The sequence below is a fragment of the Amblyomma mixtum genome, chromosome 2 (genome assembly GCF_055824585.1).
Source record: "Amblyomma mixtum isolate Tamu chromosome 2, ASM5582458v1, whole genome shotgun sequence".
Lineage (NCBI taxonomy): Eukaryota > Metazoa > Arthropoda > Arachnida > Ixodida > Ixodidae > Amblyomma > Amblyomma mixtum.
In genome coordinates this window covers 296,322,017-296,382,964 of record NC_143013.1, presented here as the reverse complement: position 1 = coordinate 296,382,964, position 60,948 = coordinate 296,322,017, and the positions used below count along the sequence as shown (strand labels likewise).

General features: G+C 45.5%; 5 protein-coding genes across 5 annotated transcripts in view; 2 read left to right on the top strand and 3 right to left on the bottom strand.

Moving 5' to 3' along the window:
* Positions 1–5,035: 5,035 nt before the first annotated feature.
* LOC149364591 (uncharacterized) lies at positions 5,036–15,548 on the bottom strand. The gene is made up of 5 exons (XM_089574541.1): positions 15,501–15,548; positions 15,324–15,381; positions 10,189–10,238; positions 9,040–9,196; positions 5,036–5,345 (listed from the first exon to the last, which is right to left on the bottom strand). Exons 4-5 carry the CDS (start codon positions 9,187–9,189, stop codon positions 5,145–5,147), a joined length of 351 nt encoding a protein of 116 aa, XP_089430667.1. The 5' UTR covers positions 9,190–9,196; positions 10,189–10,238; positions 15,324–15,381; positions 15,501–15,548; the 3' UTR covers positions 5,036–5,144.
* A 142-nt stretch (positions 15,549–15,690) lies between these two features.
* LOC149364590 (uncharacterized) lies at positions 15,691–16,300 on the top strand. The gene has a single exon (XM_089574540.1). It carries the CDS (start codon positions 15,853–15,855, stop codon positions 16,090–16,092), a length of 240 nt encoding a protein of 79 aa, XP_089430666.1. The 5' UTR covers positions 15,691–15,852; the 3' UTR covers positions 16,093–16,300.
* A 175-nt stretch (positions 16,301–16,475) lies between these two features.
* On the top strand, positions 16,476–24,192 carry LOC149364589 (transforming growth factor-beta-induced protein ig-h3-like). Its single transcript, XM_089574539.1, has 6 exons — positions 16,476–16,908; positions 17,073–17,272; positions 17,647–17,836; positions 20,335–20,436; positions 21,992–22,096; positions 22,968–24,192. The coding sequence occupies exons 1-6, from the start codon at positions 16,602–16,604 to the stop codon at positions 23,102–23,104; spliced, it is 1,041 nt and encodes a 346-aa protein (XP_089430665.1). The 5' UTR covers positions 16,476–16,601; the 3' UTR covers positions 23,105–24,192.
* A 92-nt stretch (positions 24,193–24,284) lies between these two features.
* On the bottom strand, positions 24,285–40,102 carry LOC149364588 (OTU domain-containing protein 3-like). Its single transcript, XM_089574538.1, has 9 exons — positions 39,918–40,102; positions 39,020–39,213; positions 35,999–36,147; positions 34,832–34,944; positions 33,046–33,168; positions 30,169–30,276; positions 27,255–27,360; positions 26,673–26,833; positions 24,285–24,990 (listed from the first exon to the last, which is right to left on the bottom strand). Exons 2-9 carry the CDS (start codon positions 39,175–39,177, stop codon positions 24,826–24,828), a joined length of 1,083 nt encoding a protein of 360 aa, XP_089430664.1. The 5' UTR covers positions 39,178–39,213; positions 39,918–40,102; the 3' UTR covers positions 24,285–24,825.
* A 16,178-nt stretch (positions 40,103–56,280) lies between these two features.
* The window catches only part of LOC149364587 (neprilysin-2-like), a 4,710-nt gene continuing 42 nt past the window's right edge, over positions 56,281–60,948 (bottom strand). Inside the window, exons 1-2 of the mRNA XM_089568717.1 lie at positions 60,697–60,948; positions 56,281–58,338 (exon numbers count right to left, since the gene is read on the bottom strand). The exon at positions 60,697–60,948 is cut by the window's right edge and continues 42 nt beyond it. Of these exons, the coding sequence (XP_089424843.1) occupies positions 56,281–58,338; positions 60,697–60,948 (2,310 nt within the window). The remainder of the gene's footprint in view (positions 58,339–60,696) is intronic.

The window sequence follows — 60,948 nt, the reverse complement described above, 5'->3', positions numbered from 1 at the left end:
TTTTGGTTGTTTTGATTCTTTTGCTTCCGGTAGGAGTAATTGCACAGTTTGCCCTTATGTATCTACAACAGTCAGGCTGTTTGTAATCTTTAATTTAATATTGTGTGAATGGAAGAAAAACAGCAAAGAGGTCTTTTCAAAAATGTGTGAACAGAACGAGTGCAGTACATTTTATTTGTTCTGCTCAGTAAATGACCTGATTTAAAACTTTGCAAACATTATTCTGAACATATTGATTTATGATTGATTTATACTGCAATCTGGGCCTTTAAATTATTTCACAGGGGCTGTTGGCTCTTATTGTACTGTCTGCATTATTTTTTCAGTGAGCACAGGTTCATCTGATAGTATGTTCTTCCATGCTTCATCTTTAATGGGGTAAAATGTGTGCTTTACACAATTTTCTTGCTCAGCAGCTTTGATAACAACTAAAGTCAAGAGCTTTCAACCTGACATCTTAACAATAAGCAAATTATTTCTACTTCTATTTAATAAGAAAAGTTGAGCTTTGTGATGACCAAGTAACCATATGACCCATGTCTCACATTGCAGTTCTAAATCCCCACTGTCTCTCTCTGCTTGATGAAAATGCCATCATACCTTTCAATGAAAATTAAGTGGGTCTTGTACTGATATTGCACTTACTTGAAGGAGCTTTAAACCTTTTTTCTACAGTCATGAAGGCAGGAGCTGATAAGCTATAGTTCAGGTGAAATATAATTTGCTTTCACTGGGCAATTGCCATCTGGATTTACATACGTGCAAGGGAAACATCCTAAACTGAGAATTTGACATAGTTGCGGCTGATATGAACTAATATCACCCAGTCTCAACCAGAAATTTGTTGGCCACAGTTTCAAATTAAGAATCATAGCTGTTTGCTAATATATGATGCCACACCTCTTGCAAAGCAGCTTCACTGTTCGAGCTGGAACTAAGTGAAACTATGTAATCAAAACTGAGGTGTGCCTGAAACATCATTGCAAATAGTTCCAGTTAATGACATAATAAAAGCCAAATGTTTGTCCTGGACCAATAGCAGGTCAACTTCACAAGCATGACAGATTTCGAGTGGTCACCAGCTACGGAAACCACAGGGTTGTGTGTGATCTCAGCAGGGGTCAGTTGGGATTTGTGAGAGTAAACTGTCTACATTTTCAGTTGATACCTGTCAAAAGCCTGCAGGTATTTCAGCTGTGTTAAGGCTTCTGCTGTAATCTTTCTGTGGAAGATATGTCCTAGCTGGGATTAGTTCTTTTATAAGGAACAGCTCTTAAAGGGATCTGTTTTTACACTGGCTGAGCTTGAAAAACAGTAGCAGGGAATAAAGTGTGTATACACTTTAGTTACCGCAGTGGGAACTGCTCGAGGAAAGAGCTGGGTATGGACTTGTAGGCGTGGATGCGAGTGCTCCTGGCCCGTACAGTTTCGCCCATTTGGGCACCCCAAACTCAGTGCGCTGCAGCCGCGATGAGAATCACAATTTGAAAAATCTAAAAACTGATGCGGATATTACGGCCAGCTATAATCAACCTCTCAATAAATAAGGTGCATTACTGCAACTGGTAAAAAGTTAAATATGTTATATTAATTTACAAGCCTGCGGGTTAAATAAACATCTGAGCTGTATTTAATCTATTTAAAAAATTGCCACATCTTCAGTGAAACAATCCGTAGGCCATCAATTTTGAACTTATTTTAGCTTGTAGAGTACTTTCTCGAAGATAAATTAGGATTGGCATATATACGTTGCAACTGAAAACTCTCACAGTCACCTGCTGAATCAATTTGATTTTATTTTTTTGTTTTTGCAGTACACGCTTGAGTTATTTTCTACTTCAGTGACTACTACACATTTCACATTGCAGTAAAAACCAGTTCAGCTGCAAATGTCGGTGCACATGCTACGACGCATTTCGCTAGTGATTACTTCTCTGTTGCAAGCGATCAACCTGTGCAAGCTCACCCCGTTACCCATGCTTCTGGCCGAAAACCTCAACTGCAGCCATGGAATCAGCATTCTTGAATATGCATGACATCTGTGGTCATGTTGTCGAGGTGGTGATGTACGTGATTTGTGTGCATCTGAGAGAGACAATATGAAGTTAAATTTTTGGGCAACATATACGCGTGTACAACCTAAAGTGAGAGTTCAGAGTGCACTCAAGTGTCCACATATAGTTGTTAAATGCACCAGAGCGTCGAATGCAACAAAACACATTGCTGCAGAGTTTTTCACAGGACCGCAAAAAAAAAAGTAACAGCCAGGAAACGTAGATGAATGTTTAGCGTGAAAAAAAATTGTGCACCGTTGCCTGCAGTTTTTTTTTTATTATTATGACGTGTGCGCCATGTCCTTCTCTGGATTGTTCTGCATGAGCAAAGAAGACCAAACAACACAAGTGATGAGTGTGCTATTTTTTTCCATGATGCTATGCAAACTGTAGCTCAAATGTCCATTCCGCTTCTGAGCAGCTGTCTGTGGAAGGGTTTTAGCAGCTAAGAGAGAGCATGCCCAGAGCGTGCGAAGCTGCGGTACGCGTGCTCCTCTTCGCTGTTATCGCGGTGGCCGCGTTAATCCCATACAATCATCGCCTATTGGAATCTCGAAATTGTGTATCTTAAGGTGCAGGTGACAAGAATAAAGCGGATGGCAGAAACAAAACCATCGGAGCCAACGCGCGCAACCGCATCTCGTACAGTGCTGCTTGTGCCGTCTGTCGCGGCATAGTTTCGTTTTCGCGCTTTAGGGTCGTTCGCGCTGGCATCACAGCGGCGATGTAACTGTGCCAACAGCCCCACCAAAAATCACCTATTCTGTAAGCGTACTCGCTTTGGCGTGGGGGCTTCCCGCCATAAGTCGTCTTACACAGCGGCGGACAAGCGCCGATAGAGTGTATATTTTGCTTTTTCTACCCGTCGCCGACATTGCATACGCATTGAACGAATGCCGGAACGGTGTAAACTAACACCGCGAGGCGACTTCCGCGGCATACGATGCGGAAATTATGCAACAATTGCGTTATGTAACAGATACAGGCGATCGAGTTTCAATTAAGTATACATGGGCTTCGATCTGCGCGGCAGCTGGGCTGGCTCATGAAAACGTACCACTGGTAAAACGCAGCAACCGCGAACGTAACAGCGGGGCTCTACTCAACGTTTGTTTTGAAAGAAAAAAAAATCAATCCTTCCACTTTTCATTGTGCGGACTATAGAAGCGCCAGCTGCGGAACAACATATAACGCGTACTTCCATCTCGTATCGATATCATCGTTTCGCTGTTCCGCACGCAAGCACCACGATCAGTCCTTTTAGTGGCAAAACCTATTGATCACGACCCTTCCTCAAACACACACACTCACGGTGAACTCTCGTTGTTCGTGCTCGCTTTTTTAGCTCAAACTTTTGGTCAAATTCTATTCGAACTGAGGGTGCCAAGAGTGGACGGCACGGTGGTTTTGTAGCCGCGTGCTCTTTTTGAGCAGTCTTATATTTATCTTTGTTGTAAGTAAACTTTTGAGATTTGCGCCAAGACTTTTGAAGACGAAAGTAAGGACCATCACGTTTAAAGCCAAATTGTGCGCGCGCCATGAGAAGGATATATATCGTTGCAACGCCAAGCGCCAATGGTCGGGCATAACTCGACGCTCAAATCATGCCGATTTGAAATTAAGGGTAAGGGGACCGAAAATAGTTCTTGACACACAGTTCGGAATAAAGAGAGCCCGACGAGAGGGTTTAATGCATTCACTGGTCTTGTCATTCTTATATGCGACCGCTCATCAGCACTGGCAGCATTAGCGGCGCCTCATAGATGCCACTCGATCGGCCTCGCATGTTCTAAAATAAACTGGCCCCACGTCGTGACAGGAGCGCAGGGTAAAAAAAAAAAAAAGAACTCCAGTGAAGCAGCCGCAGAGACCACAACCCACACCAAGCAACGCGCGCATAGTGCATGTAATGACCCTTCATAGACTGTCGGTCCGGGGCTCTCGAAAGCACGATGGCCACGTGCAGCACGCTGCATTGCCATGCTTCATCATCGGTCAGGACAGGTAAGCTGTACGGCCGTTGAATAAGCGTGTACTACCGGCAGTTTTGTCGCACTGAAATACGAGATTTTGACGGGACCGAAGTACCTTTCTGTAAATGGCGCAGATTTGAATGAGGCGATTTATGTGTGTGTACAGTACACACCCTACATACCTCTCGGGCAATAATGGCCATTAGCAGATAAGAAAGGTCAGAGCAAGAAAAAAATTTAATCTGACATTAACAAGTGATGTGAATTCAATCAGCCACTGTTCTGTTTGAGGAAAGATAGGTCAGAAACGATAAGAGAAGACTGTAAATCGAATTTACCAAATATCATTTTAATCATTTAGGGCCCTTTTTTAACAGGTAAAGACCAACATTACCCAGTTTGTGCACCCAAAGCATCATGAAAACTGGGTGAAACCCAATTCCTGCTCAAAAAGTGCCTTCAAGAGAAATGTAGCCACGTGTTTTCCATGTCATGAATTACCGTGGAAGAGTTTCCTTTATGCTCTTTCAGAGTGCAGTTTAGGGAGATACCAATTTCACTAACTGCCAGCGAGAGCCAAGCGCTACAGAATCTGCCTAGTTTGTTGTTGGTTGGAACCCCAGTAGTGCTAGGACGGTTGCCTAGCCCTTTTGAAATACCTACAAAGACCATTCAATTAAAAGCACCCAGATTACAATATTCAGCAAGAGCTTTCCTAGCACTGTCAGTGCTGAATGAGGTGGTGGTATAGGCAGAAGCATCCCACACCAAGGGATGGTGCAATCAGAAAAGGCGCTACCTACCTGTAAAAAAAGTTGAAATTGGCCCCTCCTATGCATTGAAAGTACACGTGCAGCACCCACAAACATTCATTACCTGATTAACATTTCCACTGGGCTTCAGTACCTTAGCAGTAGTCTCGGAGCAGCTTGTCAGTGAAATTTATTTTCCTCATTAACTCTGCAGCATTTTCTGCTGCAGGGGCACGAACAGAAAGGCAATATGCGGCTCTGCAGAGGAAACAATGTGGTGGCTGGGTATGGTCTCAACCGACTGTTTTGTAACATGGTTTGTCTATAGGGCCAACCAGTTGTTAGTAATCTATTCATACGCTTCATTAATCACCGACAAGGCATGTTGGTAGGAATGCTTTATTTGGCACAGCAGTTCCGGCCGACATAGGTCTATTGTCACTCTGGTTGCAGGCCAGGGTGCAGACTTGTGAGCACGTTCTTGAGCCAGTAGCCTGGAACGATGAACAGGTGCCTGGGACCAGAGAACGCCACGCCCCGCAAGGTCGGTTGCTGCAGTCCCTCCCCTAGTGTCAGCCATATGCAGGGTTGGATGCCATGAAAAGAGAACAAAAGTGGGCAAGCTGAGAAAAGTAAAATGCAACTAATAAACCACTAAGAGAAACCCACAAATTCACATAAAAACATGGAATGCATGCAAGACAGAAAAAGATTAGAACATCTCCCAACACACTATCGCAGCAGCCTACACACTCCTGTAGTGGCCTTGTGCATGGACTTTTGAAAGATCTTAAAAAAAAAGATAAAGGCAACATTGTGCAAGATGTGCTGGAAGAACGACACACAAAAAAGTGTGCACAGAGCTCAAGAGAGAATGAAAATAGTCAAGACAAACAACAAAAGGGTTTCACTGGGTCAGACCAGTACTAATTAAGAGGATCAAATTATCAGGTATCAAGTCTTGGCAGCTAAGCTTGGCCAGCCAGCAACACTGCTGCATTTCCTTTTGTGGCTCCCGACGCTGGCGGCACACAGGAGGTCAAAGGCTCCATATGCTAAACCCAAGACCTATAATGGGGAAGGGAGGGGACACCAAATTTTTTCGTTGGCGTCTTTGTTTCAAACATTGTGTATTGCCCCACGGCACATATACATGCTGCACGATTGATATATGCACCATAAATAATTTATTATCGTGTTACTTATACTGAGCGGTTTCGCTTTCTGAGTGCCGGGGTGTGTCATAACGTCACTCCCAAGGAAGAGCAGCAACCCTGGTCACGCGGGCTCCAAAAGTAGAGACAAAGGAACTGCTGCGTCGTCTGCTCTCATACACACGCTGTGTATAGCAAGGCTTTTCGAATTGCCGGCTGGTACTACGATATGCTTAGCAAAGACAAGCGGGTGAGGGGCAATGTCGAGTTTTGAAACCAAGCAGCTCACTTGGGACAATCACTGTTGGAATACGCGATTTGGCCGTTGTATTCAGCTTTGGTTTTTAGACTTGTAACACTCAGCCCATTCCAAAAGGATAAAAGGGTGCAACGTTTTCCGGCAGTTTTTTTTGGCGATCTCGCACTGTATGTTGTGCATTCATAAGCAGATAAAATTTGTTTTGTACAATGCATTTTAAAAATAAATATTTGCTTTCCTTGTGATCTAGATGCCAACTGAAAGCAGCATCTGCTTGCATTGGATGAAAATGCTCCCAGTGCAGCGCATTGGTGCTATCCACATTGCACATAAAGTACGAATCCAATCCCACGCAAATATCTTTCCGCGTGCGTTACATGGTCGAGTTTCCTTGCAGTGTGGATGGAATAACAAAAATCTGCGGACAAAAAGACAAAAATGTAGCCGCTAAATGCATTCCTGAGTTAAATATGCTATCTAGGCGAGCTGGAACATTCAACAAAGAAAATTAAAACTGGGCGTCCAGCAAGCTACTCATTTTGAATTCCCGACGGTTGAAGCGAGAAACATAGTGGCGATAATAATGGACAGTATACATGATCAATTCACAGAAAAAATTTATGAAGCTGCAAAAGCTGCATTGAAAAGAGATTTGCTTTCCCTGTTTGAGAAAGCTTCTTTTACGAAGTCCATCTCTTTATTATAGGTGGCTACCCTTTTCTTTATTCTTCCCAGCATTTGATGTTCTCTGCCAAGTGCGTGTCAACATCAAATTTTTCATTTTGAAGCAGACAATAGTAATAAAATTCAGAGCAAATACAACTGAATATTCTAGAGTAGTTCAGATATCAATACAGATAGTTAAAATTACAATACAAACATGTTTCCTCAAAATGCAGCAATGAAACCGAGTATTCCACACCAATATTTTACTCCTCATAATATATCACATCCTAATGCTTATTGAGCATCTCAATGAATGAGGGGAAATCATGTAGAATGGTACAATTTGCCTGAAGCATAACTGTGAGCAGGGAAAGACATGACAGCCTGAATTTGTAAGCTGGCAAGTGGAGATGCTCCTCTTGTCACAGTTCGCACTGAAAAGGCGTATGACCTGATGTGACACATTGCTGAGAAACAAAAGATTACACAAAAAAATAAATGAACAGCAGCTTAAGCTACAACGCGAGTGAGAGCTTTAACAAGACTACGTCTTCCACGCTGCCTCGTGACACCTAGAGACAGCTACAACCGTGGAATGCTGTCCCAGATGCATCATTCTTGACGGGACATGGCCCGCTTAACTCTTGTGTATGGGTTTCACCACACTGGAATCCCTTGCCATAACAGGCCCACAGATGCTGGCACATTTCAATTCGGAATCTGTGCAGCAATTTCGGCAGCTGTTTTCCGTCACACCAGACGAGAAGTGCCTCAGTGATCTAGGCTCTTAGATTTGGAAGTTTCTTAAAATTATGCTCACAAGTTCCTGCTCTCTTTTAATGGTTCATAAGAGTGGTGGTCATATGTGCTTTTACAGAAGAAACAAAGAGCACCACTTTGAGAAAATGCTGGAAAATTATCTAAATGAAACACTCCGCATGCTTTCAGGGGATTCATAAACTGCTCATTGTACTGCCAGAGATTATTTCAGGCTTTCAAAGGTTGGTTTTTCTACCAGTGAAAAGTACTGCCTTTTCCTGCCTTTCCAATGAAGGCACCCGTGCTCACTCTGGCACCCCTTTTGACAACAGCAATGCCACGGGACAAGCACCAAGAGAATTCCTTGTGTTTGGCGCATGATAGCCATAGTTGCTTATGCGCCATAAAACCCCATAAAACTAACCAAGAGATTTCCATAAAAAATATCAGCTTTCTATGACCTCATCACAGCTCAAACCGCAGAGAAACTAGCCTCTATTTGTTTGTTTCTGCAATGGCCTACAAGATTGACGAGGCCCGAGAGCAAGATTTCTCGATTGATTTTGATGCCACGCTAGGGTGGCAAATTTACTGTCGAGTCCAGGAACCTGTACAGAATGAACCAGAATATACAATGCTCACATCATGGATGAAAAGAAAAAGACACCTAAAACAGACAGGCTGCCATGCCTTATACATGTTAGAAGCAAAAATATGCCACGCCAATGTGGAGAGACCGTGTGCTGGGCACTCGCAGTACCGTCGAAACTTGCGGCAGACCACTGCGTTAATTTCAGTCAGTCCTTTTTCTAACTTGGCCACTTTCTTGATCGTATCCCTCACAATTCCCTCATTTCTCCAGGTAAAGAAAATTCCCCTGATGATTCAAGGTTGCTACACACCCTGCAAAGCCATCACAGCCCTTCAGAGAAATACAATAGAACCTTGGTTCTTGTAATCTGCCGTATAACAAACGCAAAAATTATGCATCTTACGCTATTTTTCTTCACAATATAAATCCTGGATAAATTTCTAAAACAATTCCCTGGTGTACATGTCCATAATTTCGTGAAATTCTGACGGCATGATCCATTCAGAGACTAAGAGGAAATGCCAGCCAAGCTAGTCATCATTTTTCGATACTTCGCCCAAATGCACCTGAGCACTGCGGAGAAGGCTATGAAAAAAAAAAAAAAGCAAGGAGACAAAGCATCTTAAGCACTATATAGTTATATCTGGTATCGTAAGCGGATTACGCTGTAGTTCAACTTTCAATATCACACTACAGGCAGTGCAAGGCATAAACAGTGAAAAGGTGATGAGTGTACGCAGCCCGGCGCTTGCTCATTTGTGAACCAGGACATAGTATGAAATGGTTGCAGTTGTAAAATAGCAGCCACAAGTGGACATGCAGGCACCAACCTCAATGATCTTGCAGTCAATGGAAGAGTATGGGTGCCATAGCCCTCCATCATCCCTCCACTTCCACAGCACTGCAGCGGTCTGGTGGGCGTTGGGCTTTACAAGGAGTGAGTCCACCACAAAGATGCCATCTTGGGGCAGCACTGGCATCAGCTCTCTGTGAATGGAACATCACACAAGTTTCACAAAAGCGAAACAGCAACATTTTAAAGCAACATCCTGTTAACGGTACTGCCAATGAATCACACCATTACAACCAGCAGAGGTGGTGGTGGCATGCTTTTTCCAAGTATACACAGCAAGTAAATGGTCTTGCTAATGCTGTCAAATAATGATGCCCCCCAAAGAGCTAAGAAGTTCTACCCTAACTTGCAATTCAGAAGCCAGTCACGTCAGATAGCGAACAAAAGTAGCTCACTAAGAAACTAAATTAAAACCTATATTTTGGCCTACTTTCAGAGAACCTACCTCATACTCAACACGCTCTGAAACCTAATGTGTGCAATTGTTGTACCTTGCCACTGCTGTGTTGTCAATGTTAGATTTGAAGCAGAACAGCAGCAAAGAACAACATATAGTGTCCACGTCTACTGCCAAAACAATTTGCATAATGGTCATGACATTAACAGGCGGGCTCAATCCCGCAGCGGCCGGGATCGAACCCGCGTCTTTCGGGTCAGCACAGCCGAGCACCATAACCACTGAGCCACAGTTCAACCTCGCTGATAGAGTCCTGGTGCGTACGCTCAAAATTGCAAGTAAAAATGTTCCATGGAGTTATACTCGATCTCTTCCAGTCAATACATTCCCAGATTACACAATTTCTTAGCACCTACACTCAGAATGTAAACAAATTCTAGTCACATAATACATTTAGCAACCAACTGCACATGTGCAAACATAGAAGTGTTTTTGAGAGCGATGAGTGCAGTGACTTCTTCTTCTGTCTACAACATACTAGTATAATCAGCCAACTCACCCAGCAGAAAGTTTTACTGAAATACTAAATGCTCTGGATTGGCAACTACAAAAAATTGAAAGCCTTCAATTGCAGCTAAAGCAAAATGCACTCCAATCAGAAATGGCCACAGTTACAAAAGGCAGTGGTAGAAATTCCACAAAGTGGATTTGGAAATCCACATCACTTACGCGATAAGTGATGTGATCTCGTAGAGCTCTTGGGGACTCCTTGGAACAAGCTGAAACAATGGAGGAAAAGAAGCACATGGTTAGAAATACCTTAAGAGCAGCGGTGGCTCCTCCACACTACACAAGTGCAATGGGACAAAGTATCTGAAAACGCCAAGGTTGATGGACTGGATGTGCCATGAAGCTCCCGCCCCATGAAAAACGAAAACATGGAAAGAACTTGCAAGCGCTAGAAAAGGAGCTTCCCAAAATTTGTGCCAGCACACACACACACAAAAGTTTTAATGAAGTGAAAGTGCCAATAAATGCCAGGGATTAGGAAATAGTGCAAAACCTGGACATGGAGACAATCGTGTGCAGACCAGCAATCAAATTTTTTTGAAGCTCCTAATTCAAGCTTCTTGCATAATACACAGCACTCGCAACATCCAAGAAAAATATATAAAAGAAGGAGACAAAAAAAGGACGGGGGGAAGGGGAGGTGGCAAAAACATTTGCAGACACTATCGCGTCAGGATTTTGCATTCATTGAAAAGCAGAGTGCAATCACCTTGAAATCAGTGGGTGGCCAAGCAGCTGCCTAGGGAACCTCTCAGTGTCCTTAAGTTCTTACGCAAACGATGATACCCTATCCAGTTTGCCACTTGTAACAATGCCCATGAGAAAAATGAATATTACACACCATACAGCATGTGCAGAGGAGGGAATGGCCACGAGCATTTTGGAGCAGTCTTTGTCGCAAGCCAAAATTCCATTAGGAGTAGTTTTCCAGTTTTGTAGCTGGTGACCAATACTAAGAGAAGGTAAAGATATGGATGTGCAGTGTGTTAAGCTAACTGTGCCAAGGTTTAAAAAACTACTCGCTGCACAAAAGACTAACAGTGCACCGTTTTTTTTTTAAATGCATATTATTTAAAAAGGAAAGTTCATGAGTGCTCTTAATGCATACACCACACTGACATAATGAGACATGTTGCTGACATGCCTAGCCTACTTGCAGCTGCTTGATGCGTCTGGAAAGACAGCACTCTTAAAGGGGGCTGCCAGCCTGTCCTCGCCACACCCGAGGCCCGTCACTAACCTGTTTGCAGGTGCAGGTGTACGAGCAGCCACGACCCTAGCCATGCAGATGTACCCATTGCTATAGCTACTGCTTACCGCTGTCACATGACTTAGCCTTTCTGACGCAGATTTCAGTTTTCCACCATGCACCACACCTACCATTGCTGCGTTGCCGGCTGATCTGCGCCACTGTGCAGCTGTGGTCCCGCCCCATCTCATTGCATTCTCATATCACCAACGTTTTCATGGATAGCGTGTTTCCCAAATGAAATAAGCAGCATTGTGTCTCACATCAGGGCGAAGCTCTCAGTATCGACAGCCACGCTGCCTGTGAAGGGCTCTTTGCAGATGTTCTGCAGCAGGATGGCGGCGTCATCATCATCAGCCCGACTACGCCCACTGCAGGGCAAAGGCCTCTCCCATGTCTCTCCAATTAACCCTGTCCATCGCCAGCTGCAGCCACCGTATCCCCACAAACTTCTTAATCTCATCCGCCCACGTAACTTTCTGCCGCCCCCTGCTATACTTGCCTTCTTTAAGGACCCTTAAGGACCAGCGGTTATTTTGCCTTCGGATTACACACCCTGCACAAGCTGCGTTCGAGGCTGAACGGTAGCTATGCAGTTAAAAGGTTTCGTGAGCACATTTTTAAAAATGCATCAGGTATCATTTTTTACCAGGTAAGTGGATATATTTAGGCTGCTTTCAGTTTGGGCATATTGCCGCTTTGCACATAGTTTTTCTGGAGTGCTACGAGGTACGCCTTAACGAGGTTTCACTGTACTTATGAGTAGTAAGGTTGCTGAATTTGGTGCGTCTCAATGTGAAATCTGAACCGACGATACATCTCCTGCAGTGAGGCCCATGACCCAACTATAAAAGTGAAGTTCTGATCTACTGCTATGCAATGCATTCAGAACAGGTGCTGCCCTTGATGACCTCACAGATAACTTTGAAAACAATGGCAACAGAGACATCAAAGTTTGCTCTCCACCATTGGCGCCATGTTTGCTGCTGCTCTAATGTCATTTTCCACAGTGGCCCACTCACAACTCACCTCAATTCTGACTGCGGTGCCAAACCAGCAAACAACCTATAAGTGGTACTGTGCGGATGGATCTTATGGCCATGCCACTGCTCTAATTACATCACACCACTTTCTCTCAGTCCCATGGCAACATTCCTAGCAAAGGTGGGGGAAGGAGGAAGTTGGAGCACCACAAAAGCCAAATGTACAACAAGGACACAGTGCAGTGGCCTCGCTCAAAGCTCTTGCCCAGAGCTCAAACAGCATAGGCATTTCTGGCTGAGCTTACAACTTTTGTCACACCCAAGTTGACACACTGCAACAATCACACACGCCAACAATGCAAGATCTGGCGATATGATGTTAAGCCATCTGTGCTTTAACCAACCCGAAATTCTTACCACTCAGTCCAGTAGATGAATTCGGTTCTCTTTGGCAATACATCCAGCCCATTACTGTTCACACCTATGGTAAATTATAATTTCGACCTCTCAGATTCCCTCATCAAGAGGCATGAGGGCAATTGATTCACTGTTTGGTTCTTGGGACCAAGAGGCAATAAGCAATAACTACAATTTCTGGGTAAACACTCCCTGAAGGGGCCACAGAAAATCCTCCACCAAAGCTGCAAATTATACTGTTTGAACAGGAACTGCTTTTTGTTGTTTATTTGTCAGTTTATCTGTACCTCAACGGCCCAAAGGCAGCATTGCATAAGGGGTGGGCCGACATGTAACCTCCTGCCACAGAATTTTTCACAAAAGGCAAACTGAAGAGCTAAACTGCCCATCCCCATCCTTGAGGCTTTTTTTTCTTTCATAATTCCTACTGCACTGGAAGCCCTACGTTGGTGCTTGAACCTGAATGCCACACACCCATAAGTGTGCCGCACACATCTTTTATCAGCATAGCACCATGCAAGATCATGACAAAGCCGCATTTGAGATCAAGAGGTGCAAGTACACAAAACAGTAGGAACGAAACGAAAACACTTAAGGCCCGTTCACACTTGCGAGTCGCAGAGGTCGCGTGACCGTTTTGGTCGAAAAGCGACAGTCGCGGGCCAGTCACTCGCTGCTCGATTTATCAGCCTCGTGACTGCGAGTCGCAAACCGCTGAACCAATCAGCGAGCGAGCCAAGCTTCCGGCAACGACACCGCTCACAGGCGCGCCGGGCGACGACCTGCGCTGCTCCTAGTCGTCGCTAAGCCTAGCCGGTTTCATATTGATGCCGCAGCTGAGGGCGCTTTGGATCCTGGCCAGCGCTAGTAATTAAGATGCTGCTTTCATCACCGCTTTATTGTGGACCTTGTGTCATAATAATATCAAGACATGCTTGATTTCCGCGACGCCTTTAGCAGCGGGCTAGCAGACAACAGTCGAGCCGCGTTGGGCAGCAGCAGCAGCAAAGCGGCTATGGGAAGAAATTTGCATGTGTCGCAGTTATCACTTTTGCCAGCAACTCGGTATTGGCCAGCGATCTTCAAAAATGTTTCACTGTTTACATTCCTCTACCCAAGGGCTTGGTATGTTCGCGAATAAGCAATATTGGCGCATTTTTCTGACATCGGAGGCCGACATACTGCAGGCTGGTAGGCCGGCCCTGCAGAGAAGCGCGCCTCTGTCCTCATAACGTTTGTACGACCGCGGTGCACATCAAAACCGCCACGACATCCTCCCCTTCGCTCAGGTCATCGTAGTACATTGCGAATAGCAGTTTACAGGAACCGAGCGCTAGCGCAGTAGGCGCGGTCAAAACAGAGGAAGCTCTTGAAAGCGCACGAACAACGTCATTCCCTAGAGATTCCGCTTCAAACGAGAAGGCGACCCGATGGTCGCGCTTGCAAGTGTGAACAACGGTGTTGTCGAGCTGCTGCCTGGTCGCAACCGACTGCTGGTCGCGTGCCCTTTGCGACTCGCAAGTGTGAATGGGCACCAATGCTGTGTGAGTCATCCCTGTGCTCCATCTCTTGGTAGCCTCAAAAAGTGAAACTACAACAAGTATCTACTTTTAACTTGTGGGAAAAAGAGAGACACAGAAGGAACAACACAAACAACGCCTTGTCCTTGTCTTCCCATGTGTTCTTCAAATATGGGAACTACTCCCTCATTCAGCTACCTGTCCTACCTACATTCGTCTATGGCTTCTCGCCACTGCTTGTCTCTAGAGGCACAAGCGTTCCCGGTTTCACAGCAGGAAGCCCACTTTCAAAATTATAATCTGCTAGATCCGTGACAGCCTGTCACACACTGCAACAGTGCCTTGCGAGCTTTATGCATCTCACAAGCTTCCAAAATATCAAAGGACATCAAGCACCTTGTCCACAATGTTCACCTCCTTCAGGCATCTCTGCAGCATCACCTGTAAAAAGGCTTTAAGCTTAGAGGATTTAAAAGAAAGCTTGCTTTTCCAGTTGCCTCATGCGCTCCATGCTAGTTAGCTACCTGGGTCCAAGCACCTTCCCCATGTAAAGCCGATGCTCAGTGCAGGTGGAGAGCTCACCCTGTGGCTGCTTAAAGCCTTTGCTGCTTCCGCATTTTATCGTCTCATTTGTTCAGCCTCTGCGCCAGCAAGCGAACGCCGGACTCGAAGCAGGAATCGGGAAGGTCCGTGCACACGAGTAAACTGCACTTCGGCTTTTCAAGTGCTGTGAAATGAAAATAAATTTAAAAGAAGAACATGATTACGCGCTCCGGACACCAAAGCGTTTCGGAAAGCGGCTCGCATGGATTCACAGCAACACAACTGTATAATAAACCATTAAGTCAGTATTCGACACACTTTCCTAGCAGCGGGGTCACAAAAAGTCAGACCACGTACAAAACTCATCGCATAAACGGTTAGCTCAACTGGGCTGTTGTCAAAAGTTTCCCGCCCTTTTTTTTTGGGCGCACGCTAAAGCTGGTAATCATGCGTGTTTTACATGGCCAAGAGTTACGTTGGGACGGCTGACAAAAGGTACAAAAACATACTCAGCGCATATTCTTTTCTGTGAACTGCACTGAGCTTTTGAGCAGAACTCGGGATAAAACAGATGAGTCTCACCTTCAGGGCCTTTGTGTCCACTGCCGGGCAAGCGGGCTCAGTGCTAGTCCTGGGTGATCTGCAAACACAAAATATTTGGGCTCAAGGAAGTTGACAACGGAATGCCGAATGTCAGATAACGGGCAATCACTCAATACTTGCATACCAAAAGACAGAAAGAACAGAGAAATTGCTCACGGGCAACACGAGCGCGCGCAGCACACACCGACCGGCCATACAGCTACTGCAAGCAATGTTGGCTCGGCTCAAAATAAATCAAACAACAAAAAAAATGGCCGAACGTGACGTAGTTTTTTAAACCGGATGCGACGTCACGGGTGGAAATAACGCTTGCGTTATTTCGACCGGGTCGCAGGAGACACTTCCCTGCTTCAAGCGGGAACGTATTGGTGGTTGATTGTGCTCGGCTGTGTTCGTTGTTGGTGGAAAGAAGAGTTCTCTAGTGTCAGATAAGTCGAGTGGTGATATGATTTCGGACTAAACAGTTTGTTTTTGACTGCAGCACGCATCAGTGCTATGGTTGTGCAAGATGAACAGTGTCGGAGAAGAGTGCAACGAGCTGAAGAAACAATACGACACGTGCTTTCAGAGTTGGTTCTCGGAACATTTTCTCAAGGGACGCAAGGAAGATCGCTGCGCTCCACTGCTCAAAGTTTACCAGGAGTGCGTGAAAAATGCTATCCGCACGCAGAACATCGAACTGTGGGAGCTTGAGCAGGACATCCTTGGTTCTGACAAAGAAAAGGCTTCTCCACCACCGAAGAACTAGTTCCGGCATGTTTCGGCATGACGCAACCCACTGCCCATCTTGATGGGACCGGGGGCCCGAGGGCCCCACTGCACACGACGCGGGGACGTGCGGAGAAGCGATAGCACCTTATCAAGTGGCCTGTGGTCGCCTTATGGAAACAAATAACGTGTGGGTTTTAGAAAATGTGAAATAAAACAAGTTGAGCTTGATTAGTATACCTGCGCAACCTACGTTCTGTCAGTATGATCGTACTGTCGGTGGGGAACGCCAGTTTTTCGGCTGTCAAAATCTCCCGGAAACGGTACTGCGTGCCCCCGCTGACAAGCCAAGGTCGTTGCCATGGCCGCATATCGCTGTCCTGTCTTGAGTTTCGGATGGGGCTGTGGACTGGAGATTAGTGTATTCTTAAACATCCTGCTGCGCACGTCCACCCGCCTCTCTCCTCGCTGCAGTCGTGGGAACACTTCAGCAGTTATCGGTCGGTAGAGAAGCGTTTCGTTCGCTTTGCAGGGCGCAATTTTGAAGCAATGAAGGCGTCTGTGGCCGTCGCTGTTGCCGTAGTTATTGTCCAGTTTGTTTCCTGCTACCCTAACCTTGACTATCTCGGCAATCAAACATTTTTCTACCGCACCTTCAACTCTGTGCCTGGAGTGGCCCGTGCCTACCCTGAATCTGCGCTCACTATCGAGTCGCTGACCGGAACGCTGCCACCTGAATGGCAGAATGTGTCGACCAAACGTTCTAATTTGATTGAGGTAGCCAAGAAGCTTAACCTAACCAAGTTAGTTGAAGCAATCATCAAGGTTGGTCTTGCAGGGCTGCTGAACCACGAAGGTAAGCAGAACACTTGTGTCCCCCTAAACTATGTTAAATGTTCACTTTTCATTTTTTTCATACATCTTAAAACAACTGTTTCATACTTCTTGAGAACGTATGGCATGCATCATGCTGGCAGTTGTTTACAAGCTACTGAAACTTCGCACTGACAATTCCTTCAGGTCCATTCACGCTGTTCGGCCCCACAAATGAAGCCTTTGAAAATGTACCTGGCTACTGCAGCTATGTGCCCCTTAAGAATATCATCAAGTACCACATTGCAATTGGTGCACACAAGGAATCCGAATTGAAGAACAACTTGCAGCTAGACGATTTCCTGGCAGGACGGAAACTTCGAATCAACATCTACCCTCAAACTCATGTGAGCTGTGGACTTTTTGTCATTGCTATCTTTACTACAAGGTCATCTTTAATTATTATTTTTAGTGAACATCATAGGCATGCTGACATTTGAGACATGTACATAGAAACTAATGTGCCTGTAGTGCCTAGACTCCGTTGTTACGTTGCAAGTATGGCAGAACTGCTTATTTTGTAGAAAGATTGACAATGCTTACAAGCATGATGCCCAGTGCTGAGTATGGGTGAAGCATGTACAAAGCTCAATAGCACTTTTATTTGGAAAAATATGAGCACAGTTCACTTGTAGAAAAGTTGCAAGATATGCGGTTCGATCGCATTTGTGCTTAGCTGCATTGTGTTAACTCGCTGTGCTGTATCCTGTCTATATTGCAGTCCGTCACTGTCGTTGGAAGAAACATCACCAATACCGACAATGTGGCCTCCAATGGAGTTGTACATGTGCTTTCAGAAGTGATCTGCTCATTGTATAAGGGAAGTGCAGCATATGAACTCAGCCGCTGCAGTGCATTCTCTGTCCTTGACTCCCTGATCAAGACAGCCAGCCTATATGCTGCTTTGGATGGTGAGCTGATGACAAGCGCTTAAATGATTTCATCCACACAAGGATGCTGGTCTTTCGCTTTCTTTTCTATAAGGGAATTAGATTCTGAATCAGCAAAGCTTGTAACTTTACCTGCATGCCGGAATGAAGCTAAAACACAGTTTGGGCAAAACTGCTTGAGTTAGGGCTTTGACAGTGATGTATAGCGAGTTAAATGGGGGGGTTGGACTTTTCGGTTTTTATGTTTTGAAAATTCAGCAGACTTTCTTCGGTGTTTATTTTGTAACATGTCTCATTTTGTTTTGCAAAGAATGAATTACTGACTTTTTTCGTGTTAGTGGCAAACCTTCTGTGTTCAAAAGTCTAGTATCTATCTTGCTGTTTTTGTCTGTATTAAGAGTTTATTTACCAGCGATTAAAGTACAGGTGAAAGTACATGGAGCTGTGCTTGTAAAAGGAATTGCTATGGTTATGAAAAAAGTAATGCAAGTTAAATGAGAGAGCCAGCAGACAAAAATGCACATGGAAGTTTACTTCTAAGAACAAGGTTATTGTTGGGTTGTCGCACTGCAATGGTATGACATGGTCTGCGTTTTGATGGCAGCGATGGAACTGCAGCTCACTAGTCGCAGTAACCCGAACATGACACTTTTTTGGGACGTCCATGTACGGTTTCACGTCAGTGTACTTACTGCGTGCAGTTGATAAACCTTCTTAACCAACTGCTCTAAAGAGGTGACGATAGTGAAAAAACACTGCTCAGCTAGTAGGCGGCGAGGGTGTAGTGCTTGCCAGTCTACAGGGAGAGAGAGACTTTAATGAATAAAGGAGAGGTCTACCAGCCTACAGAGACAAGTAAACAAGCGGAGCGGTTCGTCAAATTGCACAACTGTGCTCCTTGTCCGACAATACCACTGGCCACATACACCCCTGGCTTCCCTGCGTAGATTATTTTCAACTTTGACTGAGTTTAACTCGTACTCAACAGCCAGCTAGGTGTAACTGAATTTCAAAAACTGAATTCAGCATACTTTCATAGTTTTTTTTTCTTCTTTTTTTCTGTTTAAGCCAAAAAGTCAAACCCGTAGTTATATGATATTCTTCTGGCATTACTTTCCACATCAGCTCATGAATCATGCCAGTTGTTTACATGAGTGAATGTAACTTGGGAAGGCTGTGCATTCTATTTCAGGCACTATATTAATGCAAATTTGAGCAAAAACTTTAGAGATTTTTCTCCGTGTTGATCTACTGAATTGTTTATGCTTCGCTCTTTCCCAAGAGTAAATGCACTTGTCACGCAGTCGTCATGTTACTTCAGATTCGAATGCACATCTCTTTGCAGTGTTACCAGAGGTGTGTCATTGCTGTGGATCTTTTTGCAGTTTGTACAATTACTTGTGTATTTCATATAATTGGTTCTTGGTATTTCCAATGCTTTCAGCATTCTTGAAACAGCATATAGTAAGCTATTAGGAAGTGCAGTGGCTCCTCCGACTCCCTTGTGGCATCTTAAGGCATGCAGAAAATTTTGTGAAGCTGTGGAGAGTGAAAAGTGAGGGGGGACCAAAAATGGAGCACTATATTGGGCAAAACATCAGCTAGACAATACAAAAGAGGATAGAGTTTTGCCTTCTCTTTTTTATTGGTCTGTTTGTGTTTAATTTATCCCCAACATATGATATCACAATAAAATCTTGTTATACTAAATTTCCAATATTCCAGTGCAACTATAAATGGAGTCACTCTCAAACTTCAATCAGCAAGGCACCTTTGGTTGGAAAAAAGGTTGATTGGCCTTTCAACAGGCATAGTGAAGTTAAAAGTGTCAGTTATGGTTTCATGGAAGGCGATGGTTACATCATTTCCCTGCTTGGAAAACTCTATCAGCCTGTCATTTGCATTGGTGGTGTCGACAGCGTTGAACTCTTTCCTAACAGGGCTTAAAGCACAGTATAAATTCATGCCTGGTAGAGATGGGTTCAGACACTTCTTGTTCTCTTTCTTCAAATATGCAATATCGCATGTTTCCTCGTTATTCAAATGCCCTCAGATCACAACATCTTTGCCTCACTCATCTAACCTTGTATAGCTAGCTTCATCTGCTTGTACTTAAAACGAGATGGCCACAGGTCGGCAACTATTTTACAAAGCACAGTGCAGTACATTGTGAAGCAACAGAAGAAGATCTACTCTCAAACTGTACGCAGCTTGAAAACAGTTCGCTCCTGGCACGTAATAGCCCTGCTGATGCCACAGGTGTCTACCAAGTCTTCTGAGTTTGACTCTTTGTAGTATTAGAGACCCTGCCTTGAAAAGCACAAGAACTCAACCGGGACTAGGGCTTTCGTCCACTATAGGTTAAGTGTTACTACATGCAGAATTATACAAGGTTGTGCTATGTGTTCAAGCTGTCTTTAGTCACTTCCAGTGGTAGCTGTTGCCAGAACAAAGGATATGACATCAGCTCATCCCGAAGCGTGCAAGAGACCGGAGAAAAATATTGTGCCATCTTACAGGGGATGGACCATTCACAGTGTTTGCTCCAACAGACAAGGCATTCTCAAAGCTGAGCCCAGACCTCATCAAACATCTCACGAGCAATGTCACAGCATTGAAAGGTACAGCTTTTCTCATGTACACCGTGCGGTAGCAGTGTCTTCTGTTAGCTCTGCAGTTTATTGATTGATCACTCAATAATTCATTGCTTTCTTCGATGATGAGTAAACACGTTGTATAGAAGATTGTCCCATAGTCATAAATTGCATGCTGTTCGCCTGTATTAGTAAATATAAATGAACTCAAAAGCAAGGAGCACAGAAAAATGAGATTAGAAATGTTCATTACTGTTGCAAAACAGACAGGTATATAAAAAAAATTTGCAAAAGTGCAAAGTGGTTGGTTAGCAAGAAAAGTGCAAACAATTAAAAAAAAAACAAAATTGTGGAAGGAAGAATCATACTGAAAATGTTTTGGTCAAACCAAAACTGCAGAAGGAAGAATTGTACTGAAAATCTTTTGCTCAAAAGAAGAAGTAATATTTCCAAGGAGAAAGTGATAAGTAAGCCATCTGTTTCCAGTGTAGACCTTACACAAGATGAGAATGTTATTCAAAGCAAATGTGGCATTATTAGCATTTAAAAGGGAAAGCAGGGGAATGTGTGAAAATCATGCTTAACCATTAATGCTCTATAAACTAGAATAGAGAGTTCATAATTCAAAAGTTATTCATAACATTAAAGCTTGGCTGTTTTAGCTCTACAAAGACTTGGTGGAGACAATATGTTCAGTATTCATCATTGTAACATTGCCACATTTAGCCAAAGAAAAAGAATTCTTTTGATGAGTCTGATAAAACAAAATTATAGGTTCAGACTTCTTGCATACTACCAAACACCATTATGATGCATGCCCAAATGTGGCTATGAATGGCACTTCCTGCCATTATGTGTGGCGTTCAAGACAAGATCAAACCTGCAGACGCCGTGCATGTTCTGACTAATGCTTGAGCTCGCTCCTTATTTCTCAACAATGGCATGAATACCGGTGATTAAACTAGTATGCACTCGATGCAATGTTGGTTTCTGCTGCTACTATATCTTGAAGTGAGTGGAATAGTTATTTGATGTCTTTCTATCGTCTACATCCACTGTTAGACATAAGCACTTTTTGTGTATCACAGTGTCTGCTGCTGCTCCTAGTGGTTTGGGAATGGATCCATGCTTCTACTGCTAGTCCAATGCATTTAGAATAATGGGAGTGGACGAGTTGGTTTTCCATTCTGACAGTGAAAGCGCTCAAAAAGACAAGGACGACAGAAAAAAGAGAGACATACAAAGAAGAAGCCCCCAAGGTGGAGTAGGTTTCAGTTGAATTCAAGGTGAAGTAGATTTCCCCAGACCGGGCCGAATTTCTCGCCAACTGCAACACATCTGAGAAAGTTGTACAGCTTTCCTCTGCAGCCGTATGGCACCACTCAGGTTGATGCTAATGAGTAATTACTCCCTAATTGCTTCTACAGTTGTAACAATATGTGTCATAGTGTGCACCCAACTTACATAGACAGATAATCACGCTTCTCCAATGGAGCCCATGTGCTCCATAGAAGTGATATTTCCATCACCCATTACAAAAAACTAGGTTGTCTCATCATGCATTTTTGAAACTGTTTTGCAGAGGTGCTGCTTTACCATGTAGTACCTGACGTGTGGTTCAGTGCTGGTTTGACAAATGGCCAGCTGAAAACTCTGCAGGGGCAGAACTTGAATATTGCTGTTGATGGTGAGTACAACGTTGTCAATGGTCCGCTTAGTGAATCGGAATGGTTGGAGCATTTGTAGGGCTCCAGTGTCTAATTCAAGAAAGCAGCAGTTTGAGGAGCCTCAACGGAGGCTGAAAGCAAGTTTAAAGAGCAGCACCATTTCGCAACTGTTGCTTGCATGTTGCAGCATGTTGCAGGTTGTTCAGTGATTCAACAATGAAAAAAATGGCAAAAAAAGAGGGTAAAAGCAGAATGAGCAAGCTTATTTTCTTTTTCTCTTTATCATTCAGAAGTTCGTCTATCTGTGCATTCAAAGGCTTAGGTTGATTTTGTTTTACCACACTTCTTTGGATAAGATGGTCTCGAAATCTTTAAAGGACTATAGACACCAAGTTTTTGCTTGTGTGTTTTCTTCTTTCAAGCAATGCGTTAGACATTTGCATACATAGAGCAACCTGTGGTATTCACCTACAACTGCTAAATAGCTAATAATTGATTTCTTCTTGGCACTGTTTCGGTTTCAGTCTTGTATTACTCCAGTGACCGATCATAACAATGAACAAAATCAGCTTTTTAACGTTTTACTGCATCAAATAAGCCAGAGGCATAAAAATTCTTGATCTTATAATTTCATCTATTGATTAGGTTCTTGTTTAGGTAAAAAGAAAAGTTTTAAAAACGGTGCACTTTTTGTCACGGAAGAATCCTGCTTGGCAGTCCTGAAAATGGGCAGAGCTTCACTGCAAACTTGAGTTGTATCCAACTATAGTAAATACATCTGTGCCAAAGTTCGTTTTGTTATTTCAAAATGTGCTTTCAGCTGCTCTCAAACAACACTGTGGTAGCATCACTGTGGCTTCATGCCTGTCAGCTGAAGGAGTCTCGTTGCAGGTGGCGTTCGCATCAATGATGCAACTGTCATCATGCCTGATGCGGCTGTGAGGAACGGCGTGGTTCATGCGATCGACACAGTCCTTCTACCTAAACTTCTCAGAACTGACCCTAGCTTCTACGTTGGCAGGGTGTAAGGGGACATCTAGAAGCACTGCCCCTTTATAGCTTTGCAACTGCTGAGAAGCACCCTTCTCTGTATTGTCAAGTGCATCTTAGTAGACTGCCACATGCGAGCTGTACACCATATGCTGGCTTCTATACTTACTCCTATGTTGCATTTAATGCTAGTTAATTCTCACGCACGCTTTTTAATGTGCTCATCGGACACAAATGCTCACACGTGCCAAGCTCCTTTTACATAATATAGTTGTCACTGTGTTGCAGCTGACACAGTGGATTAGTGGCCATGACATTTGGCTGCCAAGCCCAAGCTTGTGGGATTGAATCCTGGCCGAATTTGATGGAAGTAGAAGGCAAAAATGCCTGTGCAATGTCAGTGCACATTAAAGAACTCCACTCATAGCCCATGCATCACCTTGGGCTATTAAAATCCCACATACAAATCATACCAGTCGTAAATATTTGGTTCTGATCAGTTAATTCACAAGTTGCTTATAATGCATGCATTTGCCACTTCCATTCACATGTATGCATTTCGAAGCATTCACTGTGCTAAGGGGGAATGTGGCAGTCAGTTATTGTCTTTTAATTATATAAAATATAGCATGTACATGTAATTGACCAGGCTGTCATAAAAACTGAGCTACAGCAATTAATGGTGTTCTTAGCCATCCTAAATCTTATCAGCTAAGGCGAAATAGAAAAATAAAGCCAGTGCATTCATAAAGATCTGTTCCAAGCTGTGGAGTTTACTCTGCCCTTAACTATGAATAATGAAAAAAAAAATAAATTCCATGCTTACTGACACACTGCTCAACTAAGATCAAAGTAATCGAGAAACACAAACAAAAATAGACAACTTTATTGCACACTCAAATGCCTCAGCAAAGCTATTCTGCAATGTCACTGAAACAACGATGAACAACACCAAGTGAGACAAAAAAAAAAAATGAACAACCTGTAGAGCTTGCTGCACTATTATGTACCAATAGTATTCGTGTTTATCGCACAAATATACAAAAATATTGTTCAGCGTGTATACCTTTTTGTTTATAAGTGTGATGCTGACTCATTTATGTAATAAACTTTTCGGAGTGGTGAATTTTTTGTTATTCAGTGTGCATATATAAAATTTCTCATTCTCGATCTGCCTGGCACTGTAATCAGGGGAAGAACACAAGGGACACAAAAAGATTTATGGTCATCGCCTTTATAACCAACATCATAACTTTACAGCGTCTATGTGCTCGCCATGGAGCAGCAGTTCATTGGTCATCTAAATAAATTATACATAGCAGAGAGTCTTGGAACACACTACAGCTCCGTCGCGACACGACGGCAAGGAAATGGGAGCCCTCGAGAAGGAGTTTGATTGGCTAAGGTTGAAATGCAAAGTTTCTTTCTCTTCCCCTGCTTCCTCCCAAGCAACAACAACAAGAGCGGCCCTCATAGTCCGTCGTGAAAGGTGGAGGGACAGCCAACACACGCGCACACACACTCCACTTCCTGGCAAGGCAGAAACGCTCACAACCCGCTTTCACACTAAATAAGTTAATGGAGCCGGAGACCCTTCCCGCCATCACGGCATCGAATTTGTCGACAGGAACTACATCATCGCCTCCAAACGCAATGGTCATTAAGGCACGCAACTTGGAATGTCTGTACGCTTCACTCCGGTTTTTTCTCAAGCCGAGGGAAGGCGGCAGCGACGGCAACCTCGCTTGTCGAGCAACGCTCAGATGGTCAGATACTTGAAGTCCGCCACGATGACGTCGTTCATCTTGGTCTCCTGTTCGTTTCGAAGCTTGAGGGTGTTGCTGTCGCCTTTCTTGCGCTGGATGTTCCTCTGTTTGCGTTCCTGTTTTTTGATCTCCTTCTTTGCTTTGGCTGAAAGCCGCTTCTATGGGACAAAATGAAAGGTCCAGCTTATTTAAAATTGGTTGCAAGAAAAGAACCGGGCCACATTTCTATGCAACATCACGTTTAGTTTCAACTGCTATGCATGGGCACATGCAAGAGCACGGTCCCTAGTTGGATGATACAATCAAAATTTCAGGACTTGCAGTGAAACGGCTGAAGCATTTCAGTTATCACATCACTAAGCAGTGCTTGCATGCATGCACTCGCCTTCACTTTTCAAATTTAAATCTCTCCATCGGCATGACTTGTACTGCCACTGTCAGTCGCACTTAACCTGAGCATGCCTTGGGTGCCTTTCCATTTCTGAGAGCTCAAACTTTCTCATGTGATCCTCTTCAGAACTGCCAACATTTATCTTTCAGAGCCAGAAAACCTTGCGTCAAAAAAAAGTACAGTAATGCATCATGTGTGTTTAGGTTAAATGCAATGGCAGCTGTAACAGCAGCCGCAAAGCTGAGCACCAACATACACAAGGTTGATCAAGGCAACACCATACACAGAAGTGTGCTCTAGCATGCATTTAGAGCTTGGTAGGCCACACCAATAGTAACAGCATTCTAGCAGTGTGAGAAAGGGTCAATGTTACCACACCGAAATGCACCAGCTGACCACAGCTCCCTTACATCGACATGTAGGGGTAAAAACTTCATTGTTATGTATGTACAGTCGCGAGCAAAAAATATTAGCACAGATCACTGGCAATTAGAATTCGTATATCTCACCACGCGGCGCTGCGGTACGCAGACCTGCCTAACGGGCCGATTCCATGTTTGCAGCCTAGGGGGGGATGGCAGGAAGTAAGCTTTATCAAGCGTGCACCGCCCGAGCGTTGAAGTGCCGGCCCTACGTGACTGTGCATGCGGCATTTATTTTGGCTCGGTTATCAAGCAAAGATGGCCTCTTTTTACTAATGTTTATTTATGTCCGCGATGGTTTGTCAAAAGGAACTCGCGGGAACAATAGCTGATAGCGCTGCTTTTAGCCAGTAATTTTGCTGGTCCGTGGCAGTCCACTGAACCCCCCTAATACTGTAGAATGGGAACGGCCCGGCACTCTCGTTATCAGCCTCTTCGCCACCCGCAGTGCCACGCATTGTCATTCCGGCGCTACGGTGTTCCGTCTCGTGTGCTAATCTTTTTTACCCGCGACTGTACAGCCTATGTCAAAAATATATAGCCCAAGGTCTTTGCTTCTAAGCTGTGCAGTGTGACACTCATAGCACCTGCAGAAGTGCCAAGCTCTAGAGCGGTGAGGACAAGAGCTCCTCTTGCTTTCGTGATGTACAGAATGGCGGTGGTGCACAACCAGCCACAATATGCAGCCCAGTAGCAAAGGTAATGGGCTGTATATTTTTAACAAAGCTGCTCCAAAGTTATTAAGAAAGCACTGTAAGTGATCACTCAGCAGCTCAAACACTGGTTTGTCTCTGCCAGCACTGCTCTTGAGGTCAACCCCACTACGGGTGTAAGTATGCAGCAGCAGAATGTCGGTGGCATTTAGATACAAACCGCTACATGCCTTCCTTGCAAAGATGCACGTTCGAGTGCCTACCACTGTTGTTCATAGCATTTATCCTGGAGGAGCACGATCCACTGCTGCTGCTTTCTGCTGCCCACAAGGGTGCAATGCAAAGGCATCCTGAAGGTGAAGGCAGGGGCTCACCTTTTGACCAGGTGTGGAGTCTGCCTTCGCCTTGGCATCTTCAGGTTCTGACACTCCGTTCCCCGGCGCCGCTACCACTGCTGAAGCTGCTGCACCTTCACTGGGTATTAAAGGTTCTAGCCCATCTGTGCTCCAAATCGACTCCACTTCCTCACAGAGGTCTGGACACAGAAAAAGGGACAAGAGAGTTGCAATATGGAGAGGGAGAAACAGAGAATGGAGGCAGCAGTAAGAAGACATAGCTGCATAGTCTAAGTATCAACCAGCTTCCCATGAAGTTCAACTGAGCAACACGAACTCGTGCAAACAAGGCTAAGCACCTCCGTGCTTCCGGGCATGCTAAGCCTATCTTGAATTCTCATAGGTAAGTCTGCACGGAAAACCTGATGGATGCATGAATAGCACGTGAAACTTCGATTCAGACTGCTCCATAAAGAAAGAATCCATGCAACCACACACAATACTACACAACATCCATCAGTAGCAACACCTAATTTTCTGTGTGCACACGTGTCAGTATTTGATGCCATTTGTTTCTTTTATTTTTCTAGCTTGTGAAAATGACTTCACAGTGGCACTCACCAGTGTCCTTGCCAGGTAAGGAGGCCCTGCGAGTCATGAGCTGGCTAATGGCGCCCACCTTGTTGAAGCCGTTCTCTTGTAGGGCTTCCTTTATCAGCTGCAAGTCCTGGGGGAACACAAGGACAACAGGCACATGTACTTAAAGTAAGTGAGGACGTTAATTTTCATGGCTGCAATAAATACAAAGCCCCAGCATGCACCTTTTACGGTTTTAACATGTCAAACAGAAAACGGGTGAAATAAATTTTCTTTTACACATCTATAGCCGCCGCGGTGGCTCAGTGGCTATGGTGCTCGGCTGCTGTCCCGAAAGACGCGGGTTCGATCCCGGCCGCGGCGGTTGAATTTCTTTGGAGGAGAAATTCTAGAGGCCCGTGTACTGCGCGATGTCAGTGCACGTTAAAAAACCCCAGGTGGTCGAAATTTCCGGAGCCCTCCACTACGGCGTCTCTCATAGCCTTAGTCACTTTGGGACGTTAAACCCCATAAACCAACCAACCAACCAATCTTCTACACATCTAAAGCTGCAAAACGTAGGCTAGCTCAAGACTTGAAATCACCATAATTATGGCTAGGTTCAACGCTTTACAGTCTTTTTGTATGTTCCAGATGCCATGCTTTGAAGATAACAGTGCACTGTATTTGCAATTTTTGTTTGTCCACGTGACCTTCTATTATGTGTCACATACTGCATGGCTTTCATGCATTGACAGAAGGTGAACCTCAAAAATAAATACTTTTTAAAAATGCCAGATGTTGTGAGCTTAAGTGATATCTGAAACTCGCTTTGGACCAGTCATCATCTTTGGCACAATAACCAGTGACCGAGTAACGTTCACGATTGACTGACAAGCCACAGCAGAACTGTGGTTCTGATAATGAGCGCCGTCATAGCACTCGATAAGGAGATCATGTGTGCTGCAGGGGAGGTTCAAAAGTCAATCTGTCCTACTCAGCACCTTTGCTTATCCTGAGCACAGACACAGGATGCTATGAAACTGGCCTGTGTCTCTTATGTATCGGCACACCAAGTAACTTTGCTCATACCTGACACCATCACTATATCACCAGCACATGTTGACAAATACTAGATACTGCACTCCAATCTAAATGACCAATATTGACAACACTTTCACGATTCAGCATCCCACAAAGTGCTTAAAAAGGGGACTCATGTAGAGGTGCGGTCAAAATATAGCATGCTTCAGGATTTGAACTTTTCTCATGCAGTCTGTAGAAAAAAATGACGGTTTCTTGGGAGTACACACAAGTGCATTAGTTGCATTTCCTAACGTATGTATATAGTCCCTCTGAATTTTCACAGGGTAAGGTGTGAGGAGAGTTTGATTGCCAAAGTGTGTTCCGCATTATTGTGGCCACAACTGCACATTTCCAAACTTCTGAGCATGTTTGCCTATATGCAACGTGTCCTACACATTCACATCCACGTACTCAGTCAGTAGCATTAAGATACTTTCCCAAGTTTAGCAAACGGCCCGCAATAGTAAGGAAAGTGTCACCATCAATGGTGAAGTCAATGTAACTGTTCAATGTAATGTGTGAAATTGCTTCCAAGGTTCAGGAGAATGTTCGATTTTAGAATTTAGATTTTAGAATGCCTGCAGACTTGGACAGCCATTAAGCAGTAAAACGCTACCAGCAGGCGTACACGCCAACACATTTCCTCCGCTGCACAATTCTGCAGGTGTGGCTGATTGGTGCACGCTAAAACTGTTGTCTCGAACAATGATCATTCAAGAACGCGGAACTAGCATTTATTACAGTATGATTTAAAGTCAAAGGGTACAACTACCGTAGCATCGAGTATACAGCCCGCGGGCTATACAGGTTTAACAGTTGAAATTTTCAGCTTTGCGTATCATCTGTAGGTGCGGAATATAATCTCCCCCCCCCCCCCTTTTTCCAGTATCGCCCAACCTAGCACAAAATGTCCAATGTGGTCATTAAGCTTCATGATACTTGTGCAGTGCTTCTGTTGCCATCGCGTGGCTCGCTAGTAGCATGCAAACTTATTGGAACTAGTTGCTACATCTCAGTTTCGAAGAGCATGAGCCTACGCATATGGGTGGTGGAATACTGAAAAGTGATTCCTTGTCAAGGTACTGCCAATGGTTTCACTGAAGCCGGCATGGAACGTCTGAGCCCGAAGAAGAAAGTAACAGCAAAGATACCAAACGCAATGACGAGTCTTTTTAAACGTACAAACGGCATGCTATGTTAGCTCTAACACCCTGGATGATACTCATCAGCATATGGACATTAAATTTTATGCACCGATTGCACAACTGGTCACTGTGGACTATGTGCCAGGTATAGACAATCCAGTGAAATTTTTTTTCAGCCAGAATTGACCTCTGCAAATAATATGCAGGGTGTAGACTGTATACTGGAAATTATGGTAATTAGCATTCAACAAACTGAAAATTCCCCATGTTCAGCTCCACTATCTTCTCCATGAGTAACAAAGATCAAAACCTTAAAAAAAAAAAAGAGAGAGAGAATGAACAGACAAGGAACAGGTATAAAACATGATGCACGGGAAGTGCCACCTGGAATTGTGTGAGAGAACTTAGCTGGGTTACAATCAACGCTATTGCGACATTTCCTCTTTTGGCCAGCCGATCCACTCCTCCAAGACTCTCGCCTAACATGGTGCGATTTCTAACACACACTGACGTCACTACTCGGAGCTTTGTTTAGCATCACTCCGACACCTCAAGACAAATGGGCAATTATTCACAGAGGTTTGCAGCTTCGTTCATTACTGTTCCATCAAATTTCGTCTACTAAATCACTTGAATGCCCCCTCAAAGCACGATTCCATGCTCACAGATATAACACGTTTGGCCAAGCTGAAACTCGTCACTGAGAGATGATCATAGATGCAACTTACGTGGATGCCAGTCTCAAGCATGATTTGCTCTTCCAGCTGTGCTGCTGCATCATCACCGGAAGGCGCCCCTTCTCTACTTGAATTCTGCTGTTTGTCGACTTTCGGTGCCTTCATTCAAAGAAGTCATGGGAAATTAATTGGGTCTCACTGTGAACACCCTCCCCATGCATGCACTCTCAAATGTGAACAGAAACAGTTCTTTGGACGGCACTGGCAGTGAGGAGAGAGAGCTGGTGGCGAAGGCAGACAGGCAGGCAGAAGGAGAAGCGAAAGGGGCTCCTAAATATTCCTCTCGCACGTGTGCAGCAAACTCATGTGGCGATATTAAAATCTTTATTAACCTCGTCAAACGCAGACTTGCAAAAAACACACGTTAGACTGGTCCTGTTCCAGTGACATACAGCAGAATTTTTGAGCACTCAAGTCACTAAAATGAAATTTTTCTGTAAAATGAAACAACAGCTCTGCAACTATTTGACTTTGTAGCAATGTAAAGCCAGGTTGAGTCACTGAATTAAAGTTTTATACTTTTCAAGGTCAACTAAACAAAACGGTATGTATGCAAAAATTCTGAGGAGCATTCATCTGTCTCCAAGAGCTACACAAGCACGATGCTGTTCTACAAACAAAATTTGACAAATGCCAAAAGATAATTTGCTATTTCTCTCTTTAAGTGACCCATACACGTTTACCTCCCGACGTCTGAAGTTTATACAGCTCCGAAAACAAAAGTCCTCAGAAATGGAAGACTTTTTCAGTCTTTTGGTCTAGTTTCAGGCCCAGAGGAAGGCAAGTCTTCTTGTCGAAACATTTGCTAGCAGACCAAGGCTCCCTCTCGACCCATATTCATTTTGATTTTGTGTTTAGGTTCAGTTCAGCACTGTAGCAAGAGCAAGTGACCGCACTATGGTTCTAGGATGGACATCCAAATTTGGTGAAATACTACAGAACATCCTGAATACAACTATCCTAAAACCATTATACATCAGCATAATCTCAATCACGCCAATGGAAAATTTGCACATGTAGAAAACCATCAATGCACCGAGAAGAAACATATTAGTTTTCGCACATCAAAATGTCCAGTAGTGGCGAACACTTAGCCCTCCACACTACAAGCAAGATCGGATGACTAAAAGCTTTGTTTCAGTGTTCATTGCACGCAGTTTTTAAAACAAGTGCAACATGCTTTCCCTTGCATTTTTCAAAAAGCGTGGAACAGATGCTTCATAATGCGTCGCGTGAAGCCCTTGGAATTCGGTATAACATTGGCTGAAGCTTTCTGTACATTTGGCTTGATGTCACTACACTGACCTCATTCAACTTATGTCTTTTAAATATTAAGGTATGGGATATCCACTTCTTACAGGTAAAGCACACAGGATGGAACACTGCTTCGGCTTGAAAATGACTCAACTTACTTAATACAACTTACTTGGCTTTTCATTAAAGAGCAACACACGTACCCTTTCGCTGGCAAAACACACCGGAGACAATGCTTTGACTTAAAGAGAAGGGCACCATGCAAGGACTGACACAAGCAAGACAGCCAGTCAATCACAAGGCAATATTAAAGGAAGCAAGCAAGGGAGCAGGCAGCAACCTTTGTGACAACAAAGAATAGGACAAAAAAAAAATTTCACCTTGCACACAGCAGGATGGGAGGGGGGATATAGCATAGCCGAGGTTTCCTAAAAATCGGCTTGTTCTGCAGATTAAAATCCCTAAAATCATGCGCGGCACACCTCCTTTCCTGCCATTAGTAACATAGTACTTGACCACACAATGCAGCATTTTTCGTGTGCCCAACTATACAAATTATACCCTTACTTAATGTCGCTCGCAACACTGCAAAAGGCACCCACTTTCTGAGCAGTTCAGACAAATGGGGCCCAGGAAATGCAACAACAAAACATGCACAGTGGATTTACTGTAAGCACTGCATTCATGCTAGTTGCATAATAATTACGTAATAGTAAAATCTTCGAAATGCAAGTGTAAGATTCTTATGAGACAATAAAATAACACAGTATGTATTAGGTGCATATAAATTGCAGATTAAACACATTTAAGTAACTATCGTTAAGGGCCAATTACAACTCTTAGCATAAGCTACTTTGTAAATGTGCGAACGCAAATGATCGCGAGGCTCCTAAAATATACGCAGGCATTAAACGCAGCCATAACCAGAAGAACTCCTTCTCGTATGGTAACATAGCAGCACCTAGTCTAATCTCTCAACATACTTTGCTGCACAAAGAATCAACATAGTGCGCAGCAAACAAACAAAAGAAAACTTCAGTGCTAAGAGCCTAGGCTGTTGATGTGCTGTGATGAATCAAAAAGCAACAACCAAGCGAGAAACGCACACAAAACACAGTTTCATTTTCGTTCTCTCCTCAAGGTCATACTCCCACACCTTCTCTTTTATTGAAAGCACATTGGTGGTACAGGCCCAAAAGGGCCAAGGAGGCAGCATTTACCTTCAAAGGCAAAAGTATTGGTGTCATCTATATGCGTGGGTCTATACTTACGTAATTACATATGTACATTTTATCACACTGTGTATGCCAAGGAACTCAGTTCTGTGGGTTCATGGTATGCAGTACAGTACATGCAGTACAGTACGCAAAAAGTTGTACTGGGGAGGCACAATCGAATATGCAGATAAAAGGCAATTAGTAGCTGATGTGACAACACTGTGGGCTGGGTACTGTGTATGAGTACGCTGCAGTGGTGGCGGCGTTGAACCACACACTGGAAGTGGCATGGTAAGGGTGGGGATTAAGAAGGAAATGACGCACACATACACCAAGCACAGATAGCGGGGGGCGGGCAGCCACTAACGGGCATTATTCAAACTTCGTGTTGGCTTACAGCTAATCGGATAGATGCGGGACCCTGAGTATTATCGCCGATTTTCCGGACGCTGTTGTAGTGGTCACCATTGTGGTAGGACAGGTGCAGTTCCACGGCATTTGGTTTGTCCGTGCCCTTCACCTGAGCACAAGAGGCAATTTTGAGTGCAAAGAGAGCATCACAGTACGTTTCAGATTCTGAAAGTAACGCTTCGTAAAACAGTTCAAGGGCAAAGAAGGCACTGGCATATCTTGCAGATGCATATCGAAGTCCTCCAAACCAGGTGTAAAGTTCATATTTTTTTGACCAAATGTTTTGACCAAATGACGTGAGAAAGCTGTATAGCTTTCTTTTGTAGCCGTATGGCTGCGCTCGGGTGGACGTCAATGAGTAACTACTCCCTTATTTGTATTTTTTTTTGCCATCTCCCTCACCCTTCATTTTATGCGAGAAAAAAACATTTAACCTCGGTCCTTTTTCCATCTGACATTTTGCCATGCCTGAGGTGGGCAAGACAAGGGTTATATTATTTAGTTGACAAATTTATTCAAACAACACAACAAAATTAACGTCCAAACTAAAGTCAACAAGTTCATGAAATTGTGGCACAAGTTCTCCTTTGCTATTTGTGCAGCTCCATCACATGGCACTAGATGAAACTAATGTAATTACCTTTCAGGGTTTAATTCAGTAGCTGGAGAAGGTAGTCAGATGGAGCCTATTCTGCCTCCACAATTCTTCCTTGGACTTGTCCGAGAAGGCAAGATATGCATGGACGTTTATGGCATCCAATGCCATGAAATGAGGCAGCTCTATATGACAACCTCTTCCAGTTTATAGCAACTGCACGCTCATTCTTGCAAGTGCACCAATTATGACTGGAATTTCTTACAGCCACTCAATTTTTATATTTACCCCTCCACCACCCCTTTTGTTGGCATCCTTTGAATGGAATTTCAAATGGTGCTTCTCTTAGTGTGTCATATTTGTTCAAACCACACCGTAACAGCTGTCAGGCTAACAGTAGTAAATAAATAATGTTTACAAGAAAACCTGTAACAATAAGAAGCAAATTGCTACCATACTGACTAGCCCCAAGGCTAGTGCAGTTGGCTTGCAGTAATTTAAACCTCAATAATTTCTACTTCCTGTTGTGTATTTCTACTGTTGTTTGAAACAACAGTCAAAACACTGCTTGTCTAGGTATTCATTCAAACAGCAATTTTGGTTAATTCTAACTTATGGGGTCTTTCACAAGTGAAACCAGCAAAGCAAATATCGATGTAGTGAGAGATAATGGTTAAGTTTAACAATCACTCTGTAAGGCAACATTAATCAAGCACAACAAGTTGACAACTCCAATTCCAAGACATGACAGGCTACAATAAACAGTCTTGCAATGTTCCCAGCCATGGACGAACAAATAAAGTTCTGTTAATCATCTGTAACACTGTACCTCAGGGGAAACAATCAAAGTGCTCTCTCAGAAGGAAAAGCGACTGCAATGGACTAAGCTGAACAAGAGATCAAGACAGGCTTTGATGATGCACAATGGCATCAAAACTTGTCATTTCTAGAAGCAATGGAAAAACGACTATAAGGGGCAGGATTGAACTTGTGAAAGCTATGCTTTGCATGACACCTCCTCGTGCACTTGACAGCAATTTGGTCTCAGATAACATTTCATTCAATTCTCGATTATTAAACTTTCAATTACTCAATAAAAAAAAAGCAGTGGACCCAGCTAGGTGAGAATTAACTATCACAAGTGAAATGCACTTGAGTATATGCTGGCCACACTCACCTGCCACAGAGGAGTATTTAGCTGATGAATGACGATAACAAGCTCATGAAGCTTGGCAAAGGCAACTATGGCATCATTGCCCGCATAGGTGCCAGGCTGAGACAGGTTATGTACTGCAAGACAAGAGAGAGAACAAACTGCTGAACGACCTAATGCAGACAATCAGTGAATTCAGGAAAAATGATTTTCCTGGAACAATTAATCAGAATTTTTGTCAGCTGAAATGAAGGAAACATTGCATCATTCATATGTGCATTGTCAGGGCCGCATTACTGTATAGTTCCACACCTTTGACTTGCAATCACTGAAGGAGCTTCGTGTTTTGTTCTTAACGGATGTTTACCATAACTACACTAGGAAGAGGAAAGGCAGGGAGGTTAACCGGAAGAATAATCGGTTTGTTAACCTACACGGGGGGAAGGGGGTGAGGGGATAAAAAAAAATGAAAGAGAAGTTCGCAAGAAGCGGAGCAGTGCCTTGCAGGCCTTCACCGCCGCCGATCGCTGCGGCCAGTGGCCGAGAATCTTCATTTCCGCCAGTGGGCGTGGATCTAGACGCTCCAGCGTACGGCTGAGAGACTGCCTGTCAACACTGTAGGCAGGGCTGGGATACAGTCGAATTTTGATACAGTCTCGTCATACCCGCAGATGGCACATGCAGGGCTATCAGCCATACCGATTAAGAAAGAGTAATGGTTGGTGAAAGCTACACCAAGCCATAGGCAACATAGCAATGTTTCTTCACGTCGTGATTGGCCGGCTGGTGCACTATATGTGCACCATTATGATAAGCTAGACTGCCTGCCCTATTTGCCTAGCCCTTATCTTGAAGTGCAATAGCATTATGGGTTTTGTGGTACTTTCTGCACCTAACCTTAATGAAAGCAATTATAATGCAAATCATGTGGAGCTGTGATGCTCCTTCAGACACCGCAGCTGCTGCAGAGTTAACACACGTGCCCTGGAACACCATATAGTCAGTGTACACAGTATTTGCGCCACCCTCCTATTTAAGATCGTGGCTACTCCTTGTGCACCACTACGTGTCATGTTAATAACACAATGAAGTAGTTAAAAACAAGGCAGACAGGCGGCTATGCAAGAGTCACCACAGCCAAAAACTAGTGACCCAATAGCAGCGGGCAAACTGCGACCCAAGCGCACTCACAATGCTGGTCGAAAGGAACGTCATCTTCAACGAATGGCTCAAAGTCATTCCTGTGCTCCTTCATGTACTGCACCGTCTCGAACCTGTACTTGAGGTGATTCCTCGTGTGGCCTTCGAGTTGGTCGTTGAGCGCACGGAACAAACAGTTCCTTTTGTGAAAAAGGAAGAAAAAAAGAATTGCAATAAAGAAGCATGATTTTCACCTTTTCTATTTACAGTTTTCAGCAATACAACTCGACTTAATATTCTTTCTTATTCTAAAAATATCACACTATCTTTATGCAGAGGTAATGGACCAAGGAAAGAAAGGGTTCCAGGTATGAAATAAAAAAAATGCTGGCTGTTAAAAGAGGAAGATACGAATGTTTCTTCACACTGAACCACTCGATTTTATTCACTCAAAGATGGCATTTGGTAATGGGTTCTGGTCATCAGCTGGTGAGGTAAAGTACTTTTGTCCATCTAAAATAATCTGAGGAACCAAGAACACTGTTCCAATCAGCTGATCGAAAAGCATACCCCCTGCAGTATTCTATGTCTCTTCTTGCAGGTGTTACGCCTTTTTGGCTAATGGAGGAACTACTACCTCACGGTGTGAAATCCTGCTTTTATTTTTTGTATAAGCTTATAAATACATAGACAGCACACAGCAGTGACATGCACTTCCGTTTTTGCCTACTTTTTAACTGTGTGCCATTCATGTGTTTCATGTGCTTGTGCACCGACATCATGTGCCAACCTGTCCAACAGTTCGTTCCTCCGAAAATCCTTCCTTTTTTGTTGGGCACTGGCACAAACAAAAGAGCAACACAATTTATTTTTTGTCACAGTAAGCAAGTACTGCAACCAAACACGAAAATGAATGAAAAGCATCGTTAAATGTTGTTTGTGGATAACGCCTGAACATGAGAGAGTTGCTGGAGAAGCATTTTACCTGTCTTCAAAAGTAATGGAAGAGTCATTACAATTTTAAACTGTATTTTTCTTGCTGACACGATACAGATGCAACCCATCACAGCTAACAGCACTGATACATTATCTAAGATGTTTATGGATCGTCTTTTGTCCCAGAACACCTTTTTACACTAAATAAGGCCTTCAAAGATTGGCCATCTAGCATACCTTATCTGTCCCAAGATGGACTGATTAACTGAAACCACATTTATTTCACATTACAATGCGCCGAAGGTGCTACAGTGGAAAGAGAGGGGGCATTTTAAAGGAAAGGGTCCCAAGATGGTGAGCATCAAACTGATGCATAACAAATGAAACTACGCGAGCCGCTCAGTCAACCAAAATTGCACTTTAGGCAAGGTTAGGCAAGTTATGAAAGGCATTGCACGAAGGCTCCAAGTGCAAACTACAAATAAATACATTAGACTCGTGCTAATTAAAATTCAGATTATCCACCCATCAGAATAATTCAGATCGATTTTGTAAACTTATGTTACCTTAACAGCAAGGAAAGTTGAGCTAGTTGATATTGATGCATTTTGTGATGAACGACAGCACAAAACAGACAAAGCATGAGAGAACAGCACGGTGTGCATGTGTCGCTTCTCTATCATCTTTCATATGTTTTGTGCTGCTTTCCATTCCAACTTGATTACCCTGTTGCATTTCCAATTAATCTAAAGTGCCTAACTTGAACAGCTATATTTGCTATTCGTAACCTTATGCTTCCCTGTGCAAAATACGGGTTGTCCCGGTTTGAAGTAGTTAATCTATAAAGGAGTTGGCCATAACAGGAATCCATCGCAAAATGATACGGAATAGAATTATGTCCTACCTGGACGTATGAAGAGCAAGGGACAATTGCAACATGTTTTCACACTGTGCACCTTACACATCCAAAATGCATTTAAATCACACAATCCGTATTTTGAAAGTGGCGAATAGAACCTCGGGAGATGACAGCACAAGCTCACACCAGATATACTTCCATAAATCCTCCAGCATATGTGATACGTGCATGCACACACACGGTTTACAGTTTCAATGTATAAAGTCATGGGTACAAGCTCATGGGATGCACAGTTTACGAGAGCCTTGCTGAAGAAAAAGGTGGCGGGCTTAAAATATGGTAATTCATAGATACATTCACTGTCCTACAAAACAACCCTTCATCATAAGCTCGAAATATCAAAACTGTGAATGCAAGCACATGAAGAAAGAACAATGATGAACTATATTTGGGCAAATACTGATGAAGAACCGGTTTGGTTTATGGTTTATAGGGGTTTAACATCCGAAAGCAACTCTGACTATGAGGGACGCCGTAGTGAAGTGCTCCGGAAATTTCGACCACCTGGGGTTCTTTAACGTGCACTGACATCGCACAGTTCACGGGCCTTTATAATTACACCTTCATCGAAATTCGACCGCCGCAGCCGGGATCGAACTCGCGTCTTTCTGGTCAGCAGCCGAGTGCCATAACCACCAAGCCGCATTACTGCTTTCTCACTGACAACATTTAACTGAATCTGACAGTGTTAATACTGAAACATGAGCAAAAGAAGCATTCCTTTTTATTACATGCTGCAAAGACACTGCATAGACCGCACGGGCCGAATGTTGCACCAAACCAACCAGTGGAACTGGCCATAAAATCAGACCATATATAAGGTCTCAGCATTTGCCATGTAATTAAACAAGTTTTATTCATTATAAGTTCATACTGCTATATTAAATGTTCACTTGTACAACCTACATGGCCTCATCTGCATGCCACCAGTAATCCATGGTCTATCAGCGAGGAAAAAAAAAACTTGATTGTAAAAGCATGTTGTTTTACACAGCACATGTACAGAATAGCTTAGGTATGCACGATACCAATCGATGTTCGTTTATTAAACGTCATAAAGGAGACATTTGTTAATTATTACGCAAATAACATTAGCAGCTAGACAATCCTTTTTCCCTTTCTTTTTGAGGAAGCCAATTTTGGCAGCCAGAGTGTCAGCAGTATAATTGAGTAAATAAGATCAAGCACACTACTGTACGCAGCGTCAAGGGGCTTACCCGTCACCCTGTATCTCCCGAAGGGTCAGCCCCATGGCTTTGAGCTGATCTTTGAAACACGTGAAATTTTCATCGTCGCTATTGGCCTTGTTCTTCTGCTTCAGGCTGCTCGGCTTCTGCTGCTGGTTGCATTTGTCCGACGATTTTCGGCGCGCCATTTTCCTCACGAATAAATGTTGAAGCTAGCCGTGCCTCTGCAAACGTCGCATGCAAAACAGCAAACGCAAAACGCGGTCCATGAGCACACGCCGAGCCCTGCATCTGTTTATAACGGAATACAATGCAACGGGAAGCGTCATTCCGCAGCAAAAAGAGCAAAAGCAAGAACACAAACGCCATCTCCCCAACCTTGCACGCGAGCCCATGCATTCCTAGGTCGAGGCGTTCACCGCTGAGTGCCAGTCGCACTACAGCTGACGATATGGAAACCAGTGCCAACATCAGCAGGCGCAGTGCGTTGCTCCAACACTACGCGCGCCGGCTACGATGAAACCGGAAATAAGATCTCCGTTTTCTCTACGCGTACTCCCAGGCTGTATTACATCAGCGATAACGCTGCGAACGGTACGCTATTATTAAGGAGCAGGATGAGCGACGCTGACCGGAGCAGCAGCCCCAATGGCCCCTTTCAGTCCATTCACAAAGGCTTGGGTCGCGGTCGTTCCAGGAAAAAAGAAGGCCTGTTTATCACCCCGCATTAAAACTAGAGATCGGGGTTCAAGCCTCTGGCGTTCGCGTGAAAGCCAGCGCGCATATCCCAATACAAACGCCGCGTACACAGCAGCAGCAGCTAGATGTAACGATGGGCCGGATCGGGTACGGAACGGAACATTTGGCATCAGCATTGGCCCTCGGAGCCAAAATAAAGCGTGCAAGCCCGGCCGTGCGGCGTACTCACAGGACGGGTGTGGTGACAGCGTATGTTGGGGATCATAAGGGTAATAGGCGGGGGTCCCATGTCATCGGGAAGAAACATTTCCGAGACGATTTCGCATCGCTACACGGCGACAGCCTAACGAAGAATGGATGCCCGCTGTGACGGCCGAGTCGCCATCTGCCGGCAGCTGCTGCAGCGACAAAAACGAGGAACCGGCGAGGCTGGGATGCTGGGAGAGAGCGGAGGAGGAGGATGAGGAGAATTTGTATAGCGAGACGAACGGGGCGTGGGAGCAAGCTCGCAGGTACCGGCAGCTCAAACCAGCCAGCCCCTGTCCCAAGCGAGTTTATACAGTCCTTCGAACATTAATGCGGGTGCAAGGTCCATCGTAGGGAGAGCAACGGCCCAAGATATGGAGCGTGCTCGCAACTACAGGAGCACTTCACTGCGATGCAGTGAACCATTTCGTGCAGCGATGTGCGCGCTACAGTAATTCCCGGGGAATGCGCAACCTAACGGAAAAAAAAAAAGAAGAAATTGAAGCAACAAGCGTGTAACTGCTCACGCTGCAGGACGGAGGGTGGAAACTGTGTTGAAAATCTCAACGAACTAAACAGCAAAAGACACGCATGCAGTCATCCAGAAAAGCGTTCACCACGATATTTAATTAATCGAACTATCGATGCGTGACAAAAAAGTGCTCGTTCGCAGCGTAACGCGAATAAAAATTATTTTTGTTTAGATTTTGTCTTCATTTGTTGGTTATCGTCCGCATTCGTTGCCTCTGCGTCTATTTTTCAGTTCGATGCATGAATGACATTCGAGACTGCTTGCAGAACTATGGGTTGGCACTTTTATGGCACACCGATAAATAAAGTTCGCTTGTATCGAAAGGGTACTGCGTTCTAATCATAAAGAGGCCACTCTCGTCGAAAATGGCATTTTTAAGATAGAAAAGAGAGAAAAAAAAAGCGAAATTATAGGTGTCGCAATCAGTGACCAACTTCGCAAGTAAAATGCGTGCGTCGACACTGAATCCTAGAGTCGAAGGTCAAGGGCGTCCGCAGAACTTTATCCCGGGGGGGATGTCCGGGGATGGGGGCGGCGGTAGGTTATCACCAAGAAGGAACTAGTGTATAAATAATATTCGTAATTCAGAGGGGAGTGGGGGGCATCCCCCCACCCCTTGGCCCCCCTTCCGGACGCCCATGGTCTACATTACACCCCATTAACTTCAAAACGGGGTCAGCCCGTCCTCCTCGGTAAGAGCCTCAGGAGTTCGAATCGACTGGCGGGAAGATTTTAGAGCCAGAGCTCTACTCTTCCGGGTACAAATTCCAATTGCAATGTGGATGAGACAATGACCTTCAATGCCTCACAAGGTCAAGCCGAACTTAAATGCTTGGTGATATGACCTAAGCTATGTTATTATGACCACGTGATCATATGACTGTGACCATTGGGTACTTGTCCTTGACCTTTGACCTTGACATTAGATTTGAGGCAGTGAGCCCCACATCGGCAGTGGCCTTCAATGCCTCACAACGTCAAACCGAACTTAACTGTGTTGTGGTGGTGTGGCCCAAGCTATGGTAGTATGATCAAGTGATCATATGACCATTGGGTACCTGACCTTGACCTTAACATTTGATTTGAGAGCTTTCGCTCGTATAACTAGGCTCACACCACGTTGAACCCCATCCATTTTTTTAAATCCAATTTTCTCGGCGATGAATGCTTCTTTTGCGGCTGGACAAACGTCAACATATAGCCAGAAAGAGCCAGATAATCAATTTTTACTTCTAACTATTATTAAATGGAGTTGTCCTCAGTGTCCCTTCAACGTATGTGGCCTGGAGCTAGCTCAGGACCTCGTGAGTTGAGCATATGTTATGTGCAGTCCGAACATCCCTTTTCGTTTTGCACGTGACATTATAGTTATCATGGAGACGACAGCTGATAAGGAGTAATAGGTACGGGGCAAGAAAGTAGTCGCGTCAGGAAGGGAATCGAGATAGGAATGCATGGTCACCCAGCACCGAACGGGTTGTCACGGTGTGACGATTCATGCGCGTACACCAGTGGCCGCACAAACCCGGTCAGTGACTCCCGGGAGGCGGCAGACCGCACCATCCTGGCGGCGTGTCGCCACGGAGGGACAAGGCCACATAGCGCATAGGATGGCCGTCGACGACTCCTACGGTGGGGATTAAGCCTGTCACGAAGATTCCAGGGAAGAGCTGCGCGGAGTGGACCCGGTCAGCGACTTTCCCGGGAAGCGGCAGATTGGCGTCGCGTCGCCACGGAGGGGGGCTCGACGCTGTCACGAGGAGGGAGATCTGCGCGGAGGGAACAAAAGGAAGCGGTGAGCGGGCGGCGCCGCGGGGGCGGCGAGAAGCAGCCAGCGGCTACGGCGAAGGGGGAGGCTGCAGAAAGAAAGAAGCAAAAGGCTTAAAAGGGGGAGCCGACGGGAGGAACGGGCAGACAGAGACGATTCGAGCGAGCGGTCGAGACGGAGGAAGGCAGAAGACCGGGGCGGCGCATGGACCAGGGAGCCCGGGGTCTAGCCTTCGCTCGCGTTCGGCCTCCGACAGCAAGCTTCGATACCTGGCAGCTCATCTAACGCCTGGCCGAGAACGAGAGCCGCACAGCCGCGAAGAATCCCCAGCCCGGCCGCAGAAGACATCCAGCCATTCGTCGAGCCCGTGCCACGACAAGCTGACTCAGCCCCGACGTGGACGAGCCTCACTGCATTTTCCCGTAAGCGGCATCAAGCCAGATTCATTCATTAAATAATATTCTAAAATCCTTCTTGGAGTCTGTGCATCAATCTCCTCATGTCCAGTATGGACCCAGAGCCATTTTAAGAAACCGGTCCATCACAACGGTGACGACCTGTGAGAAGGGGAGTGGTACATGCAGGAACAATATGGGGGCAGAGCGCGACAGTTTGGTGGATGAGGAAGTCTAGTGGAGGGAAGTGGTAATAATAATAGTTAGAAGTTACTGGACCTCAAGGCCCGTTTTCCCCATGCAAGTCATTTAATTTGTGGCGACTTCAACTTCCCTGATATTAACTGGCCGGACTTATCTGCACATAGCGCCCAATCGAAGCAGTTTTTGGATATAGTGCTTACTTTCAACCTTTCTCAACAAGTGGACGTACCAACACGGCTCAACAATACTCTTGACCTTGTTCTTGCTTCTAACCCCGATTCTATCCAATCATTATCATGCATTGCTGGCTTCAGTGATCATTGCACCTTATTGTTCAACTTATCTGTGCCGGTCTCTACTCGTCAACCATCAGTCAAGTATATTCGTGACTATAACAAGGCCAACATTGCAAGTATTATCTCAGAGTTAGGCAACTTCCTCAGTCATTTCCGTATGGGCTCCGCAGCAAGAACTGTTAATGATAATTGGTTGCTATTGAAAAGAAAGTTATTATCACTTATCGATATACACGTTCCCCTTGTATGCATTCGAGGTGACGAAAGCAGACCATGGTTTTCTAATGCACTCAGAAAACTTTCAGGGAAAAAGAAACGCCTCTTCCGTGTAGCAAAGCACTCGGGCCGCCCACAACAGTGGAAAAGGTATTTCTCGTGTCTTCGCGAATACACTAAACTTCTTCTACAATCAAAAAAGAAATTTCATCATCGAGATCTGCTAAGCATCATTCACTCCAACCCCAAAAAATTCTGGAAACTTCTAACTCCAGGTGACAGGTCATCCCGCAATATCTCATTAGTTGATAATGATGGATCTGAGGTTCCATCAGACCAACGCAGTGTGGTTATGAACTCATACTTTTCTTCTGTTTTTACCAATGAACCTTCCTTAAATATCCCCCCCCCCCCTTACAAAAGCTTCCATTTTCTCAGATGCCGCCTGTTACTATCACTGCCAACGGTATTGCAAATCTCATAGATAAGCTTAAGGTTTCAAGCGCCCCAGGACCTGATAATATACCTTCAAAGATACTGAATTGCACTAAGGATATCTCAAGCCAGTTTTTGAAAATAATATTCGAGCAATCGATTGCTACAGGTTCAATTCCAGATGACTGGAAGATGAGTCGAGTAGTTCCGGTTTTTAAAGCAGGTAAGCGTCCGATTTCTCTAACATGCATTGCCTGCAAGCTACTGGAGCACATTATATATTCGAACGTGGCCTCTCATCTAGATTACAACTGCTTCTTTTCCCCCCATCAGCATGGTTTCAGATCCGGTTATTCATGCCAAACCCAACTTTTTCATTTCACTACCGATCTCAGCCTAAATTTAGATTCGTCATTTCAGACTGATGTCATATACGTGGACTTCTCGAAAGCTTTTGATCGTGTACCCCATCAGCGCCTTCTAGCCAAACTTCCATGCTTATGCCTCGATCCTCTGGTTTTAACATGACTGAGTTCTTTTCTAACTGCTCGTTGTCAATACACCATTATCGATGATGATCAGTCACCTGCAACTGAGGTTTTGTCCGGTGTCCCCCAGGACTCGGTGCTCGGTCCACTTCTATTTTTAATTTTCATAAATGACCTTCCTGCAGGCATCTCATCGACCATTCGTCTTTTCGCAGACGACTGCGTCTTGTACCGTCGCATAACCACTAAAAAAGACCAGCTAATCCTTCAAAATGACTTAAGCAGAATTGAAGATTGGTGTTCCACATGGCTAATGCAGCTCAACGTTTCCAAGTGTAAGTACATGCAGGTAACACGCAAGCGCACCACTGTCAACTATACGCATATTCATTGAACTCAACCACCCTTTCCAAAGTCGTTTCATACCGGTATCTAGGAATTCATATCACCAGCAACCTCACGTGGTCCGAGCACATTACGAAACTGGCAGCTGATGCTTCGAAATCACTCGGGTTTATCAGACGGCACCTTGGTTCTTCCCCACCTTCTATCCGAAAACTAGCCTACAATACTTTCGTCCGCACTAAACTAGAATATACCTCTCCTATTTGGAACCCACACCAAGCTTACTTAATCTACACCCTAGAAGCTATTCAAAACCGTGCAGCCCGCTTTATTTCATCCGACTATCACACCCACTCTAGCATTACAAATATAAAATTGTCTCTCGACATAGAGCCTCTGGTGCACAGGCGGAAAATTGCCCGTTTGTCATTGTTCCACAAACTTTACCATTGTTTTCCATCACTTCGGGACTCCATTTTGCTTCCGCCCCTCAGAACTTCGCGCCGTCTCTTCAACTCCATGAGCATTCTACGCGTGCACGGCTCCAGTAACGCATTTAACAAGTCTTTTCTACCTGTTGCCATCGAAGAATGGAATTCATTACCCGAGTGCATTGTCATCGAACGAGATCCGTGTAAGTTCCGCCAATTGCTGCTGTCGCACTTAAAAACCTGATGTTGATTATTCTTTTTGTGTTTAACTACCGTTTCATAAACGTTTGGCCACTCTCTGTGATGGGTTCATGTACATTTTTTTATTTATGTCCTGCCAGTACATGTATATGGAACTGATTGTGACCTGGTGTATTTTTGTTAGGCAACGCCTCCCCCTTATGTAATGCCCCACCACCCAGGGGCCTTTAAGGGTCAATAAATGATGATGAAGTGGTTGTCACTGTAGTGGACTGCGGATCGCGCTATACTAAATACAGCTAACGTTGCCATTTCAAGTAACATTCGCCTAACAGGGCGATCGTCATTGATCATGTCGCGTTACTTACACCATGCCCCTCGACGCTTCGGGCACTCTCCTCAGCAATGCTGCAACTATAGTCGGGCCACCCGCCGCGTTCTGGAACCAATGGAGCAATAAGCCTATTGCACGCAGTTAGATCACGCATGTACAACAGTCCGTAGCGCACGTCTCGGCAAACCAGAAAGAGAAACATCTTTTAAAACGTTGAAGCCACCCTTAAACGTCTCTGGACGTACTAAGAATGCAAGCCTTATCAGGAACTCTGTGCTATTTATTTATGCGGCTTATTTTACTCTGAAGATGATGCGAAAACGTGCCGTCTCACACTGTATGTTGTACTGGAGAGACATGCTTAAGATTCATTGTATGACCTAATCGTCGGCAGGCGCCTTCAAATTTCAAAGGAAGTTTTAAATGTCCTTGTTAGGTTCAGCATGACAATTGTGCAGAAATATTCTCTTCCGCACATTTAACAAAGTCGTCATAGCCCGCCTACATCTAAGTTGGAAAGCCTGAATGCTCCATGTCCGAGCGTACATTATAAGCACGTCGTATGAGCAAAATTATTGGATATACAAGGGTTATCCAGCTGGCGGCAATAGCAGTCAACGCGTTCAAGTTACCAGGGAAGCTTGTAATGTAGATGTTGAATTGACGCAGGGGCAGATTTATGGGCTGCTCTTGGAGAGGACGGTCCCACTCGAAGTATTTCTTGGAATTGGGAGGGGGGGTTGCGATGCGCTTCCCAGCATGGCGGCCTATCAGGAGGTGGAAGGCAGTTCATCTTGGAGCAAGTGGTGACGTAACATGTCACCTCGTGAATAAGCACTGTTCTGACGCAGATCATAGAATGATTTTCCGAGTTCGCAACGCTCCCGTCCTCAGTGGCACCCGAGATAGAAAACCTTAGACGGAGAGAAACTGCACCAAGGAGAGCAATGATTGCTCGTGAAGAGTCCTTTAGATAGCTTTCAGCGCCGCAGTGTAAAGCTGAGAAAGCCTGCAACTGATTGGTACTGCATTACTTGTGACACGCCGACTGAACAAACATCCTGCCTTTTCAGCGAGGCCGCGGCGCATACATACGGCGCGCTATAAGCGGAGTATTTCGTGACTAAGCTTCCGGTCTTGTCAGCGCAGCGTTCAGCATATCAGCGTCCGGAAAGTTCAAGTTGATATCGCCTGTACATAAAACGCTTGACATGCTCACTCGCGAGCTCGCTTCGAGGGCGGCGACGTCTACAAACATTCCGCCGATGCAACATAGCACCGCATGTTACAAATACGAAGTGGCTAAGGAGGTCTCGGAGAGAGGCTGTTCGAGTAAACAAAAAAAAAAAAGCCCATTAAAACCTGTGGTGGCTTGTGTTTGACGATGCGAGTGATGTGCACCGCTAATGTGGCCACGCAAGTCTACTTGCAGACGTGGAGGAGATGTTCCGGCTGTGCAGAGTGTGCTCCCAACACAGTAAAGCAAATTGCACCCTTGCGGGCACAGCACCCCTTTTACACCCTTAATTTTGGTTGTTGTTTTTTTCGGAGCACCATTAATGCACTGATGCGCCCTTAAAGGGTGCACAGGTGTAAAATGTTGCAGCTATGAGATGCAAGGGTATGTAAGGGGATCTGGGGCCACAGTGTCCACCGTGGTAAAGTCGTACTGGGGCTGTTAGGCATTTAAAAAAAAAAAAACTTTTAACTTGTTCATCGCGCGTGTATCAAATATGAGGTGACCTATTGGAGATTTCCAATAAATGTAAGCGGTAGGTTTAATGCTTACAGCTACGGGCGCGTTTGCACCGCCATAATTTCAGAATTAACTGAATTAGCTAAGCGTCACTGACTCCAAATAGAGGCTCGCTAAAATAGACTAAACGCGTAAATAGGCGTCATGGGTAAGTATATGGCGTGCGCCTAGGGCGGGCGCACTGATCTTTCATTATCATTATCAGCCTATGTCCACTGCAGAACAAAGACCTCTCCCATACCTCACCAATTAACCCTGTCCTGTGCCTTTACATGGTCTACATTTGTGTCTTCGTAGAGCCCCTACTCCAGTATGTGTCAATGACATGTGTCGGTGTGTGAGTTGAAGACACGAGTTTTACGTGCGTCTACTCACCGCGATGCGAGTGCCAGCCAGTGTGTGTGTGTGTGGTGTGTCGACATCACCCACGAAACTCATTGTGTTATGCCATCATCAACCTTCATTCGCACTTCCCCCCCCCCCCCCCCCCCCCCTTCTCCTTCCTCTTTGTGGAGTAGCAGGCCAGGGCCATGTTACCACCGGCCGGCCTCTCCGCCTTTTCCTCTCATTAAAATTCCTTTCTCTCTTTCTGTCCTGTGCCAGCTGCGGCCACCTTATCCCGGCAAATTTATTTTATCTCCCCGCCTAACTTTCTGCCGCCCAGCCGCCGCGGTGGCTCAGTGGCTACGGTGCTCGGCTGCTGTCCCGAAAGACGCGGGTTCGATCCCGGCCGCGGCGGTTGAATTTCTTTGGAGGAGAAATTTGAGGCCCGTGTACTGTGCGATGTCAGTGCACGTTAAAGAACCCCAGGTGGTCGAAATTTCCGGGGCCCTCCACTACGGCGTCTCTCATAGCCTTAGTCGCTTTGGGACGTTAAACCCCATAAACCAACCAACCAACCTTTCTGCCGCCCCCTGCTACGCTTGCCTTCTCTTGGAATCCACTCCGTTGGTATCAGTTTATTAACCTTCTTTTGGGGAATATGGGTAAACTGCCATTCATAAATAATTGGCTCACTGACAGCTACGTCAGCCACAAATTAATCATGTGTCGTTTGTGTGTAAGAAGTTAAAAATCCCTTGCATCATAGACGCTTTCACACAGGCTGAGAAGAGTCGTAGGAACGAAGGTATGGGCTTAGTGTAAACAGTCAAGACGAAGGCCGATGTCTAAATTTCTATATGTCTATATGTCGAATATGGTTGGCTGGTTAGTTGACCTCAAATAAAGATGGCATATACAAGTGGCGAAGTCAGAAATATTTTTCGGGGGTGTTACACGCCGTCGGTAAAATTAAAATAAAAAGAAAGACAGCCTGCGCCCAAACAATATCTTAGTCATTTTTCAGCTGTAATAAAGCCGAAGGGTTAGTTGTTTCGTTCACTGTAATATACCTACATAATACGAGTGCACACAGGACTCCGTGGACTTGATTCGTAAAGGACATTTATTTTTTATTTTTTCACAAAAAGAAGCTGTCGTACGAAAAATCGCGGATATTTACAATATTTTCACATAATTTACAACACAAAAGCTTCTGCTTTATAACGAAGTAAGCAACTTTATAACGAAGTCAGCAAAACTTCCCCATGCATGTGAACCTGCGCCCGGACGCAGAGGCGCTTTAAAAAAATATGCACTTTTTATTTTCGCGCTAGTTGGTGATCATTTGAGGGCAATGAAAATGATGGAAAAGTAGGCTAGCGTGAAAATATATATTTTATTGAGTGAACTGTGCCTACAATTAAAAGGAGTGCCTATACTTTGTGAGATGGAGAAGAGTGACTATTTTTACACTAATTTCTGCTTCCTACTAGAACAGGAGCTATTTTGTCAACAAACCGACACTCTTCATATTTTCGTTTTTACATTTCAATATATAAATGCGGTGTGGATAGCACGGGCGAAAAAAAAAGGACGAAAGGAGGGGGAGGGGGAATGCAGCGTTCAGAAAATTTCGGGGGGGGGGGGGGGGAGGTTCTGACATCGAAACCTCCTCCCCGGCTACGCCATTGGCACATACCCACTACGGGGGAGTGGCCAAGACACAGGCCGTGAATCGCTGGAAACAGGAGCGCTTAGAGGGGAAAAAAGAAAAGGAGTAATAGTAGGATACAGGCTGATAGATTGGACGACGCAATGACTAGAGGACCTGTTAGCTGGGAGATCGATGACGGGACAATGGCTTTATGAGCAAATTCGATATAATGCATGTAATGCTTCAAATTCGCATTGACTGAGCCTGGAGTCCACACCTCAGTATGGGAGTCGCTGCGTTTCTAGAACAAAATATTGCACAGCAGAGCGCATACTCCTGTTGCTTTTGCCAAGCAGAGAAGCAGCAATCGAAAGAACAACCGCAGTGGACACAGGCAGACCCAATCGGTGAAACGGAATATGTAATAAGCGCCTCGTCAAATAGGAGAAGCGGCGGCAGAGCAGCAGGTAGTGATCTATTTCTTTTTTCAGGTTCGACACAGTGGAGAGACCGGCAGACCAGATCTGTGAAGGTAGAAACTTATAGCACAGGAATCCGCCAACGCAAACGAGTGAAAGAGACCTCCAGTCGGCGCAAAGGCCAGTCTTGGCTACTCCAAAGATGCAGAAGATGCTGATATTCGGGGGATGATGTAAGAGCCGAGGGAGCAAGTTCCTGAAATATTGTGTAGTTAAGAAACCTGCAGAGACCGCCGCAGCCTAAAATCGAATGATTCAGTTTATCTGAATCGTATCGGTTCCCGTGCGAGGTTTATCCATTCTTTTTCTTTTCATTCCAACCACTTTCATTGTTTTCATCTGGCTACGCTCATCCGCACGTATTTTCTTTCCTTTGCCGCCTACTTTGCACAAAATCCTTTCTTGCTGATCAGTATCACTTCTTGGACGAATCCCTAGAAGCAGCAAGAACTATACAATGGGGACGAATGCAATGATTGATGCTTATAAGCACGAGGAAGATGAAGTGAAACTGTCGAAAGGCGACGGACGCGAAAAAAAAAAAGAAAGGTGCAGTGCAAGCCGTTTTGACATGCACTGTCAGCTTGAAAAATTGAATCATTCGATTTTAGGCTTCGGCGGTCTCCGCAAGTACGCCATGGCAGGAACTGTACGATAGACAGTATCCATGGCACAGAAAGCGGAGATCGAAACTTTTCTTTCGTTCCTACGCAGAACGAACTACTTTAAAGACCCTCAACTGTGTAATCAGGCATGGTAAAGCCTCTCAAAACTCTGTTTCACGCCGCATACGAAATATCCAACGCTTCTCATTGTTCCTAGCTCGTTTTTACCGAATGACGCAGCGGTGAGAACGAAAGAAGAAGTGGCATACGCGCGCGACGGTTGCATCTCGTGCCATTATTTAGAGGACAACAACAATCTCGTGCCGGTCGTTCTTCTGCCACGTACAGCTGCCTCTTGCTGCGCCCTTGCCTTCGCGATACTTTTCGGTGAGCACTGCGTTCAAAAGTCTCCCCCCCCCCCCCCCCCCCCCACCATGCCTGCAGACGCCACCTATCCAGGCAGCACACGGCTGAAGACCGAGCTGCCGACAATTGGGAACGCCCCGATGGTCCTTGCCAAGCCCGAGAGCCTCTACGTCATCGCCGTCGCGCAAGGCGTTTCCATCCTGGGATTAGCCTGCATCCTGACCTACTCGTTCACCAACTTCGGCCAGCTCAGGAGCACCGCCGAGAAGGTTAGCATCTACAACGCGTTCCGGGCAAATGCGGTCGGCCAGAACAGCAGCAATGGCGGCGCCAGGGTGGACGTGGCCAAAGCCGGCCGCTCGGCCACCGTGAGGGCGCTGGTCGCGACAGCCCCGGCCGTGGGGTACGACCTGAATGTGGACGTGCGAAAAGCAAGTGGAACCGACGTCACTACTGACTTGCCTGCCAACGACATGGTCGCAACGGCGGATAGTCAGGGGACGTCTGGTACGGCGACGGGGCACTCCAACGTGGCTGCCAACGTCAGCTGGAGTGCCATGCGGCGCGGCTCCATCCAGGTTGCTTGAGCCGCCATAGTCGCACGATAGTCCATCGAGTGAATGCAGCGCCCGGACTTCAGTGATGGAAGCCCATTTGGACCGCTCATCCAGCTGAAGTTTCAGAGATCGCGGTGTGGGTGGAACTAGACTGTGCCAGTATGCTACGCCTGGCAGAAAGCGAACTATTTACGTGATACTGTGACGTTTGTTAATAATTTCCTTCCTTAATTGTTACGTTATTAAAGGGTATTGCATGTAACGAGGGATGTTGTGGATACATTGCATGGGATTACACAATACTTACGGGGAATTTCTCTAACGACATATATGCTTTGTAGTCGACTGCGTAGAGGTAGGGTATTAGCCTCGAGTGCTGTTGGCCTGTGGTGCCCCCGCAATTCGGCACAAGTGACAAAATACCAAGTGTTGACGTTGCTACACAACCAAACCTGAGGTACGCTAGACCAGGGATAACGGAGGCGGGGTCCAGTGAGATGCTAGTCAATGCTCAACCACATTATAGAAAGGGTTACTGAAGAGGACAGGAGAATACTCCCCTCATCCGAACAGTTAGTTGGTCACCCTGGTCAATGTAGTATATTTTGCCTCGATCTGGCTCTAATAGAGACCAATAGAGGGAGCCATCGTCCGACAGTGGACGCAAGTGGCCTAATGATGATGATGATCTTCTAGTTAGTCGCGACACCAGGAAAGGTAATTAAGTGTATACCTGCAGCGCGCACTATTCGCGTTAGCTGATGAAACTTCACGAACTCGTCTCATCGTATTTCAGGACACGTAACCATACTTGCGGTCCCTCTCGAGCTAATAAAAGTGAGAAAAGAACGCCAACCAAAAAAGAAATAACGCGACGTTTCGGAACCTAATCTGTACCTACATCATGTGTGACTGTCTAGGTAGCCGTAGTGTCACTATCTCATTTCTGGTTGGTGCTCTTTTCTCAGTTAAATTAAATTCCTTTCCCAAGCAGTCAGACCTCTGTGGAATGTTTTCTTTTTACTCTCGAGCTAACTTCCAGAACCGCATGAGAAACATCAGGACAGCGCGGCATGGTGGTTCAGACGTGGTAGTTTTCATGCATACCGCTGGATTTGCTTAGAGCGCGCGTCAAACAATAAGCTAACCCTAATATGGGGCTAAGCTAATATGGGGGAAGGATGAGGATATATGTTTTTTTTTTTTTTTTTGGGGGGGGGGGGAATGCCGCGGCTGCAAATGTTCTGGCGCAAATAAATGCCGCCCTGAGACGTTGCCCGAGCGCTCAACCCTTTTTCTTAAATATATTCGAGAAGGAGGCTCAAACAGTTTTCGGCTCGAGTTCGCCGCAAGATAGGGGGCATCATGTAAATTCAGTTGGCATATTAGGATTATGTTCGTATACCGCTCTCTCCGCGAGATCCTTAAGAAAACAGAAAAGTTGACTTGAACGGCTAAAGTTCTACATCCGTGCCCTATCTTGTCTCCGCAAATCGTATGCAGCTGATTAAAGTGCCAGCCACTCCAGTGACGAAACTACTTTAAACTTCAATATTTGCATATCTTTTTGTCCGGCGGACCGCTGTATTTTTCTTCTGCCTGCTCCTTCTTTTCTTTTTTTTTTTTCAAAGAACGTATACCTCCTTTTCTGACGTAATCTGGGGCAAGTTTAGGCGACCTTTTGCCAGTCTAAAATAACTGAAGAACGCATACGAGTGAAATAGCCGATTATTTGCTGAAAATTCTTCAAGAGCTGTACAGCAGGAAGAGAGCACGCAAGACTTATTGCGAGAGACCAAAGCGCAGTCTACTTTTAAAAATAGAAAGCCCAACTTGAATGCTCTGTGTGCTCAAACGTTCATTCAGGCGCAAAATCCGAGTAGGTCGCGTATACCGCAGCGCATACCAACGAAAATCGCGAGTGCCATGTTCATGCACCGAGCGCTACGTGCCGAGTAGGCGGAGCATAGACACACATAGTACAGTCATTCGCGACGGGGTCTCCTCGTCATCATTATGTGTGAATTCCGTAAGGTAACTTGCACTGCTATACATAAGTCAACATGATGAGTGAGAGAAGAATTCATTTTCGAATTTTGTACCCTGGGGCCTCTAGCCGTCGAAATAGAAAGCGAAAAAAAAAAAAACTGGAGGAGACACACAAGCCCCGCCTTAAGGGTATGACGCGCTAGCGTAATGGGTTAAATGCCCGAAGTAAATTGTAGGTGGTTCGTTGCCTTCTTTCTTCGGAGGGGCACAGGCCTCTCCAAGCATGGTTATTCGGCAGTGATGAAGGTGGAGACAGTCGATGAATGCAGAAGAGGAAGACGAGGGAATATATTTACAGAAAGCCTGAGGACATCATCATCATCTTCATTTACTGGAGTGAAAACTGCAAGTTACAGAAACGAAGCCACAGAGACAAATTCAATAACTGTAACTTTAATGAAGCGATCTCACGCAGAGACAACACTCGAATACCTCACTAGTCGACCGAAGGGTTTCGGTTAAAGCCTAGGTATTCTTGAAGTACAGTCTTTGTCAAAAGTTTAGAGCCCAGGGGGTTCACTTCCAAGCTTTATACTGGGACTCTAGGAGCATTCATGGAAGTCCTACCTATTGCAGGATGCAGTACCAGAAATCTTCTCATGACCAGGAAATTTGGAGCGCTAGAGATCCATTAAGAACGACACAGTGTGGCGCAAGAGAAAACTCCCTGGGCTCCAAACTTTTGACAAAGGCTGTACGTGCTAAGCACGGAGTCTCCAACTAGACTAGACTAGACTAGACTAGACTAGACTAGACTAGACTAGACAAGACAAGACAAGACAAGACAAGACAAGACAAGACTGGTGTCTAATGCTTCTTCTTCCTATTTTATGGGTTTCGCAAGCAGAGAAGTTAGGGCGGTCATGTTTCGAGGCCCGCCCTAAACTCACCCTCGCATCTCTGCTCCTCCCCCGCCGTCTCTGATGATGATGTCCTCAGGCTTAATGGCACATACCCACGGCGGGGGATTGGCCAGCCATCTCTGATCGGCTGCTGTGCTTTCTTCCTTTCCACTCTGACCCTGAGGGTTCACACATCTATCGCTGACGATGATCGCTTTTTGTGAAGCTGGCAATACTAATGCTAAAGCATTAAGAAAATTCACCCTTCTGGTAATGAAAATTTCAGCGACAGCTGGAGACGTCTGATGCATTTATGCCTTTGCGCTCGCATTAGTGTTATTGGGGTAAACTCAAGTGAACGCCTCCTGCTGAGAGCGTTTGAGCAGCTGTGTACATTAACCAGTCATGGGGAGTGTGGAGTAGGCGTAGCGAAAGCAGTTTCGTGTACTGACATTTTTGTAGCGACACGCTGTCGTTCAGCAGCTTAGCGGCGTCTCTTCGCGAGACGTTCCTCTCGTTCTTCGGGCGTCTCGGCCGCCCGCTAGTCTTTCTCGCCTCGCTTTCAGGCTGTCGGCCGGCCTTGTACCATGCGACGACTTCTGGATCAGAAGACTCAATTTCATGCAGCCTGTACTGCTGGCGGGATGAGCACGGCGCTCTCATTTTTCATGCACGGTGCGCGTCTGAGGAGCGAGCGCATCGCTTCCGGCTTAAATCCCAGCTTCGGGGCGCGACTCTGCGCATGCGCAATGTGGCACAGCTGCGGCGGCGCCATGGTTGCCATGGTAACGGCGCATGCGCAATAGTGGCCTTTGGCAGGCACCGCGAAATGCGCTTCTGCTAAAAAAAAAGTTTTATTTCTGGCATCGGAACGCTCTTGCGAGCACGTGGTTAATATTTCGATGGCGTATAATCCTTAACACGACGCCTTTGACAATTACCTATACTGACCGGTCAATAGTTTCCATGTAGCAACTTAAGCAATAAAGACGAGGACGAAATCAGCAGAAGAGACACGCGTACCGGGTGCCGGTTTCAAGCTTTTTTTCCCCCTAAAGCACTAAGTCATTACCCTCATATATGGAGTCTTTCACTCGTTCCCTCCGCTTTGCCTTCACTCTGGCAGGTTTGCTCTCTTCATCATGATTGTAAGGCCAGAGCAGGAGCGCTATGCTTTTTTTGATACGCTATACACATTGCAGGGCTCTAAACAATGTGTTTACGGCTCTCTTTCTGCGAGACGCAACTTCTCTAAAACGCCTACTTGAGTTTTATCTGACATTCTGCAATTCGCATGCAGCTGGCCGACACGTCGATCTTTGCAGGTGTGCCATTAATATTAATTCGCATACCTTTCACTAGGGGCTCACTGTTTTTCTGCTAGTTTATGTGATAAAACGGCTTGGCAAGTGTAATATTTTCGGTGAGTTCAAGTCACTTTTTCAGACCGAAGTCATCTCAGATTGTACCGATTGCGGAGTCACTGAGTGTTCCATGCAGGAGCAGTGCAGGACGCAAAGTCATTTCAAAGATGGCGAGCTTTACACCGTAGTTGTAGACGCGTAACACCATACAGCACACGTCCATGAGTCCAACAATAAAATCTGAGTTCGTAATATACAACATGAACAAAACGCTACTCTGACAAGAACAGCGAACGTTAAAACGTATAACGTAAATATCGGATGGCGGAACAACACTTGTTTCGTCTAGTAACCCAATCTATGCGCTCTGCGCAGTTATTTCCCTATAGAAATACTTCAACATCATCATATGTGCAAATTCGCAACGAAAAAATGCTGCATATGTGCACACATAAACCAATGAAAAGCGATAGAAACAGTCATTTGAGCGCGCTACCTGAGGACTATTTCGAATACGTGAAAGTGTGGTTGAGTGGTAGCTGAAATTAATTGCAAAGCAAGTGCCAATACGTTCAGAAATGTTTTTAGAGGCATCAAATTTCACTCGTACATACGTTCAATACAGTTTTGAGAGGCATTAAATAGCGCTCGTTATGTGTATATGCTCAAGAAGATCGCGTGCACTCAAGTTCACCGCTATTACAGTTAAGGTTGGCGCCCAGCGGTGCTGATTTCGTCCAGCTTGCACTTGTCGCGCGGGTTCATGAAGGAACCACTGGGGCATCGGAAAGCAGCTGCGAATTCAGGAACGTGGCGCAGAGGGCCATTGACGCGGGCCCACGGCGAGCTGGTGTCACTCTCCTGCTGCTGGCTCGCGTACAGTGGGTTCGCGTTTTCGCAGTGACTCATGCCGTAATAGATGAAGAACAGCTGCTCCGCCGTAAACTGGCGCGCCTTCTTGAAACGGAAGTTGGATACCTCCTTGAGCATGTACTCCTCGAAAGACCGGTACGCCAGGCTCACGGCGAGGACATCCAGCATGTCAGACGTCGACGTCTTTTCAGAGAGCAGCTCCGCGTTCAGGGACGGGGACCGGCCTGCCGATGCGCTCATCTGGGCGTAATCCTTCTGCAAGCAGCCGCGCAGGTTCTCAAAAACAGAGGCCGGATCGGACCAGGTTGTGTTCAGGTAGAAGCTGTACGATAGAAAGTAGATGTACTTGAACAGGCTCCAGTAGATGCGGGTGCCGACACGGGGTATGTGGAACTTTCGTAGCTGGCGGTCGACCGGCATGCCGAAGTCGAACACTGGCAGCGGAATCTCGAGGTGTCTGAACGGGGCACCAAGGTGCGGCCAAGTCCTGAGGAAACCTTTGCTCCAGCCGGTCCTGAGGTCCTCTTCGGCGGTCTCTAGAGTTCCACGCGTCCTCTTGACGGCTCGCTGCAGCCAGAAGTAGAAAAATGAAGACGGCGAGCTGCTCGAGTCCTCTCTGTAAAGGCCGCTCAAATATTTTCGGCGGTAGTCCTTGTCGAAGAACATTCTCGGTGTCAGGGGCTCCCAAGAGACGCGAGCCAAGTGGAGTGATACGTGTTCGGCGAACTCTTTTGAGAACCAGCGGGAAAAGTCGTAGCGGAGGTGTCCTGCAAGGGTGGCGTTGAGGTGACCCAGAACGAGTTCGTGGACCACGTCCCAGGACAGCCGAGGGACGGATTTGTCGTAAGCCAGCATCATAACGAGCGAAGGTTCGAAGCGGTCCAAGAATCGTACGCAGTAGTGCTCTGGAAGCAGCTGCTGCGGAGCGCGCGGGTTGCGGCCGTAAGCGATGGACGCGAGGACGTGGCGCACGGTGTCGTTGGCGATGAGCGGCGAGAGAGCCATGCAGACGCGGAACGCCAGATAGTTGAGAAGGTCCGATTTGCGCAGAGTCTGCTGTACATCACTGCCGAAGCTCAGCAAGTACTCGTGGTTGGGTATCTTGATGAACTGGTTTACCGCTGTGATCTTGTCACCGAAAGCTTCCGCCGCAAGGATCGTCCAGTGGACCATTCGAGATTCTGGCAGCTGGTCTAGGTGCGTGGTCGTACACTGGCTGAGCAGCTCGTAGCAACCTGGAGCTTTTCGGGGCGCCATTCGTCGCGCAAGGTCCGCCTCCACCACGGCGACATTGGTCGACAGCGGCCTGCCGAGGTAGGACATGAGCAACTCGTGCGCGCTGGTCAGAAAACCAAACTCGGCGACGGAAGACCCTTCGACGAAGCCTGACACCAGCTCCGGCTCTCCGATCGACATGAACGTGTACTTCTCTTCGGGGTCCTCTACGGCGGAGAGGTGAAAGAGGCTGTCGAGTCCCAAGAGACGGTACAAAACGCCGACTTTGGAGGAGACGTCCACAGCCAGAACCCTGTCCGAGGATGAGTACGGCCAGTGTTGAAGACCGATCATGTAGAAGAAAGTTGTGACGACGTCTCTGAAGAGGGAGGCAGGAGGTTCTACGCAGGTGTCGAAGATGGCTTTCACCGCTGGGACCTCGTTGTTGACGCGACTAAGCAAGCTGATCAAGAACCGGGAGTAGTTGTCCAGGAGGTTGTCGTCGATGGAGCGCTTGTCCTGGCCGTTGGTGGGACGATGCTTGTTCATCCATACGGAGCAGACGTACGAGTAGAAGTCGTCGCACGGGTCTACGGAGTCGTTGATCGAGCTTGCGATCCGCACAGCTTCGTGGTTGCATTCTGTCGAGGCACACAGATCGCTCTCGTAAACAACCTGTGTTTTGAGGAAGAAAGTAGCCGTGAGTGAGAGGAATAGGTTGATATGAGCTACATTTGTTATGGAAGCATACCCCGCTCGATGCACAACCTGTTTAAACAAGGTGTCTCGACTCAGGCTATGAGGGACGTCGTAGTGGAAGGCTCCGGAAAGAGCCCCAGGAGGTCGAAATTTCCGAAGCCCTTCACTACGGCGTCCCCCATTGCCTGAGTCCCTTTGGGACGTTAAACCCTCATAAGCCATAGACGATAAACGTCCCGTTTTTGTTTTCCTGCAAATGAATGAATTTGAGAAAGCACCACCGAACTAACGATTGGTTTAGTTTATGGGGTTTAACGTCCCAAAGCGACTCAGGCTATGAGAGACGCCGTAGTGAAGGGTTCCGGAAATTTCGACCACCTGGGGTTCTTTAACGTGCACTGACATCTCACAGTACACGGGCCTCTAGAATTTCTCCTCCAAAGAAATTCAACCCGCGTCTTTCGAACCCGCGTCTTTCGGGTCAGCAGCCGAGCACCATAACCACTGAGCCACCGCGGCGGAGAACTAACGATTAATGCTTCCCCATGGACTAAAATAGAGACGTGACATTTGCAGTCGCCGTCCACCGCAGACAAATCTATACTGGTCTCATTTGTACAGAAATATACAAAAGACATTTGTTCTAAAGTGAGTGTGTAGTACTGCGAAGACATGTGCTCAACGATGAAGTGCTTCCCGTCTGGAAATCTGCTGCTAGCATCGTGTATGCCGCAGACGGGAGCCTTTTGCTTTTGCTTCGTTCGTTTGTTTTAATTTAGGTAATTTTAGTGCTTAATTGTAATGGTGGAGTGATTGCTGTTTTATTTACATGGGGACAGCTTAGAAGGGGGTATAAGATAAACCGTCGCCGATGATGTTCCGAACCCACGACCTGCTTGATCTTTTCGCATTCCTGGGTGCTCTTAAGCCTGTAATTCCCAGGCGTTGAAAATAACGGAAAAAAGTTATGAGCTTTCAGGATTTCATCACAAATTGTTCCTCCGATGCAGAAATGTAAAAAACTGGGATATTTATTAAAGGAGTCTGGACGCCGAGTCTTCATACTCAGAAATTGTGGACAAATGCATTTTTCAACGAGAAACTGTTTATGAACGCAATTTTTTCATATATCATTAGGAGTCCACTATAACAATTAATATAGCCACAAATCTCCCCTCGGTAGACTTGCATTCTTTCGCTACAGACGGTTTTGCTATCGTCAAAAACATTCCCCACTGGTTTTCTATGGCAGTCTTTCTCTGACAGTCTGACAGTCTCTGACAAAGGTGATGGACAAGATTTAAAAGAAAGATTTTGTTACGCATCGGAAGAATGGACCAATAGCTTCAATATTTCCTTAACGGACTTGGGTTGCGCGTTTTTGTTTTTTTTTTATGATAAGACGTCAATATACATGGATCGGTACGTGGTATTTGCCTGCGACCGCTATATAATATATATTTGAATTTCTTCTCTCATCCGTTTCGCTTTAAACAGCCAAGCGATAGCTATGACATCAAAGGTCAGTAGATCACGTAAGGCATGAAAAATAAAAATGACTTAATCGCTCCTTCGTCGTTTCAATTTACGACAACGCTAAATCCAGCCTCCCTCTAGAGCCGGAATCACGAGTGAAGAAGCAGCGATTATATACTTCAGTTTTCTTCACACCTCATGTGACTTACAATTACCTTCGACATTATAACCGTCGCTCGGCTGCTCAAACCAAAAAGATCAAAGAATTATTCAATAATTTATTATTTAGCGGTCGTTAGCGAATACCACATGGTGATGCATGTAATGTCTTACGTGTCATTACAAAGAAGAAAGCATAGAACCGAAATTCGGTGTTTGTACTGCTTTAAGGGAAAATATAACTACAGCATAATTATTTTAACTAATTTTGATGGTTTCTCAATACCTGAGAGTAAAACTGGGCCGAATATACAGGCGCATATAGTGCATCAAGAAACTCCTAACTTGCTAATCTCGAAATACAGCATCACGACCAAAGAAATTTTAAGCTGTTGCGCCGCTACGGTTTGCATGAATTTATCGCTTAGCAGCTCGCCTGCATCTCTGACAGCTGAAACTTTGACCTTGCGTCGATAAATGTATAACAAAAAGCCGAGCAAGATTCTTGAGGCCCGTGTGCTGTGCGGTGTCAGTGCACGTTAAGAACCCCAGGTGGTCGAAAGCCTGAATCACTTTGGGATGTTAATCCTATAAAGCCATATTTGCCGACCTATTCAAACCTATATACACTTTCAAGTAGGGCCGGCTTTTCTCGTAATGGGATTAGTAATGCTTTCGCATTGAAAAGCTAGGCCCCACCGTGCTGCCAGCATTTGCAAGGCGTGGCAAGAAGTCCTCTTCCTCGGGCGGCGGCGGCGGCGGCTCGTCGGTGAAGTTGAAGGCCAGGTGCGTGCGTTCGGCACCAAGGAACCGCCGGCCCGGGGGGACGACCAGGTAGCTGACGACTCCCATCGCCAGGATGGCCAGCAGGACGACCAGGGCGCTGTACACAGCGTAGTTGCAGGCACACACGATGCGCACGGAGCGGTCAGCGATCAGCGGGCCCCGGTC

What these genes read in the sequence shown, in the direction of transcription:
- LOC149364591 (XM_089574541.1), bottom strand. Translation starts at nt 9,189, where the DNA reads ATGCCAGTGCTGCCCCAAGATGGCATCTTTGTGGTGGACTCACTCCTT. An exon ending in TTGACTGCAAGATCATTGAG is followed by an intron (nt 5,346 to 9,039) that starts GTTGGTGCCTGC and finishes GGCTGACACTAG; the next exon opens with GGGAGGGACTGCAGCAACCG.
- LOC149364590 (XM_089574540.1), top strand. Translation starts at nt 15,853, where the DNA reads ATGAACAGTGTCGGAGAAGAGTGCAACGAGCTGAAGAAACAATACGAC.
- LOC149364589 (XM_089574539.1), top strand. Translation starts at nt 16,602, where the DNA reads ATGAAGGCGTCTGTGGCCGTCGCTGTTGCCGTAGTTATTGTCCAGTTT. An exon ending in AGGGCTGCTGAACCACGAAG is followed by an intron (nt 16,909 to 17,072) that starts GTAAGCAGAACA and finishes CAATTCCTTCAG; the next exon opens with GTCCATTCACGCTGTTCGGC. An exon ending in ACATCTACCCTCAAACTCAT is followed by an intron (nt 17,273 to 17,646) that starts GTGAGCTGTGGA and finishes TCTATATTGCAG; the next exon opens with TCCGTCACTGTCGTTGGAAG.
- LOC149364588 (XM_089574538.1), bottom strand. Translation starts at nt 39,177, where the DNA reads ATGGCGCGCCGAAAATCGTCGGACAAATGCAACCAGCAGCAGAAGCCG. An exon ending in TAAATACTCCTCTGTGGCAG is followed by an intron (nt 33,169 to 34,831) that starts GTGAGTGTGGCC and finishes TCTTGTGCTCAG; the next exon opens with GTGAAGGGCACGGACAAACC. An exon ending in TGCTTGAGACTGGCATCCAC is followed by an intron (nt 27,361 to 30,168) that starts GTAAGTTGCATC and finishes GTGTTCCCCCAG; the next exon opens with GACTTGCAGCTGATAAAGGA.